Source organism: Dinoponera quadriceps, unplaced genomic scaffold (genome assembly GCF_001313825.1).
Source record: "Dinoponera quadriceps isolate SergipeBrazil2010 unplaced genomic scaffold, ASM131382v1 scaffold1245, whole genome shotgun sequence".
NCBI lineage: Eukaryota > Metazoa > Arthropoda > Insecta > Hymenoptera > Formicidae > Dinoponera > Dinoponera quadriceps.
In genome coordinates, this window is record NW_014555320.1 from 58549 (window position 1) to 130637 (window position 72089).

Sequence of the window (72089 nt, forward strand, 5' to 3'; positions counted from 1 at the left end):
CGGCGCGGAGGGTGGGGAGAGGGTGAAATTAATGTATTTGTTCTGCGGCCACCCTCATATGCTCCTGGCGAGAGAAGGCTCGCTGCTCCTCTCGCGAGAAGGTCTCACGGCGAAGCGGATGGCCGAGACGACGTGGCCCGGCTCCACGTAGAATATCAGCCCAGCGTTATTGCTTTTGTGTGCAAAGGACGTCTGTTTCTCCCACCCTTCCTCTCCTCCACCCGTCTCTTCCAACCGCCTCCTCTTCTTCCACCCATCTCCACCCTGCCCGCCGTTTCATCGCGCTAGTCGTTTTCTTCGAGGCGCGTATATATGCGCCTATATCGCACTTCCCTACGTGTCGCTGCGATTCGACTTAGGTCTCGAGTCTACGCTGGAAAATGAGTTAGGTTTGATCCAGTTGACAATGGACAAGCAGACGCGTCTTGGCTGAAAGAAGTGGAATTTCTGGTTCTCTGTTTACAAGAAGCCAATTTGGTTCTTGCAACCAGAAATTCTGCTTCCTTTAACCAAAACGCGTTTGGTTGCCAGACAAATTAAACCAAACTCATTTTTCAGTGTAAACTAGCTCTATTTTAAAGCCAAAGGACGTCGGCACAAGCTGGTCGTTTTGTGCGCGTGATGCCCGCTTCGGAATATCTAATTCGCGTAAACGATCTATAATGTTGCGGTTCGCTGTTGCCTGTTCTCCGGAATCATGACTGCAGAGAAAACGGTTTAGTTGAATTTACTTGAAATGGAAACAGAATTTCGAGTTATAAAAACTGAATTTGGCTCATAAGAACGAGAAATGTCGAGAAATGTTTCCTTCAACTGAAACGCGTTCGGTTTATCTATTTCAGGTAAATTCAACCAAGCTATTTTTTCCGTGTATGTAGGTGCACAGAGAAAGATATCATTCTATTATTAAAAAAAGCGATTACTCAGTAATATTTTCAACAAAGAATATTTTTTTGATAATAGTCTTGAAATGTTTTCATCATCAATTTTATAAAAACTCATTATCACGTGCTCCAAAGAGGAGTTTATTTTCTTTTTAAAAATAATACAAACTTTACCGAAAAAAGTTAAATTCGATTAATTTGAATAAGCACACACATAAATCGAAGTTTATTTAATTTAATATTCTTAATTGAAGTATAATAATAATAATAATAATGATTTTAATAGATAAATGGATGCCATAGAACATACATCGCAAGCATTCATTGCACAAGCTTTGTGTCCAAAAGGCGAGTGTGAACAAAACAGTATTAATGTTGATATTGGGTGAGTGCAAAAGTGCATGAGGAGTTTGTGAGTAAAAGTCAGACAGTGATTAGGCAAACAAAGTTCTTTATTCAATCAATGATATATTTTCCATCGTTGTCTATAATCTTTTTCCAACGTTCTGGCAGCATACGGATGCCTCGTAAAAACTGCGCGGTTTAGATTCGAAGAACGAAGACACGACGTTTTTTAAGGCATCCAAAGAGTCAATTTTTTTTCCATTTAAATGATTTTGCAATGACCGGAACAAGTGATAATCAGAAGGTGCGATATCAGGAGAATACGGTGGATGAGTTAGGACATCCCATTGCAGGCTGTTCAGTTTGCGCAGCGTCTGTCTCGAAACGTGTGGTCTTGCGTTGTCGTGGTGAAAGACTACGCCCTTGCGATTTGACAAAATCGGACGTTTCTGTTTGATTTCTCGATTCAGATTGGTTAATTGGCGACAGTACTTGTCCGAATCAATCGTTTGACCAGCGGGGAGAAACTCAAAATAAATTATGCCCTTGCAATCCCACCAAACACAGAGCATCACCTTCATCGGGTGTAAACCGGCCTTTGCCATTGCTTCACCATGCTCACCTGCCTGTTTCCATGTGCGTTTGCGCTGAACATTGTTGTACAGGACCCATTTCTCATCGCCCGTCACTAATCGATCCAAAAACGGCTCGTTTTTGAGCCGCCCGAGTAAAAAAACGGCAGCAGAAACTCGCTGGATTTTGTTCCTCTCCGTCATCAAATGGGGCACCCATACATCGAGCTTCAAATCGAAACCGATTTTTTTTAAACGCCGAAAAGCGGTTGATCGGTCAACGTTAAGTGCTGTAGCAACTTCCTCTGTTGAAATTCGCGGAGTATTCTGAACTAAAGTTCGCACAACATCGTCATCAATGTCTGAAGGTCGACCTGAGCGTGGCTCGTCTTCAAGGTTAAACTGTCCGCGGCGAAATTTCGCAAACCATTTTTCCACAGTTCGTTTAGCTGGTGCTTGATCTTGATAAACCTCTTGAATGTTTTTTACGGCTGCTGCAACGTTTATTCCTTTCCGAAACTCGTAAAGCATAACATGCCGTAAATGCACCTTTTCGACACTCATTTTGAAAGTAATCTTTCTCGAAGCAGTTCGTATCTACACAAATTCTTTTGTTTGAAATGAACGCTGCACACGTCACCTTTCCAACGATATGTCTTACGGAGATGGCGGTATTAATGACAAAACTTTACGCCGCTTCTAACGCCATCTATTGCACCTCCGCACGAACTTTTGCACTCACCCAATATTAATTTACCAGGGAATAAATGCAATAATGATAGTTATGATAAATTTAATTAAATTAAGATTCATATTTCATTAAATGGAAATGAGATAATGCATATAACAATCTATGTAAATATACGCATATGCAGCAATATAATATATTAATGGATATTCGATTCAATGTAACTTGATGCAGCGGAATGGAAAGCCGCGAAAGAGGAGATAGAACTAATTTCATTAGGTAACTGATTATAATATTTAACCGCGCAATATGAAAATGCAGCACAAAACCTCACTATGCAGCGTCGGAAGAAAATTAATAGATTTTGATGACATGTGTCGTGCAGATCATTGCTATGAAAATCCAAGTTTCGATAAATATCGTAAGGATATTTGTGCGATCTATTTTGGAGAATAAGTCGCGTTAGACAAAAGAGATGAAGAATAAAGCGCTGGTAAATTTTTAACCCGATTGTTGATAAGAGATGCATGATCGGAATGATTAAACTTACTAGGATCAAAAATATATTTTGAATAAATTTGATGTTTATATGACGGTTATATGACGAACTTGTGAGATATTAGCAGATACACATAAATTTATGAAATGCTTGAAACAAATAACATTTACTCGAATGCAATATATATTTTTCTGTGTGTGCGCATTTGGATTGGAATTCGAGTAAAATCGACTTGCGAATGTTCAAGTCTCATTGTCCGTTCGCTCTTGGAAAGTTCAATTTATCATGACTCTTCGTCGATATTTCGCCGGTTATTACAAATTATATCGACGCTTCTACGTAACGAGAAAATTCACTCTGAATTTATCAGAGAGTCGTTACGCGAAGAGTAGGTTATACGAGACTTCTCTCTTGTACATTTATTCAGATTTAATTATTCCGAAAGTTAATGTGTTACGGGAGTATTTGTAATGTTGCAATCGAGACGGTCGGATGGAAGAAAATGGCGGTATCCTCGCGAGTCTTTGAATCATTTAGACACGAGAAGGGTCTCGGAATTCGCAGTAACTAGCGCGGCACCGAGGGACGAGAGGGTGGGATTCGTTCGAGTTCCCCTTGGAAAAAAGCTATTTAAATAGGTACGATCCGTGGCGGGTGGGGTTGGCTCGACGGTGGGTCGGTTCTCCATAGCTTCATTCTGATGAGAAGCGACCGGCCATAGGAATACGTAACGTGAATGGCTACGAGAAACCCTCTGGAGGGAAAATACTATAAATGAAGTCGTAAGTATACACGGAGACCGCGAATGCAATTTATTCTGCCCGCTCTGCGGCACTAATTATGCGAATAAAAACGCACGGGGACGCTCTCTAAATTGGATTATACGGGATCGAATGCGGCCGCGCGTGTCTCTCTCGAAACTCGGTACTCCGCATTCCCGATCTCTGGTGGAGATCGCGATTCCACCGTTGGTCGCAGCTGCCGCGTCACGCCAGCCACTTAAAATCACCTGTCTTCGTGTTTACGTCCCGCCTGGCGAGATCCCGGCGGTAGCGGCGACGGTGGCGGCGGGCAATGCTGGAAGGATGTCGCTTAAACAGTGGCGCCTGGAGATTCCCGTGAATAATTGAGCCGCGTAATTTATCGCGCGGAATGCAGCCGGTGGCTTCCTTTCCCGGGTGAGGGTCTCCCGAATGGCGAGGGGGTACGAGAGGGGTTATAGGAGATGTAGAGGAGGAGGCGGAGGAGGTGGTGGAGGAGCAGGGGGAGGAGGAGGCTGAAGGTAGGTAGGTGAGAGGGGTGGGCTGGTGGAAATTGAATTTCGATCGAACACCGCCACGCCGGGAGAGAGCCAGAGGGGTAGCTAAAGCGGGGTGGTAGCAGGCGAGGAGGTGGAGGGGGCGGGGAAGCGCTGGCGGAAGGAAGAGGGAGTGAGAGAGAAAGAGAGAGGGAGAGACGAAGGAAGGCGGGAAGGGAGGCTAGAAGGAGGCTGTAGGACATTACAGGGCATCCTCCGGCCCCGTCACTACGCCGAACAAATGAGCAATTCTCTCAACCCCCGTGTCCTATGATGTCCTGCACGTAGGACCTGGCGATGGGCGTCTTCTGGGTCGATCTCGAGCCATACAGGTCCCCCCGCCCGTCCCCTCCTCCTCCCCGCCGCACGGACTTCGATCTTCTTCCGCCTTCTATGTACTAACGTCGGGGCTACCCCCGAGGTGATCGTAGTTTAAAATTTCTCACACGGAGCTCGGAAACCACCCGCGCTTCCTCCACCTTCTCCTCCTCCCGCCCCTTCGCCCCCTTTCCCACCTCAGCCTCCTTCGGCCCCTTCGGCTCCCACGTCGACGACAATCACCCATCTACCCATACGTCCGACCGAGCACTCGTGACTCCCGGCTGCCACGAGTGCTGACGAATTATTTTTCGCGAATTCCGGCCTCGCAATTTCGCCCCCGGCTGGATGTGTTGCACTGGGTCGACGCGGCGGCAGCAGCAGCATCCCGCCGGTGCATCGCGTTGCTGTAACTCATCGATTACACGAGCGTGGCCGGCGTAACGGTGAGCGCCACGCTCGGGTGTTCTTTCGGAATAGATGCGGCGGAAAGGAACGTGTCGCATTCCCGAATGTTTCATACCACGATGAATATATCGGCGACGTCGGCGAGCTTCGCCGGCGGGCCACGAGATGAGATCGCGATGCTCCAGGGGAAGCTCGATTTCTATAATTGTGTGCGTCGTTTAAGGGCGATCCGGTCGTTCGTCAAAACGAATTCGTGAAACGCGCGGATCTGCGACTACGCAATCGCGCGAGAGCTGACCGTCTTCGTTGCAAATCCGATCGATTCCGTTTTAAGACCGAATTCAATTCCTCGAGACGCGAGCCCCGTGATCTCCGTAACGTCACGCGAGCGGAGCTACGACGGAAAGCTCGCTTATTTACGAGCGTTCATTTCGCGAATCAGCGTCCTTCAACATCCTCTTTTCATTACTTGGTGCACCTGATCTCGGTGAGTCGCCGTAACGCCGGGAAAGCGTGCGGCAGACACGTTAATCAGCCGGAGGTACTCGCCGTATCCTCGACGGAGGCAAAGGACTTCGAGCGAGCGGAGAAAGAAAATGGCCGGTTCGCCATTAATTAATAATAGAACCCAACGGAGTCGCTCGGTTGGCGGCGCAAGAGAGACGAAGAGAGTTAAGGGAAGAGAAAGAAAGAGAGAGAGAGAGAGAGAGAGAGAAACGGGGAACGAGAACGAGATGGAAAATAGAGGACGGGGGAGAATAAAGAGAGATACGCGAACAAGGGTAGTTCTCTCCGCGATCTCCGTCTCTCTTCCCTCCAACTGGGGGTGGGGCAGTCTAGGGGGCGGAAAGGGGGATTGGAACGGGGAATGGATTTTATGCCCAGAGCGAGATATATGGCGGCCGCTACGCCCGGGCAAAAATAATATTAATATCGGAAAGGAAAGGAGGGAAAGTTTCGCAGGCTGGCTGGCTGGCTGGCCCTGCTTCGGGCAGGGGATATCAAGTATAATCATAATAATAAACGCCCGCGCGCGGGGCGCCATTGCTGGCTCCGCCACCCCCTTCCCCAATCCTCCCTCCGCTTTCTCACTCTCTCTCTCTCTCTCTCTCTCTCTCTCTCTCTGCCACCCTCATCGCGAACACACACGTTGGTGACACATATACACATACATACGAATGTGCTGCTCTCAGGTATTACACGACATCTTTCTCTCTCTCTCTCTCTCTTTCTCTCTCGCAACTGTCGTGTGTATATTTTGTCTGCGTGTATGTGTGCGCCTGTGTGTGTCCACCGTTGAGCCAGCTATACACTCGAGGATTAGATTAGCTTCCAGCGGCTTCGCCGCAAAGGCTTATATCCGCGGGTCGAATGAGCGGCAAACAAAAATGGCTCTTCCACCGAAAAGCGCCGCGAAATCGCCCGGAATTTTTCACCAACATGCGGCCGCCTTTGCAGCGAGCATCGCAGATTTATGGTGGGATGTAGATGCAATTTCCAGGGTTATTCGCGCTGATTACTCATGTTGCTGATCATTGTCTAGATATGGCCATCCATAGATTCGATCACCTTGTATATTTCTTTCCACATCATCCTCGGGCAATTATAGCCCTTGATTGTCAGGCAAATGCTAATAATTTAATCTATTCATGGACGGATTCATTAAAAAATCAGAAAAAAATTATTTAATTTTATATAATGACAGATACATAATATCTGCCAATTATATGACAAGATTTCTTTTCTTCTTGTTGTGCGAACAAGAATTACAGTACATAGTGACTGTGAGAATGAAATCTGCATGTCACGATATCAAGTTTGACATGAATAACACTTTGATAGTTGACATCGTCGCTAATAAGTTTTATACAGATTGAATATTTGAGAAACGATAAAAGGAACGTATGACGAATCTACACGTTTTCCAAATTCACATAGCAACTTTCGAATATGCAAAAGTGTCGCGACAAAACGCTAATTTTTCTTACTTCTATTTCCACCCCACCTCCCTCTCTCTCTCTCCCTTTCTTTCTCCTTCTCTCTTTTCGTACATAATTTAAGAAGCCAAGATTCTTAGATTTTAATTTCCATCGTCAAAGGGAAATCCTATTACTTCAGTTACTATCCAATTACTATTGGCCGCATGTTGCCATTCGCAAGACGCCATTGTTTATATGGGATCCCGAGACCCTCGATCTCCTAATTAATCCACGCGACGAATAAGATGGCCCTTCCGCTCAAGCAGAGACATTCTTCGACCTGCTCCCTAATCCCCGGTCGACCACCCCGCCCTATCTCTCCCGTTCTGAGACCCGCTGCGCTGACCCCCGCGAAGGGGTCATAGGGGTTACGAGTAGCGCAGATGCATTTATATCGAATTGCAGCTCGGTCGTATATTGGCTCTCCTGGAATGGAGGCTTTTGTCTTGGCGCGCCTCATAAGCGTGGATTTGCCCTTATCCTTGCCGTAGTCTCCTCTTTCCGTCTTTTCCTTAACCACCCTCTCGCTCTCGCACGCGTCATTCTCCAGTCCACGCTCGACCACCCCCGAAGTCAACTCCCCACGTTCCGTTAGAAGCGGGGGAGACCGTCACTTCGTCCTTTCTCCTCTCTCTCTCTCTCTCTCTCTCTCTCTCTCTCTCTCTCCCCTTTCCTCCCTCCTTCCGTCTCTCCGTTCATTATGTTTCTACTTTTTCTTTTTCTCTCTCTTTCACTTGCTATCCTCTTTTCTTCCTCATCATTCCCTATTTTCCCTTCGTCGCTAGTTTCGAGAAAGTATGTTAGCTCACGCTCGGCCGACGCTCGCTATACGATTCGTTTCATTATCATACCATTATTTTTTGCCAGCACTCATAAATTGCCTTTTTCCGTGGATTTCCCGTACTTTATGCGTCCCACTTCTACCATTAATGTCACGGGCCCGGCCTCACCCTCCCTTCCACCTTCCCCCAACTGTCCCCTCCTCTCATTCCACGACCATTTATCCGGGATACGTGACTTTCGTTGCCAAAAACACATTTCGTCCCAGCCGGTTATTAATGAACGGCCATACCCGCGAGGCCCCCTTTCTTGTTCCTCTTCCGAAGTCCTTTTTCTGTTTCAGAAGTAGCTGGCAATCGACATTGGTGGGAGCGTATGGATTGGTCATTACGATATTGGTGTCTCGGGTCACGGCGTGAGAAGTAACTTCACAGGATTGCGTTCTTTTTCGTCAGCCGTTAAGTGCTGAAAAGGTCCTTGTTTATTAAATAAATATATCACGAACAGAACGAATGGCAGTGAGGTTTCTTTTGTTCCGTGCTGTTTCGCTCCAAGATGATTTCTACAAAGATGAAGCCGCGGTCGACCTCATTATATCAGCTTCCTGTCCCCTTAAGCGAATTTTTCAGTTAACAGATTAACCGAATATCCACTTCCCCGCGGAGCTACACCGAATCCATGAGGATATGGAACTCGCGGAAGTCAAACCATTCTCGTAGCTGTGGATTTTTCGGGGTAAACGAGGAATCTTGTGGTCGCAGGGCACAGCGAGGTAGAAGTTTGAGGTCGTCGGGAACAAGTTACGGAGTGCTTGACCCGAAAGAGGAACCGGCTGGCACTCCAAGCGATTAAAGTAAAACCGAGAATTAGAGCGAGACGGGATCTCGCGAGGACGCCGACATCGAGGTGGCGGGAGACAGTCGGGACAGTGGGGAAAAGAGGAGGGGGGCAAGAGGAGCGCGCTTGGCAATCAGTGAAATGGCAGTGAAAATAAATGAATGGAAATCGAGTCTGTCTTTCTCGTCTGTTCGCGATGCCTCGCGGTCTGCAGTCGAGCGAGCGGCGAAGCCGAGCACCGGTGGGCGCACGGCCGGCCGATGAAACGTCCCGCGTCGCCTGCACGAGCAATAAGAAGGGATTGCTGAGTTAACTCGAGTCACATTTGTGATTGTAAAAAGCCTCCGCTCTCTGTTCCCCGAGACGACTCTGTTGCATTATTGCGGGCGCGCCGTAGGGGAATCGCGCTGATACGAAGCGACCGTCGGAAAATTTATAGTCGTTATGTGGTGGCTGTCCTCGGAGTTACGGACGTTTTCGAAATTCAGGTCGCCGCTCGCGCCGGTTGTAAAAGCGGTTTTTCGCGTTACGCTCGCGGATTGCAACGGCAGCGGCGACGACGAAAGCGGGTCGCGCGAGCCTCGGCGCAACTTCGAACATTTTCTCCATCGCGAATTCCTATCGGTCGGACAGACGAGGCGGAATTTACAACAGGTAGGGAAATTCATTCCCGGTGCCGCCCGTGTTCTCGCGACCGCTACTGCATCGAGAATTCCCGATGACGTTCGCGCTGGGACGAGCCAGCGGGACCACATTAGAGCGGCGGAGAGTCCTTGACTGTTTCGCGTGGAATCCCTAAACTAAACTATACCTCATCCCTATCGGCGAGCGAGCATCTCCACCCTCAGGAAAGCAAGCTTAATGCCTCGGAAAAAATAACACGCGCGCACACACGTACACGCGTCTCACGCATACAGCCACGCGAGCGATCCCCTCCACACGCACTCGGGACCCATGCGTGTCTCCCGTGTCCTTTTTTTGCTGCCAGGAGGGTGGACATTTAGGGCGACAAAAAAGGACACTCTGTCTCCCGCAGGAAACCCCCCAAGAACACGCCGGAATTTCGACCTCGCAATAGAGAGAGAGAGAGAAAACCGATCGATCGAATCTGCATGTTTTTCTACCTCGGGCGGAAACGATATCGCTGCTCGTACGATAGCAGAAGCGGCGATTGCTGCGCGAGTAGCACAGTTCCCTCTGTTAACTGTGTCCCGGCCGCTCCAACTTCGCGCTAGCTTGACTCTGCGCATACACCGCGCGACTGCTCCGAGTCGATAAAACACAGCAGCCTGCTTGAGTTTCCCCGAGATTGCCAATCGAACAATTAATAATAAACTACGCCCGTTTTTACGCTCGTACGTGTATCGAGAAATGTCTTAGTAGTTGAAAATTATAGATTCGATTTTTCCAGCGGAGATTTAACGTAACGAGGTACCTAATTACCGAGTACTTAACGGTCACAGTTATGAAAATCTGTTTCGATGTGTGTGATAAGAAAAGAACTGGTAAACTAAATCTTAATTCATTTTGAGCGAAATTTGCCGCGACGGATGTCTCATATGATGTTTAATCGCTGAAATGTTTCGTTGCAAATGAAGAAACTATAGTCACATCGACAAAACTGCAGCTTTACTAACGGAATCCGTAGTCTTTTCTGATTGCTATTCACGTTCACGTAGTGCAAACAACGTTAACGTCGTCGCATCGACTTCAAGATATAGTGTCGCGAGATACACCCGAGAGTCGCAATGCGATCTGATCAGAGAATTTTCCTTGCGACTCTGATTACATAATTACCGCACAATAATAGCTCACGGGATTATTTCACACAGATTACATCACATAGAGCACCCTCGAGACCATGGTTGACCGAGTGACCAGAGAGTATCATCCCGTTTCCGCGTCCTCAGCGTCCTAATTAGCCGCTAATTAATTAATTTCCCTAATTATCAGATTTAATTGCTTCATGGATCGAGCCACACCTTTCGAATAGCGCATAGGTATGCCCAGGACCGTATATCCCTTCATCCCCCACCCGACGACGAAGGTTAGACGGAGAAGCGGCAAGCGTATATATTGCACGTGCGCACAGCACACTCATGTCCGTCCGTTACACACGTGTACCGTGGTGTGCAATTCTCCCACTCGCTCTCCCGTTCCCCTCATTCGCTCCCACTTTGGATCCTCGTGGGTGCGGCCTCGGCCATTTTGGTGCCACCTACCCCTCACGCGCAGGACCTTCACCCTTCCCGGGGATCCCACGTACACGTATGCGCGTGTGCACACACACAGGCACACACAGGCACGTGCGCATTGTCGGTGCGGAAAGGTGCTCGAAGTCACGGCGGGGGTGGACGAAGGGACGGGGGGGAAAAAGGGTCGCGGAGGAGAGAGAAACGACGGGACGGCAGAAGGAAGGGATGGCCGAGCTTATTCCGGAATCCAGCGTGCAGCGAGAGGAAGACGGTGAAAGAAGAGGTGTCGTTTCGAGGAACGTTGGGGCCGGGGAAGCGACTTAATTTCTACCACCCCCTGCGCTCCCGACACGTTTCACCCTCTCTCGCTCCTGCGCGAGCAACCCCCTCGCTGCGTCGTGCCGCGGAGAGTTCACTCGTTACACGCATCGACGGTGTAACTTTTCTCGTTGGTACGCTGCCGCCGATTTTTCCAAGACTCCTCGCCGCTTTTTGCCAGATATAATCTTTATCACGGGAGACGGGGATCGCGAGACCTTCGAACTTTACGGAGAAAAAGAGAGAGGGAGGGGAATAGGAGAGAAGGAGACGATGCGCGATCTCGAGAGATCACAATCGACCTTCTCTCTTTAACAAGATCTCCCATAAACACGCATCCCCATTTTAATATGCGTATCATGTCAATATAATCTTAATAAGGATAATCAAAACTGAAGTATCAGCCTTTCTCGTGAATCGAAATATTTTTATTCTTGATACTTCAATTGATCGGATATTAACCGTCACAAGACGACGTTTGAGACGTTTAATATAAACAAAGATATTAGTACATACAAATTATTCAGGATAATCACCAATGTTAACCTATTTATACAAATAAAGAAATAAATAACACAGTCAACGACCTGCCGTTTAATGTTAAACATAACGTATAATAATAAACAATATCCGAGCTAATAATACTTCAGCTGAAAGATGTAATAATGACTTTTGTTCTTTTTATCCATATATCTCATTCTTAGAATTAATACAGAAATAATTTATCACAATTGTAATAATTATAATATTTTTCATATACGCATATGTAAGGAAACATAAGAATCGCCGGATATATTCGTAGCAGTCAGTTTTTGACAGTCAAATAAATGATTGCTATCTACTGATACGAAATTATAATATCCGGAGATATCATATACTTCGTTATACAGACTGAGCGAGAAGAGATGCCTGCGCGACGTTCTTGATCACAGATGGCGGCACTCGTATACTATTCGCTTTACGTAATTCACGATTCATTTTAAGAGAGATTGTAAATATCGTTAAAATAATATTTTTCCGAAGAATTTCTAAGTTTGCTCATTGTTTCGTTAAAATATATTGTCGGCAGGATGTCGAAAATGTTGTCTTGCCATTCATATTACGTTGTTGTGTCACGATGTCGTTTTTTCGTTGATATAAATTTTAATGACGCAAAGTGAAATTTGGTGAAGATTTCTCGAAATATCGTTGACGAAGTGTCGTTATATCGATACTACGACCCGGTCGGTGTTTTCGTTTTACCTTAACCGTTCGCGAATTGCCTTAATTTCCCGTGCGAAAATCTACGAAATTTTCCACGGAACTCGATATAAATCCACTTCCGTGGCCTCCGGCCTCCTCGCCCGGCGCGAAACATGTTTTCCGAGAGAGAGAGAGAGAGAGAGAGAGAGAGAGAGAGAGGGTGGATAGGTTATAGCAGGGGACGAGGAGGCGTAAGTGCTTCTTGTCGGAAAAATTATATGATAGCCAGCAACGCGAGCTTTTTCCCCAGGCCGGTGGTCCTGCTCCTTTCCCTCCGGCTTCGGATTAGAAAATATGATTAGCTTCGTGCCGGGAGTTTATTCGGGAGCAACGGCGAGGCAGGAAGCGGGAAAAGGGGTGGCTGTCGTACGTACCCTTCGGATTTTATGGATGACCATGGTCCCCTACGTGCCTCGGCGCGACGACACTTTCCGAGAAACGGTCTCCACCCTTCCCTTCGACCCCTCTAATTCGCGCAATGTGTCGCTGCTGCATTTTTCAGCTACGAGCTTTCACGGCGGCCATTATCACGCGCGCGTTTCTTTGATAACGTCTCTCAGTTTGGAAAATAAACACCTGATAAATAACAATAAATCACGGATACCGGAGTGAAAAAGAAAGAGAGAGGAAGAGATAGGAGGAGAAGGAAGAGATACAATTCAAAGAGAAGGAGACATGACGATCGCCGAAGGATAAGTAATGTCGACAATAAATTATAACGTTTTCTACATCTTTAGTTACATCTAGATCAGGTCGTTTTTTCATCGAAGTTCGTCATCTACTTTGACATTCTCTTAAATTGCACTTTATATCCGTTAAAAACTGACGCTTTGCTTTGCAAATCCAAATTAAGCTTCCCCACAGACTTTGAACACAGCTTAATATCAATGTTCACTTTGACGCAAGTAAAAATATTTATGTATCTCGCACTTACACAATTGTGCTAAGTAATTCTGGTTTCACAGAAGAACGATTTCATGTTCGCCGGAAGCGCAGTAATTTATCCTATGCAACGGTTTTTGTTTCAAGTCTGTACGACATTTAGAAGCGGCGATATTGACGTTTGTATCAATCCACGCTCTCGATCAGCTGTCACTAACACTGTGGGGTAGGTCACGTGCAGAGCGACGCAACGCGTGTGGGTGGAACATACCCGCTTCGTAGACACTATTCCAAAAAGCTTTATCTATATTCGTGATGGTACGCGGCCTTGTCCCCCCACTTCGCGGCCCAGTCGAGCGTGATCGCGCTGGGCCACAAGCGTCGTGGTCAGTGCCCTACGGCTACTAGACAAGCGTGGCACAAAAACGAACGTAGTGCGCCGGCGCGAGAGCAAGCGTAGCATTCGCGCTGGCGCTGATGTCGAGAGGAAACTTGATGTCGACGCAGCGGCTTTAAACGACTGTAACTCGCTAATGAGTCGATATAGCGGCGTGAAACAAAAAATCATCTCTTTGGCAAGCTCTCCCGCATAAGTCTGTGTCACTCTTTTGTTATCAATTTGGAAGAGATGAGCGGTGTGACCGATTAACCCTTTCGCTTCGGATGTCCAGTCCGCCGAAGTACTGTCTCTGTACGGGCGCGCGCGCCGCGAATACGCACAATATGCGTTGTTGCTTTATATACGTTTTCCTAGGTCTTAAGTAACAATTTTGCTAAATAAAACAATCTTTGTTACTATATAATGATTATTATTTACATTTTTGGTATGAAAATATTTACAACTTAAAAGTTACTAGTAAGATTTAAATTTTAATTAATTATTGTCCGCAAACAAGTTAATATATTAATATAAAGTGATTAGTAGTATAAGTTAGTATGATAAATTCTGAAGCACGGATCTACGCATAAACCAACATCACACTCTTTACACTCGTATCGTGAGTCGGATCTTTTGTCATTCTTACTGCAGACGACACATCGCGCGGCCGCCGCTTATAAGCGGCGTTCGTACGCATAAGACATATTATGCGCGCCGCTTATAAGCGGCACTCGTACCCACAGGACATACTGTGCGCGCCGCTTATAAGCGGCGCTCGAAGCGAAAGGGTTAAAGTACGGCAAAACGGTCTCATGGATAACACGAAATCTTTTTCATTCGTGATAGAATCGTGTAGATATTTCCCTTCGTCTCATCTATTGTCCGATCTACAGGCAAATTTAGTAATTTTCGAGCAACCCGCATCTACTTTACGCGTTGAAGAAATATTAATAACAAAAAAGAATTAGTTCCCTGCTGAAAACAAGTTCCCATAGGTAAAAAAATAATCGTCCGTATAATAGATTTGAAATCTAGTTAATTTAGCTAATTTTTTTCCTCGTACCTAGTTTTTAGCTCCCGCAGCTAAAAGCGGGATAAGAAAATATTCCGCTGAGTGAATTTATCTTTGGGAGAAGTTAATTTGTTATTAGGACAAAACAGTGTTTTTCTATATTTATTAATTTGTTTCTGCGGCAAAATAATTTGTAGGTGTAGTAAAACAGTCCAGCAAATGGTATTTAGTACCCTTAACAAATGATTTGTTGTCCATATAATAACTGACAGGTTTTGGTCCGACAACATAAAAAATTGCTTGTGCCAGCAAATTACGTATTTTACTCCGTGTCCCTTTTTGTGTTTGATAATAATTTCTGCGGTGAATTCGTCTGTGCGTCTGTACACGGAAAAAATCGATTGGTTGAATTAATGTTTGAATTAACGTTTTCTTCGTATTTCTGCAATCGTCTAGTTGCGACCGGTTAAGTGAAATATAATGTCAACCGTGAACGAGGATCGATATAGAGCTCATGAAAATTCCGTCGATGTCAATCGTCGTTTTTGAATGGGTGCAACTTTAAGACCCGCATCGATCACTTTCCCGGTCGCATGCGAATGCGCGGGGAATGGTAAGCACATTCGTACTCGTTTAAAGGGAGAAGGAAAGTAAGTGCAAGGAAAAACGGCAAGCTATTTCACGCGAAAGATGTCCGCCATGAGAGCACGGGGTTGCGCGCGACGGGGTTGGCGGGCCACGATGAGTATTTCCCAGAGGAGGAACTCAGAGTCGACTCATCAGACAACCCTGGCCTTAACATCCGGGTTGCATAATAAAGCCGTGCCAATTTTTATCGAGCTGCCATTGTGTCGCACGGGAGCCAGGCGGATCCTCGCCGTTTTCCACCTCCGATTTTCCGGTATTCTCGTCGCGATGTCGCGCGACAGCTCGATGAAAACTTTCGAAACGCCACGAACTGTGGACGTGCGTAGAAAAAAGTATCGGTTTTAGTGCCAAACTGCGACCGGTTTGTCGGGATCGCTGAATCGGCGAGATTCTGCGCCCGGTAATCGGCGCGAAAAATGGACGAGAACGCGGCGTCATCGAGTGCGTCGTCACTGCGCGAGAGCATCGGATTGTAATTTAAGCAAGTCGAAAGCGGTCGAGCACGGAAACGAAGAGACCCACGGTTCGTGTTCACAATTTCCCACAATTATATCCGTGTAATTGTATAATCCGTGCGGAGAAAAAAGAATAGCTGCAATAAAAATTCAATTAGGTGTAACATATGGATATTTAAAACTTTATTAGTGTAAACAATTGTAATTTTAAAGTAAATAGCGCACATATGTATTATTACAGTTGGAATAAAATGGAATTCCCAATTGGCACCGTAGTGAGATAACCCATTTGAGACAACTTTGTATATTCTAATCGGAATCTATGCTATATGTGGAAGAAGCTTAGAAAATTTCTATGCAGGTCACCTCGACGCATTCTGCGCCGCGAGAATTAACAGAAGCAAATTTGTCAATATTTTTTTCCTAGAGTCACTTAAAAATGGCACGAGCTGTCGAGTTTCCCCAGAAACGAAAAACGGCTAAACGCGAAATATCGACGTTACGTCACATTTCCTCGGTATAATACTTTCAACGTGCCGGCGTACCGATGAAATTAGATTCCGGAGACGCGAGTAGCAAGCGATGCATCGGGCCGGGGGTAGGAGACGAGGGGGGGAGGTAGCGAGGGGGCGGCGAGAGGTCGAAGGGGTGAGGGAGCGAGGTGATCGATGAAAAAAAAGGGTGATCGGTTTCAACCCCATCCACGAGGTATGTTTGCGACCCCAGCGGATGAGAAACGATCCCCCTGTCCCCACCGAATTTATATCGAGATCGAATTATTGATCCTTGCCGGCGCGACCGATTGCGCCGCGACCCCACGTGTCAATTTTACGGTTTTAACGAACTGCGAACTCCAAAATGTATCGCCGTTATTTCCTTCGCGGCGCGGCCGGAGTTCACGGTTGCTGGCGCGCCGCCAAAACTATTTCAAAAAAGCGGCGCACACCGGGAACGTATCTATAAGCGCGTGGCGTGCGGATACCGTAAGTTCACGTAAGGATTTTTATCGTGGTATGACTCCCCGCGCTTTATTCCACGAGCATAGCCGTTGTTTTATCGAGACAGAATCGCCGTTCAACGTAACGCGTACGTTGAACTCTAGCCCGCGATTGTTGAGGAAGTTTAATTACGAAGAAATGCTTTATGTCGCGGAAATGGAAATCCCAGATATCACCGCTATATTTTTCCGCAGGTTTAGGGAACGCTGTATGAGTGTATCTGTGCAATAATATATAGCGAGAGTACATATAGCAAATACAAGTATTAAATTTCACGGGTTCCATTGCGCGCCACGGTTTGCTTCGTCAGCGAGTCCAGGAGGGCTTAGTGCGCGATTTATCGCGAGCGGTCAAGAGACACGGCGACCGAGTAATTAATCTGGATCCCGGGCAAATCGCGAGCTCCGGCTAACCAGATGTCCGAGCTGTCCGACGACGATCGGTCAACGTCCGGTTCTGTTTTAACTGCGGATTAAAGCGAACTAACTGTCGGCAGCTGTAATGGGTGTGTTAGTGTAAAGGATTAAGGAACGGGTGTCATTTCAGCGTGCTATCGCCGTGACGTTTCGAAGAAACGGCCGTCAATTGCGCATTTCAATCACACTCAATCGTTACTATTATATATTTTGCAATCCGAGGGACTTAATATTCGTGTCAATTTCTACTTGTCGGTCGATTTGCATCATCAGGAGATTCAAGGAATATGCTTATATCACTGGATTTTTTTTCTCTTTATATCTTGTGTGATATATTTACTTTATATCGTGAATATTTGGAAAGTATCCATCGTATCTGCGCGAAGAGCAACGCGCCATAATTAAAACAAGAGAGATGATTTAATCGAGAGAAACCTTACCTAATCCTGAACATCGCATTGACTGATAGAAAAATATGTGACATATATGACTAAAAATAAAATAATACAATTACATATATAAATAATAAAATAATACAACTACATATATATCGAAATTTTGCATGTTGCTTGCAAAATGGTACAGGATATTTTGTTCATCTCAATCCGCTCTACTTCTTCTCAGAAAATTTGTCCATTGAGTTCTGGGACACTCTGTATATATAAATATAAATCCTAGTGTAAACAAATTATAGTCAGGAGAACCATTTTTCTAATAAGCGTTAGTTTTCTATAGTGTCAGTGATAATAATCTTACATGTTTATTGCTACTGTTATTGTCGTGGTTAAAACCAAAGAAAGATGTAGAGAATGTACCCGTTTTGGATGCAGACGGGTTAATATATGTCACGAACGAGCCACACGAACGCATCGGTCGTCAATTAATCGCAGCGCCGGTACATCGAGCGTCGTCAGGTAATTTGAATGCAAACAGACCGATATATATTCCGAGGCCGAGGCGAGACGTTCCAAACAAAAAAGAAAACGTATGTAACGAAATGCGTTATTCGTCCCTGAGACTCCCCCGCAGCCAATTATTCGTAGACCCTTGCGGTGTCGACGGTCCCCCGGCCGCGTTTACAAAATTTCCAGGGTAAATCCTCGTATATGAAATTCCATAAATTACGCGTCCCCTCGTACCATCGCGTGTGTGTACCGGGTAGCGCCCATTATTATTGGCTCGCGATAGCGAAAACGAAGGGAGAAAAGAAGAAGAAAGACGGTGACGAGTGTCCGTCCGTCCATCCATTCGCTCGAAGAGAGCACCCCCTTCGCGCGGCCGGATTCATCCCTCGCCGGCCGATGCGTGATCTTTAAGGGGATGTATATAAGCTGTGGGCGGCGGTGGCGTCGCGAAGGGGGTGAGGAGGAGGAGGAGGAGGAGAGGAGAACGACGAAACAAGCGAAGGCGTCCTAACGGTGCTTCGTGGTGGTGGTGGTGGCGGTGGGGTCGAGATGAGAACGACGACGACGACGACGGTGGTGATGGTAGTGGTGCTGTGTACCGCCAGAGCGGCGGTGGTGGTGGTGGTGGTGGCGGCGGCGGCGGTGAATGGTGGTGGTAGTGATGGGGGTGGTGGTGGTGGTGGTGGTGGTGTAAAATATGGATTTACTTCTCCTCCAGGGCCGCGGCTTTTCCTTCGGGCTCTATCTTCACGTACATGTACTTCTAGGCGCGCGCGTGTGACGTCATACGCGGCGCTACCAACACCATTATGCGGGCGGTGGCGGCGGGAGGTGGCGCGGGGTGACGGGCGGCCCGGGGGTGTCATGGCTCGTTTGTTAGACGGGGCTCAGAGATCCAGGGGGTGTTTTGTTAGTGTTTTCTTTGCACCGTCACACGAGACGACAGTGTTTTGTCTCCGCGCGCGGAAAGAAGCGGCGAAGATTGGGGGGCAGGGGAGGGCAGGGTGACGGCGCGGGAGGAGATCGGAGCGCGGGCGAAGATAGAAAACGGGAAATGCTTCGGTTAAGCGCGCAGCCAGAATGGTGGGCTTTCTTGTGCCCTTAAACGATTCCGTCAATTTGGTTCTTGCGACACTTCGTCGAGAATAAATTGTTGCCGTGAGGTGAATCTTGCGTTGTTCTCTCTTTTTTCCTCTCTCCCTCTCTCTCTCTCTCTCTCTCTCTCTCTCTTTCTTAATACATCCATTTCCGCGCGTCGTTCGCGATATCCGTCAGTTTTAGAGGATGACGCACGGCGAACACGGCGATACGAAAATCTCCTCGCTCGGATCAATAGCCCGCTTCAATTATAACGGACGAGGATAGCGCGATCGGCGTAGCATTTGTACAAATCGACATGTCAAACGCATTCTCTCTAATCCCCTTCATGAAACTGCTCTCCCAGAAGGACCGGATCGATTCTTCAAAAATACAGATTTGAGAGTTCATCGTGGACACTCATCGGCCGAATGCCGATGACTTGTTCCCGTGAAAACGTAGGTAACGCAACGGTCGTCGTGTGAGAGGAGACGACGAAGGCACGCCGGGCGTTTCGTTTATTTCGATCTTTCATTTTCATTTCCACGCGACGCGAAGGATCATTATTCTCCCGACGCCGCTCTCGTACCTATCTATCGATCCGCGCGAGCACTGACATTCGATCTTCCGTCGGCCGTTTCCATCCGACCCGTCCGACTACACATACACACACACACACACCTGTACCTATATACGTCCATGTACCTACGTGAGTAATTTAAAATGCGATTACTGGAGGGATGTCCTACGTAGGAGCGGTGCTTGTGTCGATGGACATAAGAATAGCTAATACGCGGATAGCGAAGGAAGGTCGCAGGGCGAAGGAAGCGGCGGAGACGGAGGCGGTTGGATGGCTGCCATTAAAAGATTTCATCCACCCTCCCGCCGTTGCCCCCATCCGACTCGCCCGAGGCACCCATATATAAGGGTGAGTAATCTGAGAGCCATCCTTCCTTTCTTATTTTACGTCCCTCCCTTTTCTCGCTTTCCGCGCGTTTGCATTCGTTCTCGCGTGAAAGGGAAATAACGGCGCTGAAAAAATGGGACGTGAGAATAAACGTATGCGTGCAATTTGTATCGGCGCGCGAGCCTTAATGTCTTCATGGCGGAATCTTAGACGAATGTAACTGTGATTGAGAAAATATCTCTTTGGATGATAGGGATTGGAGATACCACGTACTCGGTGAAATCTATGAGCACACGTGACGATAATCAGTATGTTTGTGAGAGTACACGGAGAAAAATAATTCAGAGACAGCGAATTTTATGCTGTCGCAGCAAATAAATAAATGTAGTATTTTTTCATTAAATATTGTCTAATATCTTAAGAGAGTCATTTTTGAAGTCATTTTATGAAGAACAGTTTATATGAGCATATTTTCATGTCTTTATAAAACGACCTCAAAAATCGAATCTTAAAGTGTTCGGTTCTCACGAAACATATATTGTGTATTTATTTATTTGCCACGATAACACAGAAAATGTGCTATCCTTCTTAATTTCTTTTTTGTCAAGATTCTAGCACGAGATATATAAATTAAAAATAATAATGTCAAGCGCAACGCGCACTCTTGTAATTCAACGTCATGATCCTGCCGCGCAATTTTCCGCACTGCACGCGTCGCGCAAGGAGGTCTAATTGCCGTGAATATTACATATCTCGAGAGGATATTCTCTCTAACAGCTCCCTCCAGCATCTCATCCAACGAACAGTGAGTCTCTCCCTCTCTCTCTCTCTCTCTTCCGCGCACGGTTGCATAAGGACGACATAGACGTACGAGCCGAAGGCTCGAGGACGAGCGGACGCAGACACTGCACCTAAGGGATACGTAAGAGCCAACCAGCGAACACGTACGGATTACAGAGGGTAGGATTGGCAGCTCTGATCAATATTCGATTTTTGAAATATCTCCCTCATCCCCCGTGCCGGCGTTATCCTCCTCGCCCGCCGCCACCTTCCACCCCTCCGGACCCAGGACTCCGGAGCCCACCGCGCAGTCCCCCTCGCGGAACGTTCCTCGAAAGCTCGATACTCCATTTGTATTTTTAAACTGGAATCCCTATACTCGCGTGCAGACGTATGTGTGCGCACGTACACGCACGTAGACGACGACACGGCAAAGCGTCCTGCCACCACCATCGCCATTCGCCATCACCATTACCACCGCCGGCGGCGTCGCCCTCCGCCACCCCCGTCTTCTCACAACCCTCTACTACTTCTTCGTCTTCTTCTCCACCTCCGTCGACTCTCTCTCTGCTCCTCACTCCCCGTCTCGTCCTCCTCACTCACTCCACCTCCGTTCTCTGCTTCCTCTCGCCTCTCCTCTTCCACCTTCTCCTCCTCATCCTTCTCTCGCGCGAGCCTTCTCTTCTTCTCGGTGTTATGTGTGCTACGAGCACGCTTTCGACGGCATGTGCATACGCGCGCACGGCCTCGGTGTGCGTGTGTGTACGTAGGACGCTTGGGGGCAGGGGCATACGATCCATCGGAATTTTAAGGAAATAGAAGGACACTCGATGCATACCGTCGCTGTGTAGTAATGCGTCAGTGTTGGTGGTCGCGTGTGTGGGCGTTACAGGGCCGGCGATAGCGCGACCGAAAGCGAAATATCTCGAGGCGACGAGATTCGACACGGATAACAACCCCGAAAGTGCATTGACTCCCGAACACCCCGGCTAAATTACATTATAGAGTCGAGCTGCGCAAGCACCTACGCGGCTAATTCGCGCGCAGCGATGCCGCGCACGACGAACGAACGAGGGAAATTTATCCGAACCTTCAGCCTTATAATTTCCTCCGTGAGATTGGCACCGTTATCTCTGAACCGACTTGGAAATTTTACTGACAATTTTTCCGAGGTCGTTGTACACGAGACATTCGACGTGTATATTCGTATCGTCTCCATCCGAGCCAACCGAAAATCTCCAAGTTGCATGACTTCTCATGTACGCGTATAATCGACACGCGATGTACATCGGCTGTCAGTCAAGTCACGGGATCTCCAAATTTAGTTAAGTTTCCCCCGTATTCCTCTTATTTCTGACGCCGATGAGACAGCGTAGGATCCAATAATACAGATATACGCGCGTGTTTTCAGCCCTTTATTGATAGATATAATGCCGAACGCATTACGACAGTCGCCCCGGCGAATGATAACCCGGTACGTTACCTTTGACACCGTCAACGGCGCCCAGACGTGCGGTGGATCAATTTTCAGTTGGCCCAGTGCAGGAAAGTAGCTCTTACCGGTCCTGTGCGTCTTTATACACGTCGACCTGAGACGCACACCCGCGCGCGCACTTAGGAATACGTCTGGCGAAATACGCGCGCGCGCGCCTGTTCGTTCGTTCGCTCGCTCGCTCGCGTTTCAACGGAGGATGGAGGGATGTAGATACGTGTACTCGTAGAGAGACGCGCAGTACCTATAGCCGTTCCTCTTTACCCGGCGAATTGGAATTTCTCGCCGCGGATAGAATTCTTTTGCGAGAATCACGAGACGCTCGGCGCTCTCGCGCGTCGCCCGATGTATGTGTATGTACGCGCATGTGTATATACGCGAGAGCGGCGCGGGCGTCACGTTGCACGGGCGCATTATACATACACAATGTGATTCATCAAAATGTGGTTACGCGACCGATCGTGTATCGGGACGCCCGGCTGAATTTTTCCCCGGGATGTATTTCTCCGGAACGACTGCGGGGAAAACGAAGGCGATTTATCCGCGCCCCGTCGCGATACATCATAATCGACGCGAGAGGTTATCATTGCGACGATGACGTCACACGAACGAGTTCGAGAACGTCCCGTGATCATTGACAGATCGCGGACGACCGGGAACCATCGCCCAGTCACGTTTGATAAGGTATATCCGATCGTTTTTCACTGATAAATGTGTCTGGTCGGATCTACCTGATGATGAGCGAACGAACGTTCTGCTTGAAGGAAACAAAATATCTAGTTCTGACGAACCAAATTCGGTTCTTGCAACCAGAAATTCTGTTTCCCTCAACCTTCGAAACGCGTTTAGTTGTCCATTGCCAGATAGATACCGGCCAAACTCATTTTTCAACGTGCATGAAACCAAGTTCACGCTACTGCGGGCGGTGGGAAGAGCGAGGAAAGGAAGGAAGGAGGGAGACGCATTTCTTCTTTTTCACGTGGAATTTACGTTGCCGAGAGTTTTGATTATTCATCCGGTTATCAGAGAAAAGAAAAAAGAAAAGGAAGAACCGAGAGAAAGGTGAGTGAGGAGGAAAAGCAAGCGGAAAAGAGAGAAGCGCCGGTATCACGAGGCGAGCCTATCGTCGTTCTCGAGTGCGCTCGGGTCCGCGCAGCTGCACTGGCCGCCGTCGATGCAGCTCCGCGAGATTAATTAAACGTCGGTGCGGTGCACAGCCGCTCATTAGCGGGCGTCGATTGGCTGCCGGCCGGTCACGTGATATCCACACCGCCGCTACGCTCGGGAGTGGACGGACGGTTGGGGGTCGAGTCGAGGAAGGGGGTTGCCGACCGGTCGGTCTGTCGGGGGCGAAGAGGGACAGGCGGCGGAGGATCGGGCTCGGCCTGGGGTTCGGGCTCGGTGGGGCAGGAGGGAGCAGCACTGCATTCGCTCAGTTGTTTCTGCCAGTGAGCCACGCCCTGCCCCTTTCGCGTCACTAAAGGCGGATACCACGGGATTAATTAAGACGCCCACCAACAAATGATATCACGCCGCTTTCGCGGCTCTCTCTCTCTCTCTCTCTCTCTATGTGAAGCTAGCGGGGACGATGGGTGACGGGAGGAAGGGTGGGAGGAAGAATGTTAATTAGAAGCACGGAGAAACCGGAGAACAGCCCGATTGGAGGTGATGCGCCGACCGGGGGTTGGCGTACTTCCGTCCGCCGTCTCTGCGCGAGAAACGAGTGGACGAGAAAGAGAGAGAGAGATAGGTAGAGCAAGTGGAAACGCTTTCGGACGAGCGAGCGATCTCATGGGCGGGACGCGAACGAGATCGCCGGAATAATTATAAAGCCAATTAGCGGTGGAAGCGGCCGCGAGGGTGCCTCCCGGGGAGATTTAACAGGATTGGGGAATGGCCGCGTCTCATTACGCGCCGCGGATTGCCCCGGTCGTTCTTTGACAGCGAGCTACGTAACTATCTTGTTTCATCGCTTCGCAGGCACCATCCCCCCCCCCCCCGTCACTCCCCTCTAGCCACCTTCTCGTTAATGTCTTTGCCGGATGGAGCGACGAAAAAAATCTCTCGAGAGATGTGGTTCGGCGACGAAAATTCCCCGGTCGCAGCCGATGTCTCGATGCCGAGCCGTCTCCTTTGTCGCGAGCAAATCGGAATGTAGATTCGATGCAAATTGCCCGAATGCGCCTTCGAGAGGGCTCGATTGGCCACTCAGCGAGCCTGTAGATTGGATTGCCGGTCGCTACGGCTAATCACGCAATTACTCGGCCCGACTTTAATTTTATCCTTAATTAAATCCAATTCCGCAGGACGGATGTACCGGCGGCGAGGCGCTTGTCGTTCTGCGGCATGAGCGACCCTACACGCAACTCGCAATTTCGAAAAAGTCGGGGACAGCGAAGTAAGTTGGATCAATTTCATTACACGCGACGATTGACTGGCAACGCCGTATCTCATCATCGCGCGCATGCCTCCACCCGTGCGGTGATTTCATTAGCGACGGTAATGACACGTGACGATCGATTTCTGCGGCCTTCCATCTTAATTACGAAAATAAATTAAATTTTACATAAAATTACAAATCATTGACCACCCCTCTTTCCCCTTCTTCCTCCTTCCAACAGATATATTAAGAAAGTGTTTAGCTGATTCAAACGAAATTCTTGTTTGGACAAGCAAAGATTTCGTTTGCGAGGACTAAAGTTTAATTCTCTAAAACGAAAATGAAAAATGTGGTTCAGAGAACCAAATTTTGGTAACCAAAACATTGGTTTGCCCATATCCAAACAAGAATTTTGTTTGAATCAACTAAGTGGATTTCTCAGTATAGAAAGTTATTTGTTTAGATTTTGGAATGGCGACTTTAATGGAGCGATTGTGAAGATATAAACTCGATAATGATAAACAGTTTCTTTTCTATAAACGACGCGGTCTCATTTGACAAAGTGTCACATCGGTGCCCGCAATCATCTTGCTTTTTCCTTTTCTAATAACCGGCATAATCCGTTTCTCCCTTGTCAAGCCGCCAGGATTCTACAGGGCAGTTGACGAACGATCCTGTTGACGTTTGCCCTCCCCATCGGCTGTTACGAAACGAAAGGAACCGAACAAACTTGCCCCGACCGTCGTCGTGGCCTTCATATTTCATATTTCGAACACCCTCGATCTCCATCCTCCTCCCTTCCCGCCGAACCCCGCCCCGTACCGTTCTCGCTTGTCTCCGTTCCTGTAAATATACGTGTATCACGAAACTTCGGACGAGATTAATTTCTGATCTAAGGCCCGGAGCCAGGCGACTCCTCGGGGACGCTCGGTGAAAACGGATTTTCGCGAGAGCAGACTGAAGTTTACAGAGTGGTTCCTCCCGACAACGACGACGACAGCGACGACGACCACGCATCGCACTTTTATCTTCGCAGAACTACTGTCAATTTCGCGGTTTCGTTTGTCGCTGATTTATAGTCGCGGTTTTGTGAATTTATACTTCGACTCGCGATAGCGCGAATGGAAGGACGTCAAGAAAGTCCAAGTTACTCATATTTACACACGTGTTCTACTAATCTCCATTAAAATACGCGTTATTGAATTCTTCGAGGATTATGCAACCATCACACTGAGAGAAGTTCCACTAAAATTAATGTCATTTCCGGCACCTTAACTATATTTTCTTCTGGTTTTAATCCAAAAAATAGCAACAGCAATATCATGTGCGGGTATCATTACTGATGTACTACAATAACGTTTAGAAAAATATTCTCCTGACTGCTTTCACTTATGCAATTATACAGAGAAAAATAATTTGGAGCAATAGCATATTTTGCTGTCGTGTCAAATAAATGAATATACAGAGCCAAATAAAAGAATTTCAGATTTTCAAGGGTTTTTCGCGGGTTCAGCGGGCGGAACGGCCGAGAGGACGGGGCCGTGGCGCGCTTGTTTCTTCACGGCTTGATTTAACCGAGCGTGCGGTACGGGAAGGTAATTTTGTTTAATTTATTAAAACCCCGAAGGCCCCGTCCGCCGCCTGGCTAATGACGTAATCCTCTAAAAAGTTATAAAGTTACCGAGTTCATTTTTAAAAGCAAGCGCGCCGCACCCTCGCGTGTCGCCCGTAGCACCACCACCACCACCGCCGCCGCCACCACCAGCAGCAGCAGAACCACCACCCCCGAGCCGTCCCCTCGCTACCGGTCTCATCCACCTCACGACGACGCCTCGCTCGAGATACTTACGGTACTTTTTATTACGCAGTATTTCACGTCCGACGCAAGTTACTTCTGCATATTTATACAGGTGAATAACTAGGCTCTGTCACCGTGCTAGGGCCGTTTCAGCGGAGTAGAGGAACGACGACGTTGAAAAGTGGCGGAACTTAATAGAAACGGAAGAGAGAAGTATGATCGACGCTTTGACTTTATGAAAATCCTCTTTTTTCTTCCTCGCTCTCACGCCTCTCTCTCTCTCTCTCTCTCTCTCTCTCTCTCTTTTTCTGTATGTCTAGCGAGAGAACGAGTAACGAGAAAATATTTTCTGATACATTCGGTATTTGTTCCAAAGGCGGTGGATTCTTTGCGGGTCGACCTAGCTGGCGCGCGAAAGTTTAGCATAACTCTATTTAACGTTGAATTAAAGAATACTTTAGAGCGGTAACCCGTATACAACACGCCGCGCAATGGCGCGAGCGGGCGAGAACTTGAAGGTTTCCAATTTCCAGCCGCTTTAAAACGGGGTTAAACCGATAACTATCATTCGATTTTACGAATTTACGCCACGTAACGCTACCACGATACCTCGGTTTGGCGCGGGAGCGCTTTATTTTTACATCGGCCCGGGGAGATAATATTTTCCCGGGCGAATTTTACTACTAAATTCGCTAGCACGCGAGTGCGAGTGCGCGCATTTCTCGAAAATACCCGGGCCGAACGATTGATCCGAGCCGAAAAATTGTTCCATCCAATCGGCACCGTGAGTTCGCGCCGGATTTCAAATTCAAATTTCACTGCAATCGAATTAGCCGACAAAAGAGCCGTTTGATCCATCTCGTCGAGCCCGTGCCTACGAAGCTGCACAAAGTGGCGGCCCCAATTATGAATAATTCGGAATATAAATTCGCTTAATTCCGTTCGCCCGTCCGAAAGCCCCGGGAGAGGCGCGGGACGAGGCGGAAATTAGGGTCAACGATACCGATCCTCGCTTGCCTTTGCCTTCTTCCTCGTGCAAATAGTACGACGAAAAATTTGCTCACGCCGGCGATAGTATCTCTGCAACTTTGCATAATTAGGTAGACTGCCCTAACTCGAAACTCGTCACCGAACCTTTCATGTCTGCACAGATCAAATAAGGATAAACTGTCCTTTAACAAAAATGCTGCACTGACAGAAATCCCTCTAAAATTATCTCTAAAATTACACTCATTTCTCGGCAATTCAATTATATCGTCTCCCAGTTTTAACCCGAAAAATAGTAGTAGCAATAGTAGTACGTATTTAAAGCTATTGTCAAACTTCAAATTGAAAAAGAGACAAAATAAATGTCAGTGAAATGCAAGCTCGAAAATACGAAATTAAATCATTTGTTATCTACATATTTTCAGCGCCAGATCTTTTGAGCTATTATTCAAACCATCTCCTAATTAATTCCTCACGATTATGCTAAATGACGATGCTGTTCATGGCAGCAACGGATCCTATTTACTATATGATCCTAATTAATCCGTTCATGGATGTGGGGGAACAGCTGCGCGCGCTTCAATTTTACTTTATTCCGATCGGCGGGGAAGAGAAAGCTCTCGCGAGTCACCTGCTACCCGCGCTACCAAGATTCATCCGATCGTTCTCCCACGCTTCGTCAATCCGCCATATTATACCATTATTCCGACATGTACGCGCCATTGCAGAGGCCACGCGAACGCAATTCAATCAGCTGTCTCCCACCTGGCACCTCTCATCCCTTTGTCTAGTTTTTGCCCCGAGAAAGATCATTAGGCGTCTTTCGCAATCACTTTTCATATCCTTACACGCGAAATTCAACTCGGCTATCCCGCGAAGTTAGGCGTTCGCGTAACGTCGTTTCGACCTCTTTCGTCGGAGAGTCGGAAGTCTCTTAGACGCCACCAACACGACCAATGCTCATTTTCACTTCATAACCGCCAAGAGAGTTTAGTAAGAAACGTTAGCGACGAGGATGCCATCTTTGTCGCCGGGCTCGTAAAACCGAGTCCAGACATCGCTCGTTACGAGGGTGCCGCAACTGTAGCGGAGCACCGCTGGCAGGAATCCCACCGTGGAGCGTTCGCCAAGGTGAGCATTTTTTCTCCGGTTTGATTGACTAACGTCAGTCACCGAGGAGAGAGATCCCGAGGCAAGCCACGGTGAATCCCCATTTGGTATGCCATGTAGATAAGTACAGTCCCGGGAGAAATTTCGGTGGACCGCGATGGGCGCCGCAAATACCGTGTCACGGTAGGATTTACAACGGGGGAAGAATTGCGCAATCTTAACCTCGTCGGGCGTCCTAGGAAACCACCGAATCACCATCGTGACGACTCCCGACTGTCAGAGAGTATCGCGTGTTTGAACGGAACGCGTAGACAAAGGGAAGTAATGGAGTGATAAATATATAGCGACGCTAATGGTAATTCAGATAAGCACCAAGTACGCCGGCGGAGCAGAGACGTACACCAATTGACTTGCGCCTATAACTTCGTGCGTATGCAGTAAGTACGAAACGTAGTCGAATATGATGATGAAGAGGAAGAAAAAGTAGGAACTAGAGCGAGCGAGCGAGGAGAGGAAGGGAGAAGAGGAAGGCGGAGCGAGCTGGATAAGAAGGAGAGAAAGAGAGAGAGTGAGAGGAGCAGGGGTCTAGTGTAGGAAGGCGAGCTGGCGACCATCACCAAGTCAAATCGTCTCGCAACGCGCCAGCGAATAATCTTAAATTCAAATTAAGAGCGGGTCTACAAATTTAAACAATAAACGATCAGATTCGCCGCGATTCAAATTTAAACGCGGCGGACAATGGGCTCAAAGAGCGCGCGCGTTCGCGGCATTCCCCGGCCTAACTTTGACCAACACGTGCGCGCGCGAGCGTTTCTTAATTCCGCACGGAAAAAAAGAATTAGCTCTCACAGCTGAAATCTGGCCATGACACAATTGAAATTACCAGAGTTGGTTTTTAACTGTGGCAGCTCATTCTTATGACTATAATTCTTATGACAGTCGTACACAGCTATGGCTATAGTCGTACACAGAAGAAAAGAATTAACTCCCACAGCTAAAAACTGAGTGTGGTAACTAAATTTCAATTGTATTATATGGATAGCTAGTTTTTAGCTGAGGTAGGTTAATTCTTTTCTTCCGTGCTGATTCGCTCCTTACCGCACGATTACTAAATACAATCGTTAACCAATGGCGCGAGCTGCTGCTTCAAACCTACCCCGACGAACTTCCCATAACCAACCTCGGACATTTCCTCGGCCGACCGAGTCTGAGACGTCGAATTTTCCAACCTCACCGACGCGGTCGCGAAAGCTCAGCGGCTCATTACGAGGCGGCGCACGGTGGCGAAAGAAGGCAGAGAAAAAAGAAATTCGCCCACCGACCACCAAAAAGCGAGCCCCTAATTCGGCGGGCCGATTCGCCGGGCAGCGGCCGAGCCGAGTCACCGAGCGGGCGAGCGGCGAGGCGAAACGGGGTGTCGGGAGAAAAACCCGACGACAAAACGACTTCTCTCCGGTGGGAGCGAGACGTGGCATGAAGGAGGCGACGCGCGCCGGGCAGAACGGGCAGGACAAGGAGGAAAGGAGGTAGATACTCGGAGGGAACCGCGGTGACAAGAGGGTAGAACACGGCGGGGGAAGAGAGGCGAGGGACAAGAAGCGATCGGGACGTCAGATCGGATCTCGTTGGTGAATCAAATTTGGCCAAATAAACGAAGAGGCTGCGGGAGGACGAGACGAACGGGCCGGGGGGAACCGTGAGGCACGCGGATGAGGACCGGAGGGCCCGCGAGAACAGTTGCGCTTCGTGCGTGCATTAGCATGCGGGAGGGCAGCGAGAAAGGGCGCGCTCCGAATAGAAGAAGGGAGCCCGTGAGGGCGAGCGAGACGCGAAAAGGAAAGAGGGACGGAAAGGGAGCGGAGGCTTCGACGAGCTGCAGGAGCGGGAGAACGAGGGCAAAAAGGTTGGCAAGAAGGGACTTTTCGAACTTTCTTTGTGTGCTAAGCAGCTTCCCGAGCTACCCGACCGACGAAGGCGGCGGGAAGAGGAGAACTCCCTCCTCTCTCTCTCTCTCCCTCCCTCCCTCCCCGTGTCGCTAACATCGCCGATACCGAAAGCATCGGAGGAGAATCGAGAGACGCGGCGCGTAAATGTAGAAGCTTTCACCTCCTCCTCTTCTCGCGATCCGATTATTTTCGAGTCTCATAATCGAGCGCCGCGGCGGGCGAACGCGAGCCGACGACGACGAGGCGGTAATCTGAAATCTCGATTTGAAGATCTGTTACACCAAGGACCGGTTGCTGTCCGGCATCGGCTTACGTTAATCTCAGCTCGAGGGACCTTCCTTACAGAAACTGAATTCAAAGCGAACTGATTCAAGTATAAACAAAGTTGGCCGTACTTCGAGATGTAGATATTTCGATGCCTTCGAAGACTTCGTTGGTTAATTGTAGCGAGATTAACCAACATCGATCAGCAATGCTCCGTTGATCCCTTCATCCTTGCTACGTGTAAATCGCACCTGAGCGGGTTTTATAATCGTTCGCGTATAATGCATACGCGAAATTCAAAGATCGATCCTGACGCCTGGAGGTAGGCGACCCAGCAGCACTCGCGCTGATGATACAGCATCGCGCTATTATTCACCCCGAGTGAACGAGAAACCCGGCACGAATTCCCTCAAAGAGACGCGAATTACGGAGAAGTGTGTAATTCCTATGATCAGCAGCTGCGTTCACTAGCGGCCTGCATCGATGAGTGAAAAAAAGAAAAGTGAAAAATAATCGACACACATACACACACATGACTTTCGTTGAGTTTATGCTTCATATTCTTATGCAAGAAGTGCCGCTCCGAGGAGACGCTCTCGCATTTTATTCAATTAGGTAATCCCGACTTGTCTTTCTTATCGGAAACGAATAAATGGTAAACTTTTATCATTCCGGGATATACAGCCGAACTCACTTTTCTCGGCGTATCGATGCGACACCGAGCGGGACGGCCCGATATTTCCTCTCAAGTAGAAGAGATCCTACATGAAGTATACGACGGCGAGCTCGATATAGATATATGCGACACGCCGGAGCGGAGCGCGTTATCATTCATTGCATCTCGGAACTTTTGCTCGCTTTAAAGTGGAAGCCTGTTGAATATTAAACAACAGTGTCAACAACGAGGTTCGGTGTTTTTTAAGTTACGCCGCGTTATCTACGTTGCATCACCGGTAAGCGTGGGCTTAGAGCAGCGCGGAAGCGTTTTTTCATAGGTGAAAAAATAACTCGCGAGAATCTGTCGATGTACCGGTACAACACGGATATGTACAACCGGATATATATATATATATATATATTCGATATATATATATATATTCGATGCGAGATGCCACCACGTCTCTCGATCATCCTCTCAGCCGACCTGTGCCAGGTCACGAGCATTTCCATTTTTATTTTACGATCGTAACAAGCAGTTACGCGAGTTTTCACAAAACTGTTATCCGGGAACGTTCTCATCGCGCTAATGTAAATGATTCAAATACGATACATATGTGCCAAAAGTACAAGAGCGGAGACTATTAACAATCGATTTTAATGAGGACAGGGATGAGTTGATTATCAGGAGAGAACCGTGTCCTTATCAATAGTTGTCATTTGAAACTTATCTCAAGTGAGATACTCTTAGATAGCTAAAACGTAAAAGTAGAGTAGTATGTAAGATAGGTAACTTAACCCTTAGCTGACACACGTCAAAATAATAACGTACGTGCTATAGGGGGTATTTTAGACCCCAGCGAGAAAAAATGTGTATAATTGTTTTATTTATCAATATTGGGTCAAGCCTCGACTAATACTAGGTGACGCCATAGAACCAAATTTGGCGCGCAAATATGAAAAATTTGCGTTCAAAAACACTCTGGGGTACTTTTAACCCTGTGTGTCAGCTAAGGGTTAAGATCCCGAGTTTGAATTTTATCTGTAGTAGAAATAATCAATTAACCAATTAGCTCCATTAGCCAATCAACCCCAGTCTTTCCTGTATTAAATCTAACACAAAAGTTTTTACCGTGAATCAGAAATTCTGTTCTCTTCAATCGAAATCCGTTTGATTTGTTCGTTCTCAATTCAATGAATCCTTTTATATTCTCCGTGAACATATAATTCAACTGGAAAAATTCAGGTCTAACGCTGAATTAAAATCTGAATGTTTCACACGAGATACGTTTCAAGTGACAAACTATTAATACAGGCCTTAATTTGCAAATTCAGTGGAGCTCGGTCAACACGAAGACGAAGTTATTAAATATAAAAATCGCGCGATCGTGGCGACCAACGAAGCTGTCGATACACCCAACGACGACAGCCGGACATGGAACATTCAACGTACTAATTTACGAAACTCTTATTAATGCACAGAAACGCGTGCGAGCGGGTCGAGAGAATGCCGGGTTAGAGCGACGCCGCGTGAATTTAAATCGTCTTCTTAAGCGGAGCGCCGGTTGTCTAGCGGAGAGATCTCGCGCACGTATCCGGACACGTTTCTCTTGTGGGACTTGTAAACTCGCTGGTATCGTTACATGTGTACACGCACGAGCTCTGGTTAGACGACGACGACGACGGCGATAGAAACAGGCGGTTCTCCGCGCGCGCGTTCCCGAGTGCGTTCGCGTGTCATTCACGGGGACGCGCGTTTCACAAATACGTTGTTTGCGCGCTCGCTACCAGCTCGCGGCTAATCTGCGATCGGGCCGAATAATTCCGCGAGTTCCAGTTTGGCGGTTCATGATAAAACGGTACCGCGCGGTTCATCCGAGGTTCATCCACTGGACCGATTTCCAGTAAACTGGTTCCATGGGGAAATAATTAATCTGGAGAACGTGAGACCTTCGGTGACACGGTATTCAGTTATTCGCAGCATACTCAATGGGCAACTTGAAATTCCAACGTCCGTAAAATATAAGCGAAAGACGAGAGAATCATTACTTTAGACGAGAGATCATTATTTTATCAACAGATGATATTTAGAGGAGACTCAAAGTTGATTATTATGTACACTAGACCATAAAGGGTTAAGCTGAACCATCATTCCTCACTCGCAAAAGTCAATCGGGACGCTTGAATGAATTCGCATGATGTCATAAGTCGAAATAAACGCGCACCGTAGGCTTCGAATTTTAATTCAATCGAAACTCACGTTGTGACTCACTTCGTGCCTCCTGGCAACGTAAATGGCGAGGAACGCCGCCACCACCACTACACGCGCACAATAAATGGAGCCTTCTCTCACCTCCTTCCTCTCTCTCTCTCTCTCTCACCCCAGCCACGTCAATTAATTTATGCGCGACCGATACACTGCACGTTGCAGCGCGAAACGCGCAAAACCCCTCGTGGCTGTGAGGCCGCCTCGATTCTGTCTCGGTTCTGCCGTTAAAGGCGAATTCACGCGATTCGCGGCTGCTAATCAGCCGGTGATGATCGTTCGGGGCGGCGAGACGCGTGAAATCGGAGAGGCCGGGCGATTTTTCGCGTCTCGCGAGACTACGACCGATCGTTTCGGCGGGAAGATTATCCGCGCGCGATTTGCTCCCTTTCCTCGCCCCTTTCTCAGGCCACGGCCGTCCGTCTCCCATCTTATTCGAAATGATCACCGTGAGCGCGAGCTGTGTAAACTCGCCTTAACGCTCCGGGGTAGGTAAGAACGCGCGGGAGATCTTCATCGCTCCGCAGCGGCGACCATTGCGCGCGGCAACCAATTATTACGGGGGCGAGAATATTGCCGGCACGCGGTGTGTTATTAGCGCGAAGCGTTTGCCGCTCTTCTTTTCGGCCAATGCCCGAGATCGAGAGAGAGGAAGAGAGAGAGAGAGAGAGAATCGCCGGTGTCGATCGTTACCATCTCTTGGCACTGACGACGCGACGTGTCCTTCTTCCCCGCGCTGTGCCATAACCCGCAGATGGGCTCGCCGATAAAAAGTGTATCGCCACTGCGATCGCGCCAAGGTATTTCGAATTGTTCTCGCGGCTGCGAACGACGACCCTGATCTCCGCCGATTCCAACAAGTCCGCGGTATCAGCGGATGCGCTGACGGTCATTACGATGGCGCGGCGGCTCGCCGGCGAGCGCGTCATCGGGCGAATTAATCTCGACGGAACGTTAGTGCATTCACAAGCGAGAACGCGCTTTCTTACATGCGCGAGTATCCCTCTCTGTACCGCGTTCTTCGTGTTTGGCTGACGCGGTTTAACATATTTCGCAGAGACAGCCGGTCGCCGATCGCGTTTATTCCGGTAGAATGCAACGATATCTCATGATTACGTCCCACCGCGAACGTTCACTCTGATCCTTCGCAAAGTGTCTGTCAGCACACGCGCACAGAATGGAAAGACTGACGGAACAGCGATCGGGGGATGTTCTCGATCTGTTTTCCGAAACGCGCGCGGGTAACATGCAAAACGTATAGGTGAAAGAAAATGTGACACTTCTATCTAAATCGAGCCGCGAGTATACACGTATCTGTACAAAATTACCTTTTTTGAAAAAAAAAAGTGAAATAATGCCGTGTTCGCGAGCTTATCCAGCGGAATAGAAGTACGCGAAAGAAAATGTTGCCGTGAAAGGTGTTCTTGGTATGAAATAACGAATCTGAAAACGTTGGGATGAAATATTGTTGTTTGAAATTATATTTTTTACAAAAGAGATAAGAGAATTAGGCGCGAAGTAGATATAATTCATGCAAAAATAGTAATATTGAAAATTTTCAGCAAGAAAAGTAAAAAAAATTGTATCATTTTGCAAACAAGTACGCAAAATTTTAAATTATTAATCGGTGAAAATGTATGAAGAGAAATGTATGAGTTTTTAACTGCGGTAGATAATTATTCTTCTTCCGTACGTGTCTCTATGAAAACATGAAGGTATGAAAATATCCTCGTCGCGCGCATTACACCAATCGCGTTAAAGCGCCACTGGAAGAACCGACGCCGAAACATCGACGCGATCGCTCTATGAGACTAAGTCGCCCGGAGGAATTAAATCATCATACTTTTTGCGGAAACGTTTATATTCCGTCGTGTCGGTAACACGACTTCACCGCACGTGATGGGAATTCACGGTGACAAGTAAAACGGCACGGCGGCTTGTCGCTGGCACGGGGATTACACCGTAGCGTTAAGTATTCCTCCACTTTCGAGGGTGTCGATCGAGGCTTTCCCGTGACGCGGGCTGCTTCCTCTCTCGTCGGGCCGCAGAATTTGTCAACCGTCTCGACAAGCCATCTTCGCGTTGCGACGGATGTCGGTTCCGTCGTTGCAGCGTGGTACGATCGTTTGATTTAATCGTTCCGCAAGCGAAAGCCGCTAAGTATCTAATCGCGCCTAATTCGCTCACTAATTCGCGATTATTCGTATGAAAAGAGAAACCCCTCCACCGTCCATTAGTGCGCGCATCTGTAATACAGCCAAGACCGTAAAAATGGTACAATTACATTTGCTGGTACATCTTCGATGCACATACGTATAACAGGATATAATGCGGCTGCATAAAGTCTCGAATGTCTTCGTCGCGTGCGCACTTAGCGTGCGCTCCGCCGAATGAAGAATATCCCTACGCTGCTTACGCGGAATGCCGTGTGCGCTTTGCGATTTATAAAACGGCTGCAGAAGTCCGCGCGACATGTTCGACGTCGATGATGCAAATTGCGTGAATTGAGAGGAAGGGAGAGAGAGAGAGAGAGAGACGAGGTCTCTCCAACACAGTGATTATTATAATTAATCTGATAACATCTAATGTTAATCTCTTAGAGGCTATTCAATAATTATCAGGCTAAATTTGAATATTTTTTGCTCGTCCCTCCTTCTTCCTTCGTGGTGTGACATAATTGTTGAATGGTTATTTAAAAGTAATTCAGCGTTACCTATTTATCGGGATGAAACAAGCGCCATCGCGACATAAATGCAACATGAAATCCTGTGTTACAACGATAATAGGAATAATCGAGGGAGATGTTGAAATAAAGCCGGAAGCCCGCAAAGAATTCCACGATCGTTAGCTCCGGGCTTATCCGGCGAAATCTCGACAGTTCCGGGCATTATTATTCGCGCTTCGCTCTAACCCGGGAGTACGAAAATCATAAATGAAACAGTGTTGTCAACGGTCGCTCTCGAACAGAAAATTCCGGGACCATGTCGTTACCCGTGCATTCAAGGCGGCCCGTAAAAGCTCGTACTTGTTATTCCCGAAACGCGAAGAGTGAGCGGTAGAGGGAAAGAGGGAGGTAGAGAGGGAAGGACGACGACGGCGAGGGAGTAAGAGAGAAACGCGCACGTAAACGCACTTACCAGGAGGACAACGGTAGCCGCTAATAGCGAGAGAGGCTCTCCCGTGTTGTCCGACCGACAACCGAGAAGAATTCGAGAAAAGAAGAGAGCAGGAGGGCCGGAGGGACAAGAGGATGAGGACGGTAGGAACGCGGACGAAAAGCGAGATAGGGTCGAGCAAGGCCGACAGAGAGAGAGAGAGAGAGAGAGAATCTCCTCTAATGAATTCAAATATTTGAATTACAAGAGTTGCGCTCGCGGTCTCATTCATGGCGGCGCCGCGTTAGAAGACGGTCGACTTAGGACCGCGCGGGGAGATCCCGAGGATCTCCGCCGCTCGTCGGGCCCGGGGTCCACACGGGCGCGCAATCGGCCGGTACGATCAGAAAAAAAAGCGGGAGCGAGTAAAAAGAAAACCGGTGCGGCCGGCGAGAGGCGGGCGAGAGAGAGAGAGAGAGAGAGGGCGAGGCTCCTAGGTATATACCTAAAAGGAGAGGAATCACGTACAGACCGGACCGGAACCATCCGTCATGGCCGCGGAGAATTTCATAAACCCGAACGCGGCGGCGGTACGGCGTGGGCCGAAATTAAGATGATATTACGGATAAACGAGCAACTCGCGCGCGCGCGCGCGCGCGACGGGAGGATGAGGGACGCTCGTTAAGGTTTCGCTTGAACTCGCCGGCTTGAGAGCAATCGTTGCTCCTGTCCCCCCTCCTCCTTCTCCTCCCTTCATCCAGAAGTGTCCGAATTAACCCTCTCGGGGGTGAGAGTTCAGAAATGATCGCCGCTTTAACGTAGATGAATCGCCCTCCACGATCACCTTCGAGTGTTATGGCAGATTGAACATAATTGACATACTTGCTACTATCTATGCAACGAATGGTGCTCTTCGAGATGTTAATGTAATACGGAATATATCAGTGAGCTTCGTCAACGCGGTTAGGACGGTCAGGTTAAAGCGTTTAATTTCGAGTCGCCGGCCAGGCCCTCTTCGAGGCCCTTCCATTCTCTTGTCTCGCGATCACCTTCTCTCGGCGAAAGTGCCACTTCGCAGCGAGGACTCTTTCCAGGAAGGATTTCGATAAGGACACGCGGTTCCTCGTCAGGAGGGTCGTTGAGCCGCGACTCCTTCCTGCGCCAGCAGCGCGTCTTTGTTAAGCTTGTTAGGTTAATTTCGCGCGAAAGAGCGCTCGGTAAAAGGAAGGATCTTCATGCTTATTCCAAGCGTTCTTCCGTGTCGTGCGTGTTGGAGGTCCCGCTTCGAGAATGTTGCAGACGAGAAGGCAAATCTGTGTTGCTTCCCGAACTGCATGTCAGGCTGATGTTTCTTCATGTTAATCTCGTTGCGCTCATCGACGAGATAAAATTTAGAAAAATATAATATATATTGTTTAAAAAAAAAAATATCCGAGTCGAAATATTTGTGCTTGATTACAATTCGAGAAACAACTAAAATTCGCCTGCAATATTCTCGATATTATTGACATACAATCTGGATTTGGAACATGACTAATTAAATCAAACCCATTATTTTGGCGTAACATATAAACGTACATGAGATAAACTTAAAAAGAGAAGGGACGAGCTCTCTCTTTTAGCTGCCGCGTTCTGTTCAGAGAAGCGTCTAAACAACACTGTCCAATTTCGAAGCATACAACCGCCGTACATACGATCGGTCATATGCATGGGACATGTGCGTACGCGTCATTGGCAGTGAAAGGATCAAGGGACACTCGTCACATCGTATCTCTCGGCCGACCTTTCGCTGTGTCGATCGCCATCGCCGATCGATCTCGATTTCCGACAGTCTCCCGGTGCCCATCGGCGATCGCTCGAATGTCAAGGTTTCCCGTCGATTTCCATAGTCGCCTATGGAAATTCTCCCGACCGCGACGCGAAACCCGACGCGGGCTCTAGGATACATATGAGGAGAGACAGAACGAGAGAGCGAGAGAGCGCGCTCGACATACGCCATATAAATAGATAGGGAGAGATTTCGTTACGAATACGCGCGCCTTGCGTAATGGATCTCGAAGCGAAACGCATGATTCCGAGGCAACGAATCTATTACAATACATCACGAGCCGGTTGAATGTCCACTCGAACGTATCACGGACGTCGGTGGGATGAGGAGAGTATTTCTCTCTCTCTCTCGTTCGGCAGAGGAATAGAAGGCAAGATAGGGAGGGTAAGCGTTAGAGATCGGATCGAGCTGATTTGAATTAGAACAATAGTCGTCCCCGCACGCACGCACACTCCGAGACGCTGCCGGTGACGTATGAGATTAATGACTCGAAAATTCAAAAATCGAGACCCCGTGGGGCGCCCCACACCTACACCCCCGTAGGTCTCTCTTTCTCACCGTCTCTCTGCCCTGCTCTCCCTCTCCTCTCGTGAGGCGAGACGCGCGCGTCTCCGCTCGGACTCTCCGCGCGCCGAGACGATACTTATTGATCGATCGCGCTTTGTTTCGGCCAAATTAATTTTAAATGCTCCGCGGCCGGATGATGCCGCGGACAGATATCTGCCGCGCTTAAATCATTCTCGCCGGTGCGCGACGGGTGTTCCGGGCCCCGACGTTCTGTGATTCAACGGTGATGGCTCTCTCGGGACGATCGTGGTGCAAGGCTGCTCGTTCTCGACTTTCTTTTTCCGTTTCCCTCCTTTTTTCTCAAGTAACAAGCGTCGAACACGACACACGAGGCTCGCCAACTCGCGAGGAATCAGCTGTCGCGAAGTTCAAATTGTTAAGGATGAAGACGCCCCCTCCCCCTGTTAGTCAATAAATCCGTCATGTTAAATCCGCTGCGTCGAGCGGCGCAATGTCGGCAAGCGACGCGACACGTGTACTCGCCCTTAAACCCCGTGATTTCACTGATCCACGAAGGAAACCGACGTCGCACGGACGATAGACCGAGAGGTGTTCGATATATGTCACGCGAGAGTATCGATGCCGCTGCGATACACCTTCGCTCCACCTTGCGCCGCTCGGCTGTCGTCGCTCGGCCAGCACGTGCAGAAAGCCGGATGGAAAATAAAAAGAAAAAAAAAGAGCGAGAGAAAAAGAAAAAGAGAAGACGGAGAGGAAGGCAGGGGGAGGGAACCACGAAATCGCCACGGCCCACCCGTTGCAACAAAGAGTTCGTAACTCTATAATGCGCCCTGCAGGGAGGAGAGCCGTGCATTCCTGCCGGCATTCCACTCGACTCCCACTTGCATAGCACGACGACCTGGCCGTCGGGTGCATCCGTGCGTTCGCGAGGACGCGTTTCGTGCGTGCGTGCGTGCGCGAGTATGCACGCCCGGCATCGCCGTGATTACCGGCGCACAATGTCGCGAACGCTCGCGTATAATCCCGGCGGCATTTTACGCGTTCGTTCGTGTGCGTGCAAGGCCGTAAACGCGGTCGGCTCCGTATGCGCGACGTCATAACGCGAGCGTAATGCGAGCGCGAGGAGATATGCGCTCGGTACGCGCGAGTGCATGCGCGATAAAATAGAAGTCCGCTGTAAACGTCGGGATTCCCGCGTTCCGTGATTCACGTGTCAAACGCGTATAAACTACTCCGCACCGGGACTGAACGCGAGAGCCGCGGTGGGACGCGATAAAATGCTGGGGATGTAGTTCGCACAGGGTGGCGTATTTCGCAATTTATGTACCGATGTGATTACAGCGTCGCGTGAACGCGAAACGCCGACGTGTAAATAGACGACAACAAGCCCGAGCTCGAAATTTTAATCTCACTTTCGACCTGCAAATTGCATCGCAAACGCCTACTTTGACACTCTAAAACTTATATAGAGAAAATATTGCTGCAAAATTTGGTAATGTTGGACCATACCGGAATTATGACTGAAATTATTACGTGTAATCTTTAGTGATATGTATAGTGAAGTATACCACTAAAGATTACAACGCACATCATAATTTCAGTTATAATTCCAATATGGTGCAATATTATAAAATTTTGTGCATTTTCGGCCATTTATAGGCGCTAAGATTAGACATTTCCGTGTAAATTAAATCTATATTAGTCCTGCAGAATCTACAAATATTAGAAAGTTCGGATCGAAAGTAAATCTAATTTTCGACTCGCATGGTTCGTCAACGTTGGTACGTATGGGAGGAGGAAGAGAAAAAGGAGAAGGCAGTGGACGCGAGACGCGCGCCGGAAACAGACGCTTCGTAATCACCCTGATGAATCTCCAGTGACAAAAAAGCGGCGGCGCTGAAACTTGGACGAAATTTCGTCGCAATCCACATGGCAGATAGCGATCGTACGGTGCGACACGCACGTCGCTTTGTCGTTAGAGAGGAGCCGGGGGCCCGGGCACCGTGACGACGGCGACCGCGTGCTCGACGATAGCGATCGGTCTTTTGTTTCCATTCATCCCTTTTGGCACCTCGACGTGCGCACCCTCGAGGCGTACCGGCGGCGGCTCTGCTTCTCGTCTTCCATGATTCCGTGCGCCTCGCCGGCCAGCCGGCCGGTCGGCCGAGGTATGCTAATCGGAAAACGATTCTCATTTGCTTAATCGCTGACCGAAACACCGCGCCCTTACGATTCCCCTCGCGACGGGCCTGCCACAGGTCTGCGCACGAAAGCGCTAAAGAGGAACGACGGAATGTTTATAAGTTACATCGTCTTGAGAAAACTATTGAGATCTCGTATCCGGAGGCAAACTTGAGAAACGCTCGCCTGCTGTCGTTGAAGCAGTTGCTGTCGGCATTAATTGTCGCGTAACGGAAGTATGTACGAATTTATCTTCGGCAAACACGACGACATGTGGGCGGCGAGAGAGTTTCTTCGAGTGAATCCAGGATCGTGAAAGTCGCCGAGAAAAGCCGGTCTCGTTTATGCGAAAACGAGTAGTAGTCGGTTCGTTTGTAAAAAAAAAAAAGACACGGATGATTCAACGGATCACGAGAATATTAACTCTAATTAACACACTTATTTTTGAATCATTATTTCGTCATACTCCGGTCCATGGGACCGCTCGATTTTGTCGCCTTGCCAATTTCGTTCTAATTGATATTTTTAAGCTCGCAATGTGGGAATTGGGAATACAGAGAGACTGAATGAGATATTTATGGTGTCAGGTCAAGAAATTGATTTAGGTTTAAGCTTAACGTATTATTATAAGGAAAAGCATGTTCCCGGAAAAAATGTTTAAATGGTTTTGCAAGTGCGATTTAAGAAAAAGTAACGTTCGTTCGTTGCAGCAGACATCTGATATTTTAAGAGAAGAAAAAAACAATAGTATAATATGTGAAAATTAGAAAACCGAAAAGCGTTCAACGGTTGCATATTCGCGTTGTTTGTAAAATATCGCACCGCGGTCGCGAGAGTTATCTCGGAGGAAATCGCGCGGAAAGAGAGCGCTCCGCGAACGTGGTTCTCGCGATCGCGGCACATTCTATCGACGCCGCCGTAACGAAATTCGTGATATTTCGAGGATGCCGACCTCGCAGGACCTGTGAGGCTCCACCTTCCGAGAAGGTAGCTCGAGATTCTTGTTTGGTAGGACCCGTTCTGCCCGAGCCGCACCGGTGTGTCTAGTGTTTCCCTCGTGAACAGACACGGTAGATTACATCTTAGCCACTACTATATGAGACTCTCATATTACACGCGGTGTCGGTTTTATTTGAAAGCCGGCCGTACAGAAGAGCTTGCGTGCCACGGTCGGCTCCCGTTTTACCATTCGACCACCTCCCTATCCTCTCGCTCTTTCTCTCTTTCTGCCCCCCGTTGTTACTCTTCCGCGGTTTATCCCCTTCGGTCCTCGGCGCTTCGCGCCACCTATCCGACTCTCTCTCTCTCTTTCTCTCTCTTTCTATTTCTTTTTCTCGTTATCAGCATTATGATTATTGCGCGATTATCATTACAACCACGTGCAGCTGTGCGACGCGTACTCGAAATGAAGTCGTGCCGCCATGAAGACCCGGTCCCGGCGGCCTTATCTGCTAATCTTAATTTTCCGGATTCCCCGCCGAGGGGCTCTCGGGTAGATATAATGTTACCGGCGCGTTCTCTCGAGTGTGACTCGATTGCAAACGTCCCCGCTACGACGGCGGACCACGTCGTCGAGAACGTCGCCGGGGGATTTAATCTTATCCGGATACTTAGGGACAAACGATGAGATTGCGGAGACTCGTGTACGACGCGTACAAGCACGCGTGCGGCGTGACAGCAGGGGGTGTTCGCCTCTTTCGTTCGCGCTCTGCAAAATCGTACCACGAATCACGTTCAATTAAAACGTGAAATTACGAATGCAAATCGCCAGGGCAGAGAGAAGCACGCGGGAGCACCTAGACTAAAATCTCGAACGCCATAGCGCACCGACGCGGAGGGGTGAGTTTCGTTCGTTCCTCGTCCGCGAGCGTGCGTGCCCGCAAGTAGAAACAATAATAATGACAATGGCATCTCTGCCCAGGGTGGCCCTCGGGATAGTTTATTAGCGCTCGCGAGACAATGGAGGTCGAGACCCGAAAAGAAGAAGAGGAAGATGAAGAAGAAAAACGAGGAAGGAGAAAAGAGGTGAGGTAAGATCCAGCAGCACGAGCCGAGGACGAGCGGTGGAGGAGGAAGAGGACGAACAAGAAGACAACGACGACGACGATGAGGAAGAACGGGACGCACTGAAGGTCCAGTCCGTATTTAAGTATGCGAGTCCGCCGCCTTCAAATTTATGCGCGGCGACAAATATTTCAAAATCATTCCCTCCGTGTCCTCCCTGTGCCCTCCATCTACTTCCCTTCGCCCCCCTTCCTCCTAGTTGTCGTTGGAAGGACAGAAAGGAGGACGACAGCCTCCCGCGGGAGAGCCACGATAATAACGCGAGCGGGAAGGTCCTCGAGAGAACGACAAAGAGAGGGGCGAAGGGGAGGGAGAGGAGGGACGCAGAGAGAAACGGATTGCGAGGACGCGCCGAGCGGACAAAGCGGAGCCGGGAGCCGAAATATATTCGAAAATTCAAATCGTCTATTAGAAACAACGGGCCCCGCGCGACGACGGCGACGACATGTACGCGTCGATACGAAGGAGGCCCTCAGGCGCAGAAGGTGGTCAGAGAGAGAGAGAGAGAGAGAGAGAAAGAGAGAGAAAGAGAGAGAGAGGTAGGGCCTTTTCTCGGGGTCTCTCGGTAGATCCCGACGAGAGATAACGGAAGACGAGGAAGGCGCGAGAGAGGAGAGGAGAAGTATACGCGAATTATAAACCGAGTGATGGTAGCCGATGGCGCTCTCTTTTTCTTTCTCTTGGTGTGCGTCTCCTACTTGCGGCTACGTGTTCTACACACGTGTGCACGTGTGCAGGGAGCGGACGGATCGAGGGGATCCTTCAGAGGCCCAGCTGGAGATCCTCTGCGCGCGCTGCCCTGGTATTTAGAATTTCGCTGGAACCGCGGCACTCGAGGACGCGCTGAGTGGCGACGACAGGTTTACAAAGTCGCGAGAATGCGGTGAATATCAACACAAAGAGGCGTCATCGGTGATGTCCAGCAGCTCGGAGCGAAATATCATATCCCTGATGTTCCGCGACGCCCCTCGAATATCGATGTATCTCGCGAAAAAAAAAAAAAAAAAAAATAGTCGAAGACCTCATTCGGACGATCTGAGTGTTGAAAATGAGGGAGATTTCAAATGAATGTCGCCCGGTGAATTTTCCGTCGCGGAAATGATTTCGCGCGACGGGAACGCGGCGCGAAAAGTGTCCACGCGAGAGCCTATTGTACGAGAATAATGCGAGCGAAATGTATTTCGATGTTATATATCGGGACCGAGAAATAATCTTTGCGCATATTTGCACCGCTATTATCGGTCACCGGCAGCGTTCGTCCTCGGACACCGCCATTTATGCCATTTACGGCGTGAAATGGCGGAAATCATCGGCGATCGCGAATATGGCCTCGCTCGTCCGATTCCATTGTTTCGCGCGCGCATCGGTCTGAATTTCGGGGACTTAATTTCCACTGCCGCGGCCGGAGATATTAAAGCGGACCCGTGTGTGACGTCGTATGTATGCAAATCCCGCCGCTTTCCCCCAGTCCGTTTGAAAAGGGGACGGATGTAGAATGGAAGAGGAGGTGGAGGAGGAGTCGGAAGAGCGGGGCAGAGGAGAGAAGAGGAGACGAGACTCCGCTTCCGTCTAGAGCACTGCTGGAGCTTCGGCAACCGCGAATATCGGACACGTGTATACGTATGCATGCACGCAAGTGCATGTGTACGTGTGTGTGTACACGCAGCCGCGTGCGAAAGGGCGACGCACACACGCGACTCACGACGATACGATATATAGATCGTGTATATTGATGGCATGACGATGCCGAGCGTTCGAGAAAAGAGAGAGATTCTTGCGCTCTCTAAATATTCCGCACCCCCTAACCCCGACGCATCCCCAGACACCGTCTCGCTGCCGCGGTCCGCGTGCATTTCCATATGCACACGCACCTGCGAGTGTGCGAATATGAAGCGAGACCGAGTACCGGCGACGATGTCGGACGTTTCTTTTTATTCAAACATATCATTCAGACACAGCGTTGTTCCGGGTAAACCGAAGAGATTTCCTATCGTGAGGAAGTCACTAATAAATACTACCGGACACGTCAGGATTGTTTCGCGATGATTTTCCATCGACTAGTTCACCGGTCACCCGGTATAATATGTTTTCTTCTCTCGTCTAGTGGAACCGTAACGTATGTAACTTTGCGCGCGATTGCGGTGCCACGACAGCAAGAACGATCTCATGTCAAAGAAACGAAATTCCACAGTTAAGGGTTGAAGAAATTCTTTAGAAGCGGACTTATCGTAGCTGCTTCGCAAGCAAAATCCCTCGCTACCATTCCGCGTACATTCGCTCACATGTGTGCGCGCTTCTCGTTAGTTCCTTTCTAAGAATACCTCGATATAATATTGCGAATATAATAAGGATCCGGAGGAGAGTGGAAGGGGAAAACGAGTGACGTAACGTGAATTTCGCAATTTCGATAAAACGAATCCAGCGTGGTGACGCAAAGCGATCAAAGAGCGCACGATCAGGCAAGTCCGCGTCCTTACGTCGCGGATCGAAGTATAATTCGGGAAACCTCATTCGCGAATCGGTATCGCGGATCTGAGCGGCTACACCGAACAGTAGATTTCTCGCGTGTCTTTTGAAATCGAATCTCGGCCACGTCATTGTCGTCTCTCGGTGGACATTGGATAAGTAAAGAGATGACAGGTAGCGGGTATAACCGTGTAAGGGGTTGGTCATCGTCGAAGAGGGATGATCCTCGATGTATATATAGCGGTGGGACGTGATTTGCGGCTCGGGACATCCAAGTCCCGGATTTGAATTTATCTTATCCCGCTTCGCTCCCTTCACCTGCTCCCTCGATTCATCTAACCCCTACTCGCCGTCTCCCCCTTGCTACCGCTTCCTGGATCAAGCCATGGCTGTCCGGCCGGACACTCGGATGTACTTCGAGATCTGGTTGAAGAGCCGCACACTCTTGCGCGGACTTATACACCGTGATTCATAGAAAAGGCCACGGCAAGGATTACCGCCTGTACGCAGATCATCCCGTTCCCCGCGAAAATTGCGAATCTTCCTTTAGAATTTTTCATGACGGACGTTATCGCTACATTCGATCGAGGCGAAGTCGAGGGTAGAACGAATCGTACAAGCGACAGAATTCGGCGGGGTCCGGGAATTGTCTGGGGACGAGTCGCAATGATACGGTCGTTCGCAATGCTGAATGTTACTAGATATCAGGCGCTATACTTTTTCTCATGCGTTAAGAAGATATCTCACTTTAAAGAGTTAAGATTTATGGTGGTGGACTTATCAGTAGTTAATCTTGTAGGAAAATCAACGCGCACGCGATTTATTTACTTTGTAGATGCTCACGTGTACACTGAGAGAAAAAATTGTTCGCCTCATAAATCGCCTATAAATTGCAATCATTTTCAGAGGTGATCATATTTTTTGCTGTTCTAATAAAGAAGTAGTAGTAAAGCACTTACTACAAACAAAGGGCTTTCTAAGATATAATTTATAATTATTTCATTATGCAATTATATTCACAAATACGAACTCTTTTATGGTTATTCAGCATAGTGTTTTGCATGTGCACGTGTTTGGGCTGTTCATTGAAATATAGACTATTTGAAATTAGAATGTACTAATGTACGTTTCTAATGTCTAATTAATAAAATTTCGCTGTCGCTGTCACCCAAGTCTAATTATGCCGGATTATTTGCGGAAATGATTCGATACGGTCGGTTCATAACGAAGCAGGGCAACGAAAGCACGTGATCACAAGCGGCACAATAGAGTCGAACTGTGCAAAATCATGCACGATCGCGGTGCGTTTCGCAGCGCGAACTCGCCATTATATCCGAAACAAGCGGCTAACGACCCGCAGTTGGACGTCGATTGGTCAAATTAGGCGCGATACGTGCCCGCGTAGTCGGGCATGACCCGCGGGGATGATAATTAGCCCCGTATGAATGAGGTTTAATTGGCTCAGAGGATCAACCCCTTTCGGAAAGTCTCGCCGGAAGCTGTCAGGAGTTGCAGCGCCCTTTGGCTTCGCGAGACAAAGTGATCAAGGCAGGGCCGGGCTCGCATTGCCAATATTATAGTCACTTCGTATATTGTACGTATTCGGAAACCTAATGACGCAAGAGAATCTACTCCAGGAAATATAAAAGTTTACAATAATACAAGAGAAAGAGCGATTCGTCATTGCACTAACTATATCAGTCCAATTGCAAATATTTCTTTCTCCCGATGAAATAACTTTCACGTCAAACAAAAAAAAAAAAATATATATATATATTTCTTGCTACGAAAGAAGAAGAATAAATTTAACAGCATAATAAGTTAACAGTGCAAGATAGAGGGAGAAAACGAGAAGTGGGACATCATTTTTATTTTAATGAAAGAAAGACAATTAACAGTGTAGATATTCACCACACACAGAGAAAAAGATTCTGCTAGCACAGCAAATTATCAGTTACTATACAGATAGCTAAAAAAAAATGTTTGTTACACAAAAAAAGTAATTTTATTGTTGTAACTGTCGTAACATCGTTACGATAGCAAAAAAATTTAGTTGACATAATCAAATTATTTCTCTGTCCATATGTCCAGCAAAAGCAATTAATACTCCTAACAAATCTTTTTGCTGTTCGCATAGTAACTGATAATTTGCTATGCCAATAAAATATTTTTCCCCGTGTAAAAATGTTCACTAATTACGCGTGCAAATAATATCGGTATGAACTAATGCATATACTTTATCGTCCATTTCTTTGGATTTTACGGGGTACTTTAAAGTTGCGGAGAGAGAACTTTTAATACCCTACCGTTAGTGGTTGAACTTCGACGAAGTCGGCCGGCCCTGAAGCAGATCGAGTATAAAGGGCTCACTTCTAGTTCTAGCAGTCTCACTTGGATATTATTAGCATTGTTAACCAACTAACTCGAACGATACTACCCTCTCTGATGTGTGAGACTCGACCCTGGATTCCGGATCACGATATTCCTCAACCCTTTCGAGCCCGCAGGCCATTCTCACCCCACGCCCACCCTTAATTGGCGTACCAACGTAATGGTGATCCTGCCAAGTGATCACAGAACCCTCTTGCCAGCAGTTCCTTTCAGCCCATTCGTGATTGACGGGAATCTCTTGAAATTGCTTCGATTACGCGTTTTATAGTCGATTACGAGTTCAAAAATGTTGGTGTATGAAGGCGCGCAACGCTGATAATTCGCTTATTCAAACGGATCTATTATTAGAATTCTGTCATATTGTTCGTAAATTTTCTCCGTAAAGAACGATTTCACGGCGAGTTTCCGCTTCGTATGATTCGACGCGGGAGCGTGGGAATTAAATTCCATTATATGCCGTTGCGTTAAATCGCGGCTTATTTAAATACTTTTTTCCCGGCCGACGATGTCAACAAGGAAACAGGATGAATCCTGATGTCTCCGGAGAACACAAATACCGTCGTGGACAAAGAGAGCACGCGAACGTTCGTGGATCGACGGAGATGGAGCTGGGGAGCGAGAGAGCGAAGGGGGAGGAATCGTGGAGACGAAAGTCGTTGGAAAGGACGAAAGCACGAGGCTGGCATGACGAGTCTCGGGTTGACGTTTCATTCCCGGCCAACTCCCGCACTATGCATACTAACTAGCCTTCGCTGTGTTAGCTATATTCTGTATCTATCCCCCTCCCCCTTGCTCTCTCTACCGTCGCCTCTTTCCCGGCCATTCCTTTCCCCGTTGCATCCCTCCTTGCACGTTCCATTGCCCGGCTCGACTGCTTCTTTCGAGAACAAAAAGGGAGAAAAAATGGTAAGATCCGGAGAGAGGTGGCGGTCCAGACTGAGCCACCCCTCGAGACTGGACTGAGGGTTGCTGGCCGCTGGTTAGTTCTCGCTTTCGCCAACAGATGTAGCCGGCTTGTTACTCGGCGATCCGACCTTATCATTTCGATTAACGCTGCTCTTCACAGCTATCAGATCGTCGCGCGGCACTTTGTTAATCAATTGTCGGTCGTTGTTCGTTTTATACGTGGAGAAGTTAAAACCCGGTGAAAGAACATAAGATATACAGTGCTGGACAGAAGGATGGCGACATTTTTTTTAATAAGCTTCGGTACACATCCCGCGTCCAATAGAAGAATTTGTTTCTCAGTTATTCTCAGAAGATACATTTTCCCATCGGACACGAGATACGTTGTGAAGCTCATAAAAGAAAAAAAGCGTCGCAACCTTTCTGCCCAGCACCATCCAGCACGAGAACTCGCCGAAACTCGCGATATCCAGTCGCTTCCATCATTTTTGTCCACATAAAGATTTCAATTCCAGAGGATTCCACGCGAGACGTTAGATCGATTTCTCGCAAGAATGTCGCGAAGGACAAAACACCAAGACGGATCGGACGCGCATGAATTGTAACGAATATTCCGTCCTCTCCGCTGTCGAGAGGAAGCATTAGCTTTCAAAGTAATTGCGGGGGCTAAGCCCCTGGTCTCTCTCTCTCTCTCTCTCTCTCTCTTTCTCTCTTGCGAAGGTTCTCTAACGACGAAGATATATCGCGGATACCTCTGTTCGTGCGGCGCGGGGTCTTCGCGGCGGCTGACATGTCCTCGCGGAAATACGTAGGCCAACGTGAGTCTGATTAGACTTACAAATCGCGGACGTATCGCGCACAAGGACGACGCGCAGACCTCGCGGGCAATTACTCGCGCTCCGCTCGCAAGAGGCGGACGAGAGGAGGGCGCGCCGCATAGGAGAGCCGGGGCGGCACGGGCGGGAGGGGATCGAGAGGATGATGATTCTTCGCTCGGTTTCACGTAAGGGAACACACACGTAAGGACCTCGGAGCGCGCATAAAGCACGTGAATTCCGGCATAACGGAGGCAGTCACGGAATCGCGGACGAGTCGGCCGCCTAAAGTCCTATTTTTAAACGGTTCCTTTTCCATTACCCTTGGCAACTATCTCCGACGGCGGATCTAACCATTATTTTGGTCTAGTCTTGTTTTTAACCCCCTCCCGTCCCCGTCGACATCGGTAGTCGTCTTCCCACCAGACCTCTTCCTCTATCCGGGACTCTCCCTTCGGCGGGGGTGGGTTTTATTTGCTTTTATTCCGACGTAATTGTTGGGGCCAGTCACCACTATCGCCATTGCCTAGCGATGCCTAACCATCCAATTCGCGAATGTTTCTCTGCCACGCGACCCTTTTATAGGATCTAGTCTTACTACCTGCCGAGCCTTCTCGCTTCGTCCTGCTCGACCGGTGGATATCCTCGACATGTGCCGCCACGCGAACACGGCAAGAGACGGGCGCGAAACGTGCCGCGCACCGGTCCCGCTTTACTCGCGGGAGAGGACGAGCTTGCGAGAACGCGATGTGTTCATTCAAATAAATACGCGCAACTCACGTGCCAGAGCTTTTTATCGTGACAGTCTATCGTCGTCCGGCGTGACGGATTACATTCAGCGCCTGACTGTCTTGCACGCGTAATCCGAATTAGTGGCGCGGATCGACGCCCGCTCAGCGGTGCGGGCGAAATGCGCGAATGCAAATTTCGGGCCACACGATTTCCCTCATCGAAGTGTCGTGTCGGGGCTAGAGAGGCGCGCGCGAGAGAGAGAGAGAGAGAGAGCAACAGCGAGAACGGAAGGAGGGCACGACTTCGGGGAGCCCGACGGGACGCAGCGAGTTTAATTATCGGGTTAAACGTAGCGAACGCTGATTTTGATGAGAGTTCCGGATTCGAATGCCCTCTCCAGTACGTGACTGTCACCCTGGCGAGCCAGTTAACTAACTAACAGTCCGGGACAGTTAGCAAGTACCGGGCAGGAGCCGATCCGTGGGGGAGATACGGCACGTATAAACCCCCGTCCCTCCCGCCCTTTCCGTCCCGCCGGACCCGCCCCCGCGCGCGCGCTACACCCGCGCGCGCGATGACATTGTTCGCACTCGGATTCATATTCAAATTGGCTGAGACCGGGGCACGATTGTGATTATTGCGATTATTACTACCGTCGATGCGCCGGCGATGTTTCGGGAAGGGACGGAGGGGGCGCTCGAGTTACACGCCCGCGATATTCGTCACGCCGTTGTTAATCCGCTCGCTTCGACTCTCCGCACGGTGTCTCTCGTGCTGCAATCGACCGGAGAGATCTCGGCACGGAAACGATCTCTTCCCGGAATATCCCGGAAATTTTCCATTTCTAATTGATTGAAACTAAAAAGGGCGCACAACTTGTCGTCGATATCGCAATTTCTGAAGAGGCTTATACTTTATACGCGAGATTTCTGCAAATCGTTTAGACTGTTGTACACTGATAGAAAATTATAGTTAAATTCGCCAAACTCATCCTTATCCTTTTTTTTATTGTAATCATAAGAGCAATCAGGAGAATCATTTTTTTAAGTGTTACTATATAGTGTCAGTAATAATACACTGAAAAATGAACTTGGTTCGATACATCTGACAACGGACTAAACGCGTTTTAGTTGTTCACTTTCTGATTAATTCGACCAAACTTCTTTCCCGAGAAAGCTTATATGCATGTTGCTACTACTATAAAATATCTTTGGCGCTGAAAATAACTATAAACTATAGTTATAATTTCCTATCGGTGTATCCATTATTCCTGACGTGGAATTTGTTTTTCGTACTGGGAACTCTGAAATAATTTTTCCGGACACGCTTTGTCTTCATTCGGTCATTAATCGAAGAAACCGTGTATACATTACGAGGGGATAAAGGTAGCGAGAAATAAGGAGTTTGTAAGTTATTAAGCCACGGCGCGCGGAAAAAATGTTGAACATTTTAACGCGCGTCCGTAAACCACGAGAGAGAATTGGCCACGAGAGAGACGAGAGAGAGCCGTGGTAACCGCAAACGTAATCAGCGGTGAAAAATGCGGCACCTAATGAGAACCTGCGGCGGAGGGTGGGAGGTAAGAACCGAGGGGTCGTTGCGAATAATAATAACAATAAACACAGGGCAAGATCGCGGGGACGGAGGATTAATGTAGCGCGAATCGTCCCAATTAAAAATCCAATTAAAGAAACTGCCGCTCACCGCGTTAAAATTTAAACGAGGTGGAGAGGCAGTCGACGAATCAAAATCACTTCCGCCCGATAAAGTACGCGTTCATTTGTTAATGGTTTTCCCACTGCTAAGATTTCTTTCCCCCTCCCTTCCCCCCTCGTTTACTCCCGCGTCCTTCTTTCTCTTTCTGCCCCCGCCTCCCTCCCTCAGTCTCTTTCTTTCACTCTCTTTCGTCTTGTCGTTAATTTTCCACGTTCGGACGTTAGTTTTATGGCCCGTCATTTTTTTAAGTGCAAATGAGTTCCGCCACCTCTTGTCCTGCCGGGGTGCGAGGATCCTTCCTTTATTTCTTTAATTTAAAAACGGACCGATTACACGGGGATAGCTTTCTGGATTAAAAACTCCAGCGCCACGGAACCTCATCCCCGTTTCCTTTTACCCGTCAACCCTCGTTCTCTTACCCTCACCTTTGACGACAACTTTCTTCGCATAAAGTAACACGGGGGGAGGACAGAGGGAAAAAGAGAGAGAAAGAGAGAGAGAGAGGGGGGAAGAGAGAGAAATTATATTTCCGGATTAATTACCGGAGTCAACCATTGCTCTTAGATCGATGCGTTTGAAAACATAGAAGCAAAGTTAACGCAGTTTCTTACGCGGCATATTAATCAGTCAAACGTATTTTTGATTAACGTGTCGAGATAATATCTTTGCACAATAGAAAATATAATAGCACAAGAAATTCCAAGTCAACAGATGACGCGCAATTACGGCAAAAATAAATCATCCCGGTGATATAATTTTACCTTGAAGTAATTGTTCGCATGTTTCGAAGGAAGGCCGCAAATTAAGTATAATTTCAGCCAAGTGTATTCAGACCGTATTCGTTCTACATGTTAACCGTCCCGTGATTTGTCAATCAAAATCAACGAGTCTTTAGGCCGGCAATTATATTAAAGTCCAATGAACTTGTGCACGCTCCGGTGATGACGGCTAGCCGCAGTGCTCCGAACAATAGTGGACGGCATTAGGTAGTAATTACCAAAATAACGAGTGTACCATAACGGATGTTTGCTTCGGCTGTGGTACCATCATTAAACAGTCTAATTGCCTCCATCCTGCGCGCGTTTCCGTTATCCTTCCACTTCTAAGATATCGTTTCGACTCGACAATGTGAAAGAATTCCTTGCGAACCCTCGCACGTCGCCGGTCGGCCCGCCCTCTTCTCTCCGCGAATGAATATTGCATTCGGTAGCTTTCCGGCTTACACAACGTACATATCGCACACGCATTTGCGTGAAATTAAGAAACCGCGGTGGTGCAATAGTGATAGCTGTAAGTAGCGTGTACATATAAAGCCGATCATCGCGTATGCCATCTTATAGAAATCCATCTACGTTCAAAGAAATACTAAAAGACTACTAAGGAAATACTATCCGCAATATTCAAAGTATGCCGTAGTCATTATTTGAAAACACACCACGTTAAAGCGTCGAAATTTTAATCCTATTTTAAGTCTAATTTAGATCTAGTATTGTGCTCTTTTGCTGCTACGGACTTACTCCCGTTCCCTTTTCCTTGAAGATTTAAAATTTCGATTCGGCGTGTTCCGCAGGGATAACAAATAACACGAAGCGTCTCGAGTTTGGATCGACGGCCGACATGCGATCGCCGTATGTAGTCGCGTGTGCGATTTCAGCGAAACGACACATGCAAATTCGCCGTCCACTTTCGTTCTTTCATACGCTTCTCCCCGTTCGTCCTGCTCGAGAGCCGGTCGGCCGATACTTCAAGTGGCTACGCGCAGGAGGCACGTTCGTTATTAGACATTCCACCGTTACCGACATATCCCACTGACGTCGTCCCTCTCGCGCACCGCTGAGTGTGTGGACGGTGTGCGCCTAATCGGGTGTGAACGCGCGCCTTTGTGGGGTGGCGAGCGAGCGGCCCCCGAGATATTGCAGGTTGTTTAATTTCGCGTGCCCGTGCCTTCTCGGCCGCCCCTTTGTTTCGAACGGTTCAATTTAAATCGGACCGGTCGGTCGCTGTCGATTTGGTGAGCTCGCGCGATGGTAGTAGAGAGCGAGAGGGAAGAAGTGAGGAAGGGAGAGAGGAGGGTTGAGGCGCCGATCCGTTATTAATTAGAGCGGCGTCGGGCGGAAAAGAGCGGCTCTCAGAAAAGAGCCGGGGTCCGATATCGGTTCTCGGTTTTGGGAATCCCTGCGGACACAAGCCCGCAGACTCGTTCCGTTCGTCGAAATCGCGCGAAATTAATTGCCGGCCGGGAACCCGTTTGACTGCCAAACCGTTCGATACGTTTCCCGGCACGGCAGGGCCGGAGGGGGCAGGGAAGAACCTAGGAGATCTCGTCCTTGTGTCGCGGTCCTTTGTTGCACGATCCTCCGATCGAGACGATTTATCTACTATTCACGGCCATACTAAGCGGCGTGTCGTCAGACCCGCGATAGTTACCGAGGAAGTACCGAATTCAACGACGATCTGAGAATAGAGCCGCTAAGAAGTCGAGGAAGTCGATTGAAATTAATTAAGTCGGCGGTGAGGGTACGCGTCGGGGGAAAGAGAAAGGTGTCCCGGGATTTCTCCGGAGCCTTGGTCCTTCCGTGAAGCTACGCGTGATTAATTCGCGGGCAATGCATTTTCGCACGATCGCGATGAGTTATCTTCGACGCACCGGCCGTCGACACGTTTTCCACGGTTATTCGCTGGTAAGTCAGACGAAAAGAAAAGGCGGTGTCCTTAGAAACGCGAAGACATTTCGTCGTCGTGATGTAGCACACGAAGGAGCGAAGTCACATGTAGCAGCTTGTAGCAATCTCGAGAGTTAACTTCGAAAATCAATTTCGTTCTCTTCCTTTCCTTCTCTTTCTCTCTTTCTCCCACTCCCTTGCTCCTCCCCCCTCTTCCTCAAGAAAGATAATTTAAAAATAAAGAAACATTCAATTTTGGAAAATTGAGGTGTGCGACTTAATACAACACGTCGAGAAGTGCCTCGACGCCCAATAAGTTAACTTCATTGCATACATTGCGCAAGTACAAGGTTGCATCTACGGGAGAGTGATTTATCCTTAATGATAATACCGCACCTGGTTTCGAGCGATCAACGAGGAATGCGCATATAAGCCCATAAAGTCATGAGGCGGGCAAGTCAAAAACGCGCGGTGCAGAAAAACTCGTCGGAACGGCGATGAGGAGGAAAAAGGGCTTATCGCTAATGAAGCGAAACGCCTTCTTCGCCATCGAGCACGGCCACTGTCTTGTAAGAAGTCTCGGTACAGCGGCCGTCGTGTAACGAGTTTTGTAACGGCGAATCGAATCGAACCTGCTCGCATCAAAGGGCCCCGTAAAAATCGAAGACCTTCGTATTGACGGTAGCGCGGTGCCCCCGCTGGTCGCGTTAATTGAACGCATTTACGGCGAAATTGCGGGATTGATTTCGTTGCGCACCGTCGTTGCCAGCCGGAGCTCGAATTGTTGCGCGGTGGGTCAAAAAGAAGCGAATATACAGGCTACAGCCAGTGTTGCCAACTTATTTTCCGTCATTTCTAGCTTATTCGCATGTCAACTACACGGAGAAAATATTATAGTAAACATTACCACAAGATTTTATAATGCTGAACTATACCGGAATTATGACTGAAATTATGATGTGTGTTGTAATCTTTAGTGATGTATATGTCATCATCATGTGTGCATATCACTAAAGATTACAACACACATCATAATTTCGATAATAATTCCAATATAACCCAGCATTACAAAATTTTGTGCTAATTTTTTCTATGATATTTCCTTCGTGTGCAAAAGTGATGTTTTAGCTGACGTTCGTTTTAGCATATTTTCTGGATTTGAGAATTGAAACAGGATTTCAGCGGATTTTCTTTTTTAAAATAAGCTAATTTTCTTCTTTTTAATGAAATTTTAATTAAAAGACTTTATTACGAGCGGTATTCATAGTCAGATCTTGTAAGCGACGCAGTAGTCAATAAACTTCTAGCTCTTACGGAAGAAAGGTACGAGGTGATGTTTTGTTAAAAAATTCATGTATTTACTTTATATTATATTTGCGTATATGGGCAAAGGTAAATAAAGACAATTACATCCACAAAATCAACTATGTATTTTTTTTACTTGTACGCATTTCTATATAGAGCATATAGTGGCGAACAGAAAGGTTGCACTTTATTTACTTACTTTTTTTTCAATGAATTTCGCAAGACATCTCGTGTCCAAGGAGGAAAATGTGTCTCCTAAAAATAACTAAGAAACAAATTCTCTTACTAGACACAAGATGCGTTCCGAAACTTATCCAAAAAAAGTGTTTCAACCTTTCTGTCCATTACTGTACACATATTTACTATTTTTTACTTATATCTGGCTTATTTTAAAAAGATATATGACGGATTTAAAAATTTCAAGTTGGCAACACTGGCTTCAGCGGTGTGTAGAAAGATATGGAGATGCGCAAATATTTTTATCGTTGATCGCGCGATCACGATTCATTCAAACTTTTATTCCTATTCTTACGCAAAATTCTATTCTCGATCGCGAAATCTCTACTTGGACGAAATTGGAATGAAGTAATTGTAGAAATCCTCGAAAGATTGATAAGACAGGTAATACACGACGCGTGATACATCCAAATCTGAAACGGATGTGTTCATTAGTGCTTTCAACGTCGCGATAAACTTCGGACCAGAGTAGCGCTTTCTCTCTCCCTCTGCTTTTCTCTCAAAGAGAGCGCAAGATAGCGTGTGCAAATTCAAGAGGCGCGTCCATGGAACGACGTCTCGACTCGCGCCGATGCCATTAAAGTGGATTAAGGCCGGCGTGGCTAATAAATAAAATATAATAAGAATAATAGTGGCAATTTCGCCGGCGGCAGAGCCACCGGAGGAAGTCAGGTATTATAGTGCAGCGTAATGCAATCCGAGTATTTGAATACCTAATAGTTTTCAATGCATACATTAAGCCTTAAACGCCTATTACCCCGACGGCGTTGTCCTATAGCGTCCCTGCGGATGCTAATTTTAACCGAGCCGAATTCGAGGCCCACGTACAATACGTACACACACACACACACACACACACACACACACAATACGTTCCCTCTCGTGTGCATTCCGTCTACGTGTACGCGACATCAACGTCCCGGCAAATGAGAGGAGAAGCCTCCATGCGCCGCGTCGTCGCGACGACGACGGCAATGGAAGTTTTTAATACCGTCGCTCTTAATACGTCCCGCGCGTCTTCGCTTTTCGAAGTCTCTTCGAGTTTTACGTTATTAATGCAATCTCATTACACCGAAGAGAGAGAGAGAGAGAGAGTCGCCGGATTCTTTCACGGGGAAACGTAAGTCCCTTGCATTCTTCTCTGAATAACAATGCGGACTACTTATTTTTCCGCTATTTACTCGAGAAAACTCGTCTCACCCATTCTCGTTACCTTTGCTCGCTACTGTCCGCGTGACCTCGTTCCTTTCCTTTTTTTCTCCCTCTCTCTCTCTTCTTATTGACACGCGATCATTTATTCCTCGTAATGCCTGTGCGCACTCGCGCGTCATTTACGATAAAACTTCGGACCATTCCGACTTAAGCGCGAGGAACTTTAAACGATCGCGGAGAGAAGCGGAAATTAAGTCGGAAGACGGAGGAAGGCTACGATTACGAGAGAGTTATTGAGAACGAGAGGACGGAGCGAACTAATTTGCCGCGTTCGAATCAGTCTGCAAAGACTGTGATCGCGCCTTCTGGCGCGAAAGGAGAATTCTAAGTCCTCGATATGAGTCGTGTAATCCTTCGTAATGAACCTCTCAAGATCGTCAGAGAACGTTTCAAATATTTATCCGGGTGAAATGTCGTTCTCGCGCCCTGCCTCTTAATGGCAGCTTGCCATTCCTAGAAGTCTCAAGACATTATTCAGAAACGTTAAGCCGCCGTAGAGCTGCAGTCGGGAGCTTTAAGAAGCGAAATTCGCTGCCGTTCGAGAAAGCGCCGCTTCCCTTTGCACTTCGCATTAAGCACGCGGATATAATCTGAAAAATGTTGATACGGACATTGGCGCATGTATAATAATCTCAATACGTAGGCGCCCACGATTCTCGACCGTGTGCACACGTAACATACGGTCGATAATCGCAGCCGCTCTGATAACGTAAATGAGGTTATCTACACGCATACATTATCGCACGCGTACGATTCGTCGCAAAGAATGTCTCTTACACGTCGTATCGATGACGCTCGACGAAGAGGTCTTTATATTTGCAATCACAGTGATCGTTAAAAATAATCAGTATAATTGACGGTTAACATTCAAAATCGGTGTCCATGTTGCAACACGCGATGTTGCATTCGTGAAAGTGTCGATACAAAGGATCCGTAACGGAAAAACATGCCACTCACCATGCCTATTTGGACTCACCAGTTCGACAGGATCGATCTCGCTCATCGTCCTGGTCGGCTCCCTGGAGGCTCTCCGAGATCATCTGCTAGAAAACGAGACTTCGTCGCGACCGTTTAAGACAGGCGGCAAATCCCGTCCGGGGTAAATAGGCAAACTGGCGCCAAACGAGAGTTACCAGTTCGTGCTCGCCGCGACAGATGGCGCGAGCTGCCCCGCCACCGCAACGAACTTCGTTCGAATCTCGGAAGTAGCAGTTTGCGTTATTCCGCGGAAAAAGTTAATCGCGTCCTTTCTTCGCGAGCTTCGTTAATCGTACGTGCCGCGTCGGTGTCGTCGCGATACGAACGGCTCGTGCGAATCTCGCGAAATTCGGGATCGCGAAAGTGCGTCGACGGTGGTGTACGCCGACCGTGGGGCGAGCCGCGTGGTAACCTCGCCGGTATGTAAACATGTTTGTACACCAAACGCCCATGATGATACAACCCGGTCGGAAAAAGCTCGCGGATTGTTTTAAACGAGGCCTAGCTCGACGGACGCACACGTTCGCGTCACGAGGACGGAGAGACACACGTCCGTGAGCTCCGCGGCACGATGATCTCGTGAATTCGCTCGAAGTAGGAGCTCCTCCGATCGTTTCTGACGATCTCTAATCACAGTGCGCCGAAAGGACAGTACGCGCTCCATTGTTTCCACTTTTCGAGTGCCGAGTGGGGACCACACTCGTAACGGACATCTCGGATTCGCCGTTAACCGTGATTAGCGCGTGATCGTTTCTCCATTGTCACGCGCACACGGGCGTAAACACGATGACGACGAACGATAATTCGAAGTAGACGGTAAAGCATTTCAATTGATCACGCGAATAGCCGTCGATAATCACGCTCGCTAGCTCGAAGTCGGACGTCGTTCTCGTCGCGGTTGTAAAGTCGCGAAGAGACACGCGCGATCTTGTCGCGATTATTATCGTTTTACCGGTGAATTCACGCGTGTGCGGCGATGTCGGCCGATTCGTTAAGCGCGAAAGTCTCGCACGAGTGACGTGTAGGTTACGCCGTAATGATGTAAATTACATCAATCACCTGCGGAATACTAAGCGCGTCGCGATCGTGATTAAATTTGATCGGGGCTCGAGTGACGATCGCGCATTTAACCTAATTAACTCCGATATAATCGTGCTGGCGTGCGAGTGAAGCGAAGCGGACGAACTCTTTCGGTGACGAAGGCTGCGTCGTCGAATCCTGCGGGAAGATCGCCGCTGCTCTTGCCCACGTCGTGGACCACGACTGCTGCTTGAGGACACCTTGCTGTCGTGTAACGGTGAGTTTTCGTCTGTCAATATTGTGATCGTTACGAAGATACGTATCGGAAAATTAACGTCTCGCCAGTAAATGATGTCTTATCGGCTCGATATACACGAATGACATATTCACGGATCAAGTACGAGAATGAGTATATGTAATTATTATCCCTTTTAGTGCCGGGCGAAAAAGAGGTGCTTATGCGAAGATAACCGGCCGATTTTACTAGGATTTGGTAAAAGGCTCATAAAAACCAAACGAAAAGCAATATTTAAAAATTATTTATTTTAATTCTCTCGTAATGAAATTAGACTATTTATAACGTATTTTAAATTTATTTTGATAGAGATCTCTCGCAATGCGAATAGTAAAGCGCTACAAGGTGCGGGCCGATATATCGGCTCTGGCACTTCTCGCCGGTGTAGCAGGAGCCGATATATCGGCTCCCGGCACTAAAAGGGTTAAGGCATATTTTTACCAGCATATCTTGTTTGTTATAATGTTACGGTTTTATATTCTTTTGTGGATTAATTCATGAATTAATGGACAAATCAATTGATTTTGCACAAGTAATGTAAAGAATAAATTTTATTAAGCATTTCTGAGCCAAGATTGAATTCTATCTCGTCACGTTCCAGTCCGATAGATTGCTAAACATTTTTCGATTTCGGTAGTTTTCACATGACATGCTATTTTGATTCTTAAAGTATCAGCTACAACGAACGAACATTACTTTTTCTTAGATTGCATGTGCAAAACTATTTGAGAGTTTTTTCCGAAAACATTTTCTTCTTATGGTAATACATTCAATATAAACCCAAATCATTTTCTCGACCTGATATCACAAACATCTTATTCAGACTCTGCACAATCCCCATATTACAAGTTTAAAAATATTAATTAGAATAGAAATTACAAGGGGACAAAGTCGAGTCTCACAGACTGGATTGTGACGAATTAAAGACATGAAAATAAATACGGCTAGTCAGAATTTAATGTTATATAAATGATGAAAATACGAGGGCGGTCCGATAAGTACTTAGCCTACAAAAAAAAAACGAAAATTTAGGAAAAGTGACGATTTATTTCTCAACATAGTCTCCTTTTAGCTCGATACACTTGACCCAGCGATGCTCCAACTTCTTTAACCCATCTGAAAAATACGTTTTCTCGAAGTCTGCAAAGGCCTCCGTGGCGGCGATGACCTCCTCATTCGACTCAAATTTCTGCCCGGCGAGTGACTTTTTCAAGTTTGGAAACAAAAAAAGTCGCACGGGGCCAAATCTGGAGAATACGGTGAATGGGGCAGCAGTTCGTAATCCAATTTGACCAATTTGGCCGAATGAGGAGGTCATCGCCGCCACGGAGGCCTACTTTGCAGACTTCGAGAAAACGTATTTTTCAGATGGGTTAAAGAAGTTGGAGCATCGCTGGGTCAAGTGTATCGAGCTAAAAGGAGACTATGTTGAGAAATAAATCGCCACTTTTCCAAAATTTTCGTTTTTCTTTTGTAGGCTAAGTACTTATCGGACTGCCCTCGTACGTACGCGTAATATCGATTGAAATTGTTTACAACTCAACTGCGGTGGCGATGTCTCATTTCGCAACGACAGAAAGTGCATTTTCGCGTTATAAAATATTCAAATATCGGCATACCTCTTCGAATATCGCCGTGGATGATTGCGTTAAAGCATATTTAACCTTCTCGTGCGATTCGTAAAGTTCACAAAGAAATGGAGTCAGGCAGGAATTCTCCTTGAGATGGTGTCACACTGCGAATATCAATATGTCGCGTGATGCGTTGCATCACCGCAGGTTAACGTACAGTGTTCTCGCACACCTTCCGTTATATTCTCGTATCGCGTTACAGGAAATTTCTCGATTTTAGCATGCGAATGGATCGTCTATGTCGAATTTTCTCTATCCGCGCTCTCGCACGCGCGAGAACGAGCACGTACCATATCACGATAATTAATAATGGCCGGCGTGGCTTTTGTACACAAACGAGCGTCCGAGAGACCCTCGCGGACGAGTATAATAGCGTAGTGACCGTACGAAAAAATGAGAGCTGAAGATCACCGTCGAGATCTGACCCGAGATAGCGAGCGGGGCCTTATACATTCGAGCGTGCTGGAGGAGCAGCGGGTATATCTCTACCTATGTATGTAAAACACGTGCCCAGAAAATATTTAAACCAGTTTCCACTACACTCACCGCGTCTTGTTCTTTTCGAGAGGGGAGAGGAGACGAGAATGGAAAAGAGGAGAAGCGAGGCGAGACGGCGGAACAGTCATTGTCATTGACAATTTCGCGGAGCAGCATCACAAATGAGAACGCACCGACACGCGTGTTTAACCATTTTCATCGAATTGTAAAATAATCACCCGCGTTATCATCGTGGATTTAATTGTCTCTTTCCCGATAATCTCATTGACGTGTCTCTATCGAGACGACACGAAAATTATGTCAACTTGATATCGCGTGATCTATGATATTTCTAAGGCAGCCCGATTCACGACTTTGAGAGAGATGTTTGAGAAAAGGTTCTCCTTCGCTTTGGATCTTCCAAGAGTTATAGCACGACTGACATCCGCGCTCAATGGCGAGGACATCGCAAATAAAGATATACGGGCTATTACAACGAGACGAATCTTCGTCCGTCACGAAACATCGCTGATCGCGGAGAGAAAAAGAGAGAGAGAGAGAGAGGGAAAAAGAGAATACGAGAGCCACGGGAATAATTAGAATTAATTTAGGCGGAACGTTAAATCTAGGCAAGTGGGCCCGTCGAACAGGAATAACCCGGCTGGCTCTGATTAGTCTTAATGTGTTAATTAGAGAAGATTGCTGTCTGGCTGTCTTCTCCTCTCGCTCTTCTTCTCGCCGGCGTTGCCCCAGAGTTTTGTCGCCAAAGTTGGCGGTAGAGGTTGGCGTGTAGTGGTGGTATCGCGATAGGGGAACGTCGAAGGAGCGCGCGCGGTGAGTATAGAAGCGGCGGGGAGCAGCGGAGAGAGTTTACCGAGTATCATATTTTACCGGGCATCGGCGTACAGACACGCACGCACACGTTACCCGTTCACACACACGCGTCCACCGTCGGGATCATTAATCACTATTATCTCGAGGTAATTTTTCTTCAATATAATTTCGTCTGTTTACCCCCGCGAGTTGGCGCGCGAGCCTGCACACCACGAAGAGCCGGACGGGACACCGTTTCGAAGAGTGGCGCCGGTTCCTCTCTTCTATTCTCCTCCTCATCTTCTTCTTCTGCTTCTTCGTCGTCTTCTTCTTCATCATCATCATCATCATCGTCATCATCTTCTCTTTCTTCTTCTTCATCTTGTTCATCTTGCTTTTATTCTTCATCTCCTTCTTCTTCGTCTTCTACTACTTCTTCACGGTTCGTGAACTCACGACGTCGACTTGTTCGTGTGTACATATGCCTGCATCTTCGTTAGTCTTCGTCGCGTTTCCCACATCGACGATTGTCACGTCCCGCGAACCCTTTTGTCCTAAAAGCACGAAGACGTCGTGAGCTGTCGAGAGCGACTCATTAGCGCAAAATTTACAAGCCTATCCGCACGACCAACCGAGCATTTTTCCACGTTTCTCGTCGACGCATATTTTTCTAAAAAATGTTTTTAACGCCGGCCGACTACGCCAATTAAAACTACTGAAGCATTGATAAATGGCGAGCGTTATGTAAATATATTATAATTGATGGTATAATGATTGCTAATGCCCGGTGTACATAAATAATTCGTATCGCATACCACGCACGATTTTTGCGTTAATTAGCAAATTAAATATTTCATAATAGCGTTGCTCTCTACCTCAGATGTATAACGTGCGAAGTTTACGTAAGCAGAAATATATATGCAATACAATATATTTTTATCCGGGTAATGTTTTGCGACTTTCTCATTTCTATTGATCCGTAAAATAATATATTCCTTTAACACATTAAGTAAATGAGATAGATATTCAAAATAGTTGATATAATTAACGATCGACATTGTCGTAGCCACGAAAGTCAATTAATAAAGCAGATGGAAATAATTGTGCATAGGTCGACTATTAGGAATTTACATTATCCCCGGGCAGTTCTATTAATCATACGATAAATTAGACAGCCAAATCCCGATCTCGAGTATCGGATAGAATCGCAAGACTATTGAAATTAATAACCGTTGGTGCGTGTAGTCGAACGAGAAATTCTTGTCACAATACGATTTTCCTCTGATTTGTCGTTGCTTTCACGCGACTTTCACAATTTATCAGGGAAGCGTGCAACCGACGAGGGATTGTAGCAACTTTAATACAGAACGTCGCGCGTGACAGTGTTTTCGTCGTTTTTTTCCTTCTCTTTCCGTGTCATTCTATCTGTCTCCTATTTTTTTTAATATTACTGCGTTGTTCCAATATTTCTCATTAATTTGCCAATTTAACACACGTTATGATGTTGGAGGAAAATAAAACAAATTATTACCGATATGTTTACAAGCGAAAGAAGATACCAGATGCAATGAAATAATCATTTAAATTTACCTATTTTTTACAAAAATTTAATTTTACTGGCAACAGTCGTTTAAAATGACATTTATCGGAGATGTTGTACGAGACATTTAACAACATCAATATCCGACGGTATTATTCCATAAATGGAAATATCTGTTTTATTGCATCTAGAATCCCCGTTTCGGTCGCGAAAACATCGGTAATAATTTGTTGGTTTCCACGATTGATCAGGAAAGCGTAAAACTGGCGTGAAATTGCGGTTGATACAATGCAGAATATTATGCATAATAACTTCCGTCGTTTTGTGCATTGTTTCGACATTCGTGTTGTTTCGATATCCCTCGCTAATTCCGAAAGATTTTATAAAGAGAGATCTTAGAAATGCCTCAAGCGGCCGATTATCGCTAATAATGCGCGCATACTTGTTATTAGAGTCAGTGGGATCTCTTTTCACGAAAAAGGATCAATATTTTTCAGGTTTTTCGCGAAAAGATCTGTGGAAATGTAGAGAGCAAGAGAAGAGTAACAAAAATCCACTCGAAGACACTCGAGACCCGTGACGCCATTTCCGCTCGTTTCTTTTCGTGTCTGCTCGGCGTTAAAACACTAATTCTTATCCAACCACTCGTAAGACAAATAGCTATTTACACAGTTAATGCGAGTACTTGTACGCGTACTTACCCCGGAGAAAGAAAGGGGGATAACTTCGCGCCACGGTCGACCTATTGCCGTCCGTGCTATTTTAACATTGTTTGCCCCGGGGAATATGCACTTAACTTCGCGAGTTGGCTGGCCAATCAAAGTTGGCGAGAGCTATTGTGTTAATTCTTTCTCGGAGTGCACTCGTGGACGCTTTTGTTCCTTCGTACCTCAGCGCGCCGTTCGCACCTTCGTTCCCGGGAGGTAATTTTATGCTACACAATCGACACAGCTCCCCGTGAATACATTCGCGACTTTTATTTTGCCGTTTAATGTCGTAAATATAATCGCAGGCGCGATATAATTGTTACATCCGTTTGAACGGTCCAATATCATGTTTTTTTTTTCTTTTTTTGTTCTCTCTCTCTCTCTCTCTCTCCGTGTCTCCGGTCCAGCCGGTCGATTTCATAACAATGCAATTTACGTCTACGATTAAACAAACGGTGACTTTGGATGGGAGTAACGAGAGTACGGTGCAGAATTATATGTTTCGGGTTACATAAGACCTCCATTATACGCGAAGTCCCTGTCGTACTACCTCCCCCACTTCCACTCGTCCATCGCGCAGGGACTAACTATCCTTCGTTCAGAGACTAACTAAGCGCCTCGAAGATCCTGTAGATCTTTCCACGAGATGATGGTCATTCGACCAGCGGGTATAAATCACCTACGAGAAGTGTCATCCTGGAGTCCCACCTACCCCACCCCATCCCACCGCCCCCAGCATTCCTTCATTTGAATGCAACTCTCTTTCTCTGTCTCTTTTTGCCCCCATCTCGCCCCCCGATCCCCCTACCGTGACATTATGAAGCATAGACACACGCAGCAGTAAATGAATATTGTATCAGTTGGCTCTGTTGTGTTGTCGGCTCTTTTTTTCCTCTCTCCTCGAGTCATTGTAGCAAAGGTCTACGGAGATGAACTCTTTCGACGTGTGGAAATGAACAAAGGGGCCTGTGCGCACGTCGAAGGCACACGGATCGATATGTATAATTGAAATCGATGATAACACTCTCTGAGGAATCGGGTTCTGACCTCGATGGGCTCGTCGGGATGGATTCAGTTTGTTGTAATCGAAAGCTGACATATCTGACAGAGAGGAGAGAGAGAGAGGGTTTTTTTTGCTGCGAGAATATTTTATTTGCAATCTCTTATTTTTTTATAGTTTCATGGAAATTGTAGATGATAAAAGTGATGACTACATAGTAATTTGCATAAATTAACATCATCACATTTTTAATTAATCGCCGGCAATCTACAATTCCGAATTTTCGAATTTTATAACTTCGAACGAACATTATTAGTATTGCATCGAGACAATAATATATTCGTTCTGATTTTATTTAATATATATGAATATTAAAGTAAATATGAAATATTTCGTTCTAACTGCGAATGATATATCTTCACGAATTCGCATTTATCGTTGGTACGTTCCTTTCTATGATCTTTCAATATCAAATGTTCACTCTACCTACGCACGGTTATCGTACGGTATCGAAGACGTAGTATTCAAAGTTTGTTTTTAGCGAGGGGAGGGATCGAATGACGAGTCGGCGGATTGTGAGATGTTCTTAATTAATCATTCATATTCAATAACGAGAGGCTGAGCGAGAAGGCTTTGAATACTTCGACGATGATTCTGAGGTTTATCTCCGTGTGCTCGAGCACATTAATAATTAGGAGGAGAAAGAGCAGGAGAAGGAGGGGAAGAGAGAGAGAGAGAGAGAGTGAGTGAGTTTGTGGTATCACTGTTAGTCCGTGTTGATTCGATCAGCGGCTGTCGGAGATTTCTTCTTCGTAGGTGTAACACATGGGCGAGGGAGAAACAATCAGTGTGTGTCTTTGAAAAACAGAATGTTCCTTTTGCACGCCAGATTGAAACGATTCGTTCCTATGGGGTAGGATCGAATTCTCCGGAGCTCTCGTTAATCGAAGTCGATCTTGAAAGATTAAAGAGTTCGACTGTACTTGTTAATATATTTTTAATTTCTCTCTCTCTCTCTCTCTCTCTCTCTCTCTTTCTTTTACAAACACATATTGTACGCAACAATTCTACTTTTATTGTTCTTTTCAAAAACCGCGATACGTGATGAACAATTTAATTTCTTCAATTGCAAATTAGAATATACGCGCCTTCGATTTATTAAGGCAATTAAATTTAACCATTTAGATAATCGATATAAGAGGAGAGAAAAATTAATTAAAACATTATCTACATAATGTTTTGCCAGATCGTCCGATAATTCTTGAAATTCCACGCCGCGGCTATCGTGGAATCACCTTGTAGAGATCCGGAGTGTAGTCCCCTGACGCGCACGATTACAACTGTAAAGTCACGGAGTGACCGGTTAAGATCTTCGCTAATTATCATCATTTATAATTGTCCCTTCTCGTGTCTCCCCTCCCACCCGCGGCCCGACTTCGCGGAGGGTGGGGAACGAGCGGGCAGACTCGCTTCTTCTTTCTCCATTCTTCGTGGTTTAATATTTCAAATAAATGCGTGCATTAACGCGCTATCTCAGCGCGATCCTCTGTTGACTCCTAACAACGTCGAGCGAGCCACTATTATGACTTATCTGACCGTAAGTCTCGTTACAATGCCTCCCCCGCGGTCTTCCCGCACACCCTCATCGCTCCTATATTCCGGGCGTAATAGTTACTCTTAATGTGACATCGCCCGGCCGTATCGCGTCATATGAAGGAGATTAAAGTCATGAATTTCGACAAATTTTATGAATAATCATGTGTCACTTTTAAAAAAAAGAAATAATTACCGCGAATATATGATGAAACCTACACGGAAAAGAATGTTTGGTCGAATTTACAGAGAATAAACACAAACCAAATGCATTTTGGTTGAAGGAAACAGAATTTCTGATTCTTATATCGCAAATTTGGTTCTTATAACCATCAATTCTGTTTCTTTCAGCCAAAACGCGTTTGTTTCGTTCACTGTCCGGTAAATTCAACCAAACCTTTTCCTTCCGTGTGGGGCATGTAATATTGTAGATTTTTATTTATCGTCGTACGGCTTATTGCTAGACGTTTTCACGTGTCGTTAGGCTCACGTCATTTATTCGACACGAACACCAGGACACAATCGAGGTACTCGACAAAGATTCCCTCCTCGGACGGGCCGATGCGTTTTCTCTGCGAGAATAATAAGTCACCGGATAAAACATTCGTTGCCACTTGCGCGTATCCATTAAGAGATCGGTGGGCTCTCGTTAATTCTAATGATGCGGACCACCCTTCACCGCGCTTTCGCCTCACCCCTGCTTGGAAATATGAGAAAGGCGCTCCCCCAAGCAGCGTCGACCGTGTCGCGTCTCCGAATTTATCTTCGGCTCATTAATAAGGGACGGCGAGCATCGATATGGAAGTAAAGACCGGAGACAGTGGAGCAAGGCAAAAAGGGAAGCGGGAGGAAAAGGCTACTAGACCAGGTAGTCTTGTTTACCAGTCGGGTCTCGCGGTCGCGTACCCCGGTCATCAGTCATTAACGCGCTACCGGGTGTCCGTGAAAATGTTCGGCTGCCTAATGAGCCGATGGTAATGGCGGCATCTGGTTCAGACGCGTCACTGGTAGGGCGGACAGGTTTCGACCTTGTGCGACGCGGTCAACCTGTCCGAAACATTCCTGCGAGAATTCTGATTTCGTAACTGATCGTGAGATTCTTTCGTTCTCGTCTGTCGCGCGGCCGTCCCGTGAGATATATTGGACGAAAGCTCTCTTGCTGGTTCTAAGAATTATCCTGGCGTCGCTAGGCTACTCGTGATCAACGCTCCAGCATCCGAGTATCATTATGATAGGAACCTTGCGAATCGCAATAAGAGACGATCGTCGTTACGCAGGCCGCATTCTCCTAAAGAGATTTGGTACTGACAACCGACCGCACCCTTTAGCCATCGGGGGCCCCACTTGCTCGCCCTCTTGAAAAAATACCACACCCCCCGCCGTGAGTCAGTCCCTCACTTCCCTCACCTCCCTCACCTCCTCGTGTGCTCTCTTCTCTCTTTCACTCTTCCTTTCTCTCTCTCTCTCTTTACTCTCTCTCACTCCTAATATATATTTAATCAGGCCCAAAAGTGCGCTCGCGCGGGAAGGAACTTAAAACCTCGACTCACACTCGACACACGATGGTCACCCACACTCGGCCCGGGAACATTAAGCTGACACCCACACGGACGCCGCGCGCGGAGACCCTCCTCGTTCTTTTTCTCCCGCTCGCTCGCTCCTTCTCCCACCTGCCGTCAGCCGGTCGGCCTTCTCCTTCTCGAATGGATTCGAACACCTTTTTTGAATCAGAGGGTCAAGCGACTCGGCCGTAGATCATCTTAATGCCTCCATTGTTGTTTTAGGATGCCCGCGACTGTACCGGGTCTCCGCCGCGATAATGTCGACGTATCTCGCGCGCGCGCAAGAAAGAGAGAGAGAGAGAAAGAGGGCGAGACCGGAGTAGTCGGGAAGAGAGAACGCGGCAGAGAAAAGAGATACGCGTTATTGACCAAATTCCAGGGCGTGTCTCGGGACTTTAATGTCTTTTCGTGCCGGAGGATTGCGCGCGAGACGCGACGCGCACACCGCGCGCGCGTTCCCGATGTACCTCTCGAACTTTTATTGCGGATGAAAGTGAATTTTTACTTTATGTCGGGAGTCACTCGGCCGTCGATCGTCCCGCGTACACAACACCGCGGTCTGCGCGCACTGGGGTGAGCTCTGAGCCCTCCCCGAGCCGAATTCCTCACGGAATTGGCCGGGTGAGAGAATACACCGTCGCGCACCCCTGTATACATTTCGCGCCCGGGAATATTCTCGCCCGCGCTTCTCCTTCTCTCAAGACGTGACACGATAATTTTCTCTTCCCCACCGCCGTGCGATGCAGATTCGAGCGGAAATTTCGCGGAGTCGTGCGCGCGCTCGCCGTTCGCATAATCGCGACGAAGGAATTGAGTGATTACGGGAGTCGCGTTTCGTTTCTCGCTTTCTGCGAAGCGACACGGTTCTGCGGGTACCATTACCGTCGCCCTGCTCGCCGACTCGATGCTCTCGCGCTACATCTCTGTATCGTCCTCGACGATGTATCGAGGTAATCGCGATCGTTTCTTTCGAGCATTCCGCCTGCGTTCTGGTCGCGGTCCGCTTTTTCGGTACTTTCCAACGATTTCAGGACCCGGAGCGGCGAACAGGAAAGGCCACTCTTGGTCGGCTTGTAAATCCGCCGCTCCTTGTAAATCCGCCTGTAATTCCGGGCAGGGACGCCCGGGAGGCCTCGGATAGGGGGGGTATGAAGGAGAAAGAAGAATTACAGCCGACACGGATCGCGAATTACCCTTGAAAACAGGCCGCGGTAGACATCGGAGGTTGCAGTCGTTGACATCGGAAACTACTTCGATCTTCGATCGCCCGGTCCACCTGGCCCCCCCGGATCCAGACGCCGAGGAGAGGAGGGCCAGGTGCTGCGCTGGGCCCGCGCGAAAAATTCCTCTTCTGCCGAGGAAACGGTCGCTTGCGATTCAATCGTGATTCGCTCGAATAATTAAAATACAAGCGGAGAAATGTGAGAACGGCGGAGGGGAGGGAAGGAGAGTTGAGAGCTAAAGAGCAGCCGACGGAAATGAGACGGTAATTTTGCGCATTAATTGCATTAGAGATCTGCATGGGACGTGCATTAGTGTAGGTGCGCACAAAGAGAGCCTTGATCCTTACCGATCGCAACGCAGACGCGCGTCTATTGACGCGTCTAGACTTACCTCTCACGTGGGAGTGAGAGCGGCAAGGTAAATACAAGATGAGGACGCGTGTAATAAGGCGAGCGCGAGGTAGGAGGGAGCGAAAAAGAGCAGAGAAAGAGAGAGAGAGAGAGAGAGAGACGGGCAGGAATCAGAACCCAGCCCTGACTAATCCGACTGTAGATCTGATCTCGCATCAATAACCTTAATAAACCAACAACCACTCACGCTAACGTGTAACACAACGCAGACGCGATATCACGCGGTCCCTCTCCCGGGCCCTTTAGCTCCGGGCCCTCTGCCTACAATGCTCCAGCTCGATTGGCATTTAACCCAAGGCCCCGGAGCTCTTTTTCGAACCACCATCGGACCTTTCGGACGCGCTGCGCCGCGCCTCGCCACGCCGCGCCGCGCCGTGCCGCGCCACGCCGCCGCACCGGGCGCGCACTCGAACTCATCCTCGACGCGGCTCAAGATCGATGAAGTTGGTACTTTTTGCCGCGGCCAAATTCAATTTGGCTCGGACTCGGGTTAGCGGATCTAAATGCGCGAACCGAATGGTATCGGCGATTGATCGTTATCCTCGTTCGTGTATCCGCCGTAATTTTTTTCGACTGTCGAGTTGGTACGCACTGTACGGTCGCGCACGGACTTTTTATGCGCCTCGCGTTTTATCTCTCTTTAATACCTCGCGATTTCTCTTCTCCTCTTTGCATATTCCATCCCGCGCCCGCGCGCGGGCCATCGATCGCCGGAGAAACGCCGGGCAGTTTCGACGCCCGGACGAGAAGCGACATAAAGCCGTCGATAAAGAGACGTGCGAGCGGCTGGACGCGCGATTCGATTCCGCGCGCGTTTCCTTCAGAAGTGAGCGCGCGAAATTTAGGACCCCCGTTACATGCCGACGAATTTCGTACTGCCGAGTGTTATACGCGGCGAGCGACATAAACCCGGCTCGTAACGACGTTTGCTATAGAGATTTCCTTGCTCTGGTCCTCTCACCCCCGGTTTGCGAAGCTG